Raw genomic sequence first — 72,089 nt, 5'->3', positions numbered from 1 at the left:
TAGATAATTCGCAGCTATTAACCCCCTGTATATTGACTCCCTCTGACCCTCTCAATTATGTCCTTTGTGATATCCAGTCAGACAATATAATAGGCCTTCTCACTCCATCTTTGATGTGTGTCAAACTCGATTACACATTTTTTTATTACTTTGATTCTCTGTGCTACATTCTGGGTATTATTCAGATTTATCTTCTAGTCCACTTGTGCTCTTTCAATCTGTGTTTTCTCTGCTATTCACCTCATTTATTGAGGTTTTTATTTCAATTACTATATTTTTTCACTCCTAGAAATATATATGGCTACTTCGTTTCCAGTATATATGTTTAGTTTCAGTTTATTTCTATTAAAATAAATGTAATCTTATAGTAATTTATTTTGTAGCAGCTTTATTGAGGTATAATTGACATGCATACAATTGCATATATGCAATAAACTACATATATTGAAGTTTGCCACTTAACACATTTTGATAGGTGTATTCAACCATGAAACTGTTTTCACAATCAAGATAATGAACACAACCTCAGTTTTTTATACATTCACATGTTGATGGACATTTGAATGGTTTCCAATTTGGGGCTATTACAATTTAACTTGCTATGAACATTTACATGATGTCTTTTTGGACATGAAAATTAATTTCTCCTAGGTGAATATTTTGCAAATATTCTTCCCAGCCTGTGGCTTCCCTTTTCATTCCCCTAACAGTGAATTTTGAAAAGCAGAAGTTTTTAATTTTGACAAAATCCAACAACAATTTTTTCTTTTACGAATCATGGTTTTGGTGCCATAGCTAAGAATTCTTGTCCTAACCCAGTGCTGCAAAAGATTTCTCTTTTTTTTCCTAGAGCTTTATAGTTTTCTGTGTTATATTAATATCAGTGATGCATTCTGAGTTATTTTTTAAATGGCATACAGTGTGAATTGAAGTTCATTTATATTTTGTTTATGAATATCCAATTGTTTCAACATCATCTGTTGAAAATACTATTCTTTCTCCATTTGTTTGCCTTTGCACCTTTGTCAAACATCAGTTGTGCAAGTATGTGTGGGGCTACTTCTGCACTGCTTTTTTTTTTTTTTTTTCTATTCCATTGACGTGTTTGTCTGTCTTTATGCAATACCAGACTGCCTGGTTCATTGCAACTTTATAGCAAGTGTTAAAATCTGGTAGTATTACACCATCAACTTTATTCTTTTTCAAAGCTACTGAGACTATTCTAGGTTATTTTCATTTCCATATGGATTTTAGAATCAGTTTTTAAATTTCTACCTAAAAAGACTGTTGAAGTTTTTACTGGGATTACATAGAATCTGTAGATTAAATTGGGAAGAATTGATATCTTAACAGTATTGAGTCTTCCATCCCATGAAAACAATAAGGTCTTCCTTATTATATAATTTTTATGTATGTATCTTGCACATATTTGTCAAATTTATCCCTGTGGATGTCATATATTTTATACTACTGTTAATGTTATTCTTTCAATTTTTGACTATCCATTGATAGTATATAGACATTTGATTGATTTTTGTATATTGATATATCCTGCAACTTTGCTAGACTCATTCATTGGCTTTTTTTAGAGGCCATCAGATTTATACACATCATCTGTGAATATAGGCAATGTTATTGAATCCTTTCTAATCTGAATGCCTTTCCTTTCTTTTTCTTGTCTTAGTGCATCAATCTAAGCTTCGGTACAGTGTGGTGGGTGTGGTGGATTGAATTGTGTGCCCCAACTGGGACATGTGCTCAGTCTTGCTCTGCATTAACTGTCACTTCAGTTAAGGTGTGGCCCCACTGAATCAGTTTGGGCTTTAATTTGGGTTACTGGAGTCCTTTATAGGCAGAGTGAAAATCAGATGGAGAGAGAAGCAGAGAGGCCGCCATGCCCAAGAAAATCATGGACAAAGGATTGCCAGCAGCCAGCCACGGAATGCCCCAGTTTTCAGGAAGAAAGCATCGCCTTGCTGATGCCTCAATTTTGGACTCCTTCTAGCCTCAAAAACATGAGCCAATACAGCCTTATGGTGTAAACAACCCACTGTGTGGTATTTGTTTTAGCAGCTAGGAAACTAGAACAGTGGGAGCAGACATCCTGGGATTGTCAGTGTCGTTTTCCCTGATTTAGGAGAAAGCATTCAGCCTTTTAACGTTAACTATGAAGTTAAGTTTAGGTTTTTTTAGATCCACTTTTTCAGATTGAGGAATTTCTCTTCCTTTCCTAGATTGTTGAGTGCTTATTAAATCAGCAATGGGTGCTGAATTTTGTCCAATTGTTTTAATGTGCTATGAAATGATTGTGTGGTTTTTCTTTCTTGTTTGTTAATATGGTGAACTGATTGATTTTTAGTGTTAACCCAATCTTGTAATATTGGCATAAACTTGGTCCTCATGTATTCACCTTTTATATATTGTTAGATCTGATTTGCCAAAATTTGGTTGAGAATTTTTACTTCTGTGATAATAAGGGATATTTTTTCTGTAGTTTTATTTTCTTGTAAGACTTCTATGGTTTGGTACTAAAGCAGTGCAGACCTTACAGAATGAGTTCTGGGGGAAAAAATCTCTCCACTTCTATTTTCTGGAATAGTTTGTGTAAAAATGGTACTTTCTCCTTAAAAGTTTTGTATAATGCACCAGTGAAGTCACCTGGTATTCGTTTGGGATAAGTATTAAAACTATGATTCCATTTCTTTATAGATATAAAGCTGTTCAAGTTATCTATTTCTATTTGCATTAGCTTTGGTAGTTTGTGTATACTTGATTTCAGTTGTTGAATTTTTTTACATAAAGTTATTCATAATTTTCCCTTGTCATACAGTCAGTATCTGTATCATGCATAGTGATGTCACCTTTCTCATACTTTATTTTGGTAATTTGTGTCATCTCTTTTCCTGATAAATCTTGTTTGGGTTTTACCAATTTTATTGATCTTGTCAAAGAAACATTTTGATTTGATTTTCTCTATTATTTTTTCTGTTGCTTATTTCATCAAATTCAGCTTGATTTCTAGTTTTTACTTTCTTCTATTTACAATAAGTTTAAATTGTTTCTCTTTTTCTAGTTTCTTAAGATAAAAATTGAGGTGACTGATTTCAGACCTTTCTCCTTTTCTAATATAGACACTTAGGGCTATAAATTTTTCCTTAAGTACTGTCTGGCATCATTCCACAAGTTTTTATGTGTTGTATAATCATTTTCATTCTTTCTAATACTTTCTAAATTTTTTAAATACTTTCTAATCTTCCTTTTCATTTCTTCTGTGACCCAGGTGCTATTTAGAAATGTGTTATATAGTTTCAAATATTTGGGGGATTTTTCAGCAATCTTTCTGTTATTAATTTCTAATTTAATCTCATTGTGGTCAAAGATCATGCACCATATGGTTTTAACCATCTATTGAGGCTTATTTCAACATATTTTATGACCCAAAATGTCTATTTTAATATATATTCAATATGCATTTGAAAAGGACGTGTATTCTGATATTATTGGATGGTGTGTTCTATGAGTTTCAATTAAGTTATGTTGGTTGATAGTGTTACTCAAATTTTCTATAGCCTTACTGATTTTCTTTCTACTTGTTAAATCCACTATTAATAGAGGGGTATGCAAATCTGTGATTATAATTGTGAATGTATCTACTATTTCTCCATGTAGTTCTATCACTTTTTTCTTCATGTATTTTGAAGCTTTGCTTTAGGTTCAAAAATGTTCAGAATTCTAATATCCTTTGGATTAACTGACCCATCTCCCATATCCCTGATATTATCTTTCCTGAAATATGTTGTTTTAGTGTCCTAGGCTGCTTAAGCAAATAAAATGACATGGTTCCACTTAAACAATGGGAATTCATTAGCTTATGGTTTTGAGGCTGGGAAATGTCCAAATCAAGGCATCATCAAGGTGATGCTTTTGTCCCGAAGACCGTGGTGTCCTGGGGCTGGCTGGTGGCCAACCTTGGTCCTTAGCTTGTCACGTGGCAAGACACACAGTGGCATCTTCTGGTCACTTCCTTCTCTTCCAGGTCCCATTTCAGCTTCTTGCTTCCTGTGGCTTCTCCCTCCTTGTCTCAGTTTCATTCTGCTCATCAAGGACTCCAGTACTAGGTTATGACCCATTCTGATTGAGGTGGGGCAACCCTAACTGAAGCAACCTCTTCAGATGTCCTACTCACAATGGGCTCACACCCACTGGAATGGATTAGATTCAGGAACATATTTTCCTGGTGTATGCGCAGCTTCAACCCACCATATATATGCTGATATCAATATAGCCACGACAGCCTTCTTTTTCCCCCTTTGTTAAATAATTTGTAGATTTATAGAACAATCATGCATAAAATACAGCATTTCTTTTGATTATGTTATCAGGGTATTTATTTTTCCATCCTTCCACTTTTAATCTATCTTTGTCTTTAGTTGAAGTGTGTTTCTTGTAGGCAGCATATAGTTGGATCTTGCTTATTAATTTAGTATGACACAAACTCTGCCTTTTTAATAGTCTATTATCTTAAAAAGATTTTAATAATGAGAAAAAATTTTATGCATTCACCCATTTATTTATCATTTATGTTTACTCATATTTTCCAGCTAATATCATTTTCTTTAGGTTTGAAAGACATCCTTTAACATTTCTTACAGTGTGTGTCTGCTGATAGTAAAGTTTTCATGTTTCTTATATCTTAAATGCCTTTATTTCACCATCATTTTTGAAAAATATTTTTGCAGGACATAGAATTCTAGGTTTACAAGGTTTTTTCTTTCAAAACATTAAAAATACTCCACTGTCTTCTCACTCACATTGTTTATGATGAGGAATTTGCTGTCACCCTTACCATTGAAATTCTGTACACAATGCCTTTTTTTCTTTATCATTGGCTTTGAACAATTTGATTATGGTATAACTTTGTGGTATTCTTCATGATTCTTGTGTTTGGGGTATTTTGAACCCCTTGGATCTTTGGTTTAGAGTTTTTATCAAATTTGGTATTATTTTGGCCAAAATGTTCTGAACTTACTTTTTTGCCCCTACTTCCTCTCTTTCAGGGATTTCATTTACACGTACATTAGGCTGCTTGAAATTGTCCCACAGTTCAATGATTCTCTGTTCATATGTCTTAATCCTCTTTTCAATCTATATTTTATTTTGGATTTTTGGATTATTTCTACTGCTAGGTCTAATCTGCCTTAACTCCATGCATTATAGCTTTTATACCACATACTATAATTCTAACTTCTAGATACTCCATTTGGGTCTGTTTTATATTTTTTAAGTTTCCACTTAACTTTCTGAATATACAATAACTATTTCAATGTTTCATACATTAATCCTAACAACGGTGTTGGTTCTGAGTTGCTTTCAGTTGATTCAGTTATTCTATTTCCTACTTCTTTGCATGCTGGTAATTTTTGACTGGATGCCAGACATTGTGAACTTAACTTTGTTGGTGAGGGCTATTTTCATGTTTCTATAAATATTCTTGAGCTTTATGCTAGGACTCAGTTGAGTTTCTTTGAGACCATTTGTTCCTTTTAGCCCTTGCTTTTAAGTATTGATAGGCAGGACCTGAGCACAGTTCAATCGAGGGCTAATTACCCCACTGCCTGGGAAAGACTCTTCTACATCTTCTACCAGTGCCTCACAAATCTTAGAGTTTTCAAGTTTGCCTGTTAGGAACAGGCAGTATCAGCAACCCTCGTGAGTTCAGACACCTTCTCCTCGGGGAAAGCTGGTTCTTTCCTTGGCCTCATGTGGTTTTCTCACACATATGCACTGATCAGTGCTCAGGTGGATGCTCCATGAGGAGCATCTTCAGGTCTCAGGAGTTCTCTCTCTGTGCATCTCTCTTTTCTCCCTGTCCCTCAAGCATTAGTTGCTCTCATCTCCCCAGACTCTTAACTCAGGGAGTGTTCCAGGCTCGGCCTCAGACCTCTCTCCCTGTGTCATGGCTTGGAAACTCCCTCAAGGCAGTAAGATAGGGAAACTGTAGGGCTCAACTCTTTTGGTTCTTGTCTGTCAGAAATCACTGCCCTTCATTATCTGATTCTAGTGTCTTGAAAACCACTATTTCATATATGTTGTCAGTTTTCTGGTTGTTTCAGGCAGGATGGTAAATTTAGTCCCTGTTATTCCATCTTGGCCAGAATTGGTTGTCTCTATTTTGTTATTTTGAAAATCATTTTTATAATTGCTTCTTCATTATTTTTGCAAATCCTCTTTTATTTACTTATTTACATATTCTGTCCAACATCTGAACTGTTTGCCTATCTAATTCTACTGTTTCTCACTCATGATGCCTTAGTTTCTTATGTATTTTTTGACATTTTATTGTGAGCTCATGATGTATAGAACTTCTGTGGAAATTCTTTGAGAACTGCATGAAAGATGCATTCCTTTAGAGAGTTTTGCTTTTGCTTCTAACAGACTCCTGGGGCTGTGATCAACCAGAGACCACTTTCAATTCCTAGCCTGCAATTTCTAGAAAGCATAAGTATACAAATTAAAGTCACAAACCTGCATGAGTACTGGCCTGTGGTAGCAAATTCCCAGGGGTATTTGTTTTCCTAGCACCAAAGTCAAATCAGGAAAAATGTTTTGTGGGGAAACTTTTTCATCTGGTTCACCCTCTTACCAAGGTGGATCCCATTTGCATTCCAGATCCAGGCAGGAGTCGTCTGCCAAAGTCTTCACATTGAATGGCCCCAAAACTCCTGACCCCTCACTTCACACACCCATCGAAATGGAAGTTCAAGGTCCTCGGGACCCACAGATGCCCTAGGGCAGGCACATCAGAGCCACTTACCTCTCCAAAGGACCGAGTCATTCCATATTTGCCTTCTGAAGATTTTCCTTGTTTTGTTGCCAACCCAATAACGTGGTTATTTATTGATTAGTTGGCTGGAAGCAGGAAGGTATTAAATTTGCCTAGTCTTTTTCATTGTTGGAAATAAAATCTCTACTACTACACTTTACTGGCAGCCAAGACATCCTGCCCCTGAGACCATAGATCTATATGTCTTTTGCTCCTTCTTTATAAGAAATGTGCAAGTTCCAACCAGTGACTTCTCTCAGAAAAAAAAGCTACTGTGGTAAATTGGCCTACAATGTTTCTCCAGAATCAGATCAAAATTGATTTTGTTTACTAGGGTACTGCATCATAAAACACAGGTTATGCATTCAAAGAGAGCAGCTCTGTGGGATATTCATTTATGCAGAACCATTCACCTTTCTGGGTGTCGGGGATCCCCTACAATAGACACACTCAACTCCAGCCCCTGGTCCTGTGGGGGTGAGCCCACATGTAAATAGGACCTCTGGAGAAGTCGTCAGTCAGGGGAGGCCACCTGATGGGGGTGGGCCTTGGTGCCACCTGATGGGGGTTGGCCTTGGTGTCACCTGATAGGGGTGGCTCTTGATGCCACCTGATGGGGGTGGGCCTTGGTGCCACCTGATGGGGGTGGCTCTTGATGCCACCTGATGGGGGTGGGCCTTGGTGCCACCTGATGGGGGTGGCTCTTGATGCCACCTGATGGGGGTGGGCCTTGGTGCAATGCAGCTGAAGCTCTTAAGGCAGAGAAGATCCGGATGTGGTCAGTCGGAAGGCAGCAGAGTCCTCCTCCCTCCTCCAACTGCCAGAGACGGGGCCAGCACAGACTTCAGAGAAATCAGGGCCTGGCCGTCCCATGATGTGCAACCAGCCTCCACAACCATGAACCTTACATCCCAGTTGGTTAAGCCCATCATATGCATTTGTCACAGCAGCCCTGGAGAATGAGGGCACAGGGTCTCTGTAACTACATCATCACTGTATTTGCTTCACTGTTCAAATCCTTCCTGAAATGCTACCTAGCAATAAGTAAACAATAGCTAGAGCCACCCTAAGTCAACGAGATGCTGCTTCCCTTAGACCCCACAGGACCCCTTGCAGACTCTGGGTCTGAGATTTAGTGCCTGTTTGCACACTGTCTCCAGGCCTTGCACATTACCTGCATGTCAGTGTCAAGGAATCCTGCTCCCCGCTTCACTGGCAGCGACAGAGGTGGCCGCTGTGGTCATCGTGCCTTTGTTTAGAGAAACCAGGCAGACGAGATGGAGAAAGGATGAGAGATCACAGTCCGGGAAATGAGCTTCTCCACAAAACACCTGGGGGTGTGAGGCTCCACCAAGGCCACCTGTCCCGTCAGTCCCAGGGATTCGTCTCCTGCAACACCGGATGTCCACGCTGCGGCCGATCCATGGGTCCTCATGGGCTTCGCCAGGTACCACGAAGTTTTCCATTGGAGGGCCCCCACGTGAGTCTCCGGGGACAGCGGGTGGCTTCTGCTGTACCCTTGGGGGCAGACAGCTGTGCTCACAGCCACCTCACGGCATTTGGGAGTGTCACACCCTAAGGGTTTTTCCTGAAGTGGCCGTGCCCAGGTCCATGATTTCCTGAGAAGGAGGCACTTTAAGGGGAAGGAAACCCCTTCCTCCTCTCCCCTCGGCTGGTGTGGTCAGTGCTTACTGAGGACGGAGGGTCGGACTCGTCTGGCTGTTGGTAAAGGAACTTCTGAGCACGTCTGCCCCCACTGCCCCACTCTGGCCATCCTAGGGCCCCCTGCCCCCCCACCCGAGACACAGCCGCACCCGGGTGGGCTCAGGGGAGGGGCTGGCTGTGACACCCCCCGACGGATGGCAGCAACTCCACCCGACTCAGCCTCTTGCTTCCACCAGATGAAGCTCAGCCTGTTCAGATAACCCAGCCGAGCGCATTTAAACTCCTCTGAGGAGACTGGGGGCAGCACGGTCAGATTAGAGCAGCAGGAGGGGACGCTAGGAAGGCGGTGGTTTTGTGCTGAGTTTGAATTCCATGCCCGAAGTACTCAGCAGAAAACAAACTCGTCCCTGTTGCATCAGTCACGGACGCCAGCATCAGCATTCGGGATTGTTCAGAACTTGCAAAACTGCAACCAGGCATTGACAAGGCCGTCCTCTCAGTGTGGCTGTGAATTGTGATTGTCACTCACTTACGATCGGCTTGGCTCTTCTCATCCCAGTCCAACTCCAAACACACACAAACATGGCACACACTCGGCACACAACCACAACACACACACAGCACACAAACATGACACACTTTCAGCACACAATCTCAATGCACACTTGTCATACAACCACCATACACACATGGCACACAACAATGACACACACAGCACACAAACATGACAAACACATGGCACACAAACCCAGTGCACACTTGGCACACAACCACAACACACACACATGGCACACAAACATGACACACTTGGCACACAAACCTGACAAACACATGGCACACAAACCCAGTGCACACTTGGCACACAACCACAACACACTTGGCACACAACCATGACACACACTGGCATACAAACTTCAGGCACACTTGGCACACAACCATGACACACAGCACACAACCATGACACAGACTTGTCACACAGACATGATGCACATGGCACACAACCATAACACACACTTGGCACACAACCATGGCACACACAGCACACAAACATGACACACACTTGGCACACAACTACAACACACACAGCACACAACCATGATACACTCTTGGCACAAAACCACAACACACACTTGGCACACAAACATGACACTCATGGCACACAAATATGACACACACTTGGCACACATGACACACACTTGGCACACAAACACAAAACCCGTAGACACACATGGACACAGCACACATGTGCAACATGTGCCCAGCACAGTCACCTCCCACATGCACAGCTCACATGCAGCACAGACACACGTGGACATGTGCACCCCTCAGCCACGCGTGAGCAGAACATGGAAGGATGACAGTAGAATGACCAAACTTTGCACTCAAGAAAGTTACCTACGAGCCTTATCCCTCAAACATATTTGCTTTCTAAAGTCGTTTCCCTGGGCTCTCTTAAGGTACCCCTTTTCTCCTGGTGAAGAGGCGAAAGGACTTTGGAAGGCGCCGGCTGCCTCCGGGCCGAGCTGGCATTGGAATGGAGACGCGAGCTCGGCGCTGTCCCGGGTACTGACCGCCTCGCACCTGCACCCGGAGAGAGCCCCGGTCGGCCCGGCTGCAGGCCTAGAGCGGGAGCTGCTGGTGGAGAAGGGTGGGGGCTGCCGCATGTACATTTCCTCAGAAAATGTGCAGTTGGAAGGGCCTGCATTGGCCCATCTCACCCCAGGAACAGCAGGGAAACGTCCTTTCCGCCAGCCAGAAAGGGGGGACCCTGGAAATGACAAGGCGGCCGTCTCCCTTCGTGACAGCCCCAGCTTTATAACATGATGATGACAATGACGATGATGACGATCGTCGTTCTTGCCCACTCTTGAAGGGTTGGTGCTAGTCTCCCTAGTCACAATTCAAGCTCACTTACTCTGTGCAGGAAGCAGCAAGGTCCAGCTTCTAAAGACTCAGTCCCGCTCGTGTGAGGAGGAAGGCCGTGATCCCAAGAGCTCGCTGTTTCAGAGCTCCTGGGCCTCACGACCCTGCATGGCCACCCTGAGACCCCTGGTCCTGGGTGCAGCAACGATGTCATCAGTGGCCCCGTCATGTGACACTGTGCAGTTGCCCTGAGACCCCTGCTGGGTGCAGCAACGATGTCATCAGTGGCCCTGTCATGTGACACTGTGCAGTTGCCCTGAGACCCCTGCTGGGTGCAGCAACGATGTCATCAGTGGCCCTGTCATGTGGCACTGTGCAGTTGCCCTGAGACCTCTGCTGGGTGCAGCAACGATGTCATCAGTAGCCCTGTCATGTGGCACTGTGCAGTTGCCCTGAGACCCCTGCTGGGTGCAGCAACGATGTCATCAGTAGCCCTGTCATGTGGCACTGTGCAGTTGCCCTGAGACCCCTGCTGGGTGCAGCAACGATGTCATCAGTGGCCCTGTCATGTGGCACTGTGCAGTTGCCCTGAGACCTCTGCTGGGTGCAGCAACGATGCCATCAGTGGCCCTGTCATGTGACACTGTGCAGTTGCCCTGAGACCCCTTCTGGGTGAGGTGATGGCTTGGACAGTGACCCTCCCCCAGACCTCCTAGGGACATGTCACTGCCCTGCCTGCCTGCCCCATGCTGTCTGCTGCCTACCAGTTTGAGGAGGCTGTCTCAGCTGGGGAGTGCCCCCCCAGGTAACCTGGGTCCTTCCAGGTTGCAGGGAGCACATTTGTTCCCCAACTTGTGTATAGCTTAGGTCACCGCCAGGCATGCTACAAAGGGCATCTGGGAAGTCCGGGAAGCATCTCTGAGCCCAGGGCTCCTGGCAGCCAGGGCTGAGCCTGGGGGCCCCCAGGACTGGCTCAGGGCCTCTCTCCCCATGGAGCACTGGCTCGAGCCCACAGTGGGCAGACCCCTACAGGGAGACCAGCACATGCTGGTTTCTTCTACTTAGGATGGCTGAGTGGGCATTGTACCACAGGAACCACAGTTGCCGACAAGACGGAACAGGAGAAGAAAGCTGCAGCCACTCAGTGTTACCTCAAAGCAGAAGGCAGGTCCAGCTCAGCTCCAGGTGCCTTGGGAAGTGAGATGCTAAAATACTAGCATCACTCCTGGAGGTCACTCAGCAGCAAGGGCACGTGGGCAGCATTCACAGACTGGGATCCTTGGCCGCAGTGGCTCATGGGCAGTGCTTACGGACCAGGATCCATTCATGGTCACCTCTACGAGGTGGGTCGAGGTCACTAGATGATGAGTCCCTGGACTCTGGGAGGTCACCTGTCTGCTGAAATTCTTCCTCTGTTATTTACACTAAATGTCACACCCTGGCCCCGAGTCCCCATTCCTCATGGTGGAGGGTTCTCTCATGCTTGTGAGAGTTGCTCAGGAGAGTGGGCCGTTGCCTGCACTGGTGCATGCAATGAAAGAGGCTGTGATGCAGTGGTCAGCGGCTTTGCAGCGGGAGCTTGGTGCCACACCAGGAAATGGGGCTACCTGCTCTTTGCAGGCAGCTACCGGGGAGACAGGCGTGTTTGCAGTTCACGTAACTGTGCAGTAGCAGTTCACATCATCATGGGATGCATACATTTTCACTAAGATTGCAAAGTCAGCGCCCAATGCATGCACAGTCGATAGGCATTAAATGATTGCTAATTCAGATCCTTAGAGGAAGGCTTTCTAGGAAAAGCCCACATTTCACTGTGGGAGGGTCCAGAAAGAGATCCCTGAAGTGCACAAGATGGAACTGGCAAGACCCAGATGGAAGACTACTCAGGCCAGGGACATCTGCCAGCTTCCAAAGAACAGAGTGCCCCACTGGGCTCACAGGCCAGCGTGGGAACAGGAGCGTTCAAGGGGATCAGCATAGGAGGGACGGGGGAGCCTGCTTCCTCTGCAAAGAGGTGAGCCTGTGCTTTGCCACAGTGGCCAACATCGCCAAAAACAATTCAGCAGGTCTTCTCTGCAAAGGGCTAGAGCCAGACCCCAAATGCCACGTGGGTGTCAGACTCCAGACACAGCAGCCGCTCGCTGCCCTCTGATTTTCTCTGACCTCTGTGGCATCGGTTTGGAACTGGGAGACTCCCAGATGTTATGTGGGCTGCAGAGATCCTTCATATTCCCTCATCCTTAAACATTCCACTCACCAAGGGTCCTTCCTGGGAGACCACTGGGGATCAAAGAAATACGAAATCAACTGACCCTGTTGTTCCAAGTCTGACAGTCCGTGTAATTTCAAATGATGCAACACCATGCTGGGGAGCTCGGAGTGCAATGCCAGCTTACCTGGCCCAGGACACACCTCAGCATGGCAGCTTGGGCCTGGGGAAGTGCATCCTTTCATTCTTTAGGGATTGGAGCCTGCCAAGCTGCAGGAGTCTCTGAATGGTGTGGACTAGTTTTAGCTGCTCCCGGAGGCACACAGCTTACTGTACAGCCCAATCATGGGGCCCCATGGCAGATACTAATAGCAGCAGACTCGTTCCATTTCTCAAGTCCATTTTAAATTAATAAGAATGTTTCCCTTCTGTTTTTCATCCACAAAGAGACTCCCTTTGCATATTCATTTAATGTTAAATTGATGGATTAAATTATACCAGGCTCAAAATCAATCCTGCACATATTCATTAGAATAGACTAAATCCCCCAGTGGGGATAGAGCACAGAAAATGCATTTAGAGACACTGATAAGTCCAGGCCCATTATATGTCATTTTGAACAAAGAGCAAAAAGAGCTCTTTGGAGATGCCCTATCAGCCATTAAACAGAGACGCCGCCGCACAGGGAGATTGATGGTTAGCATTTCTGTCCTCTACCGGTTCTCCCCGGGCTGACGCCAACAAGGAAATGCTTCTCCATGCTTCTGTCACAGTTCACAGGCAAACACATGCCCCGATGCTGAGCTTTTCCCTTTGTCTTTCTCAATGTACCATCACTTAGCAAGTGCCAAGCACAGACTCCCCACTCTGCTCCAGCATAGCAAACAGACCAGTGCAGTGGTTGCAAACACTTGTCTTTCCATCTTCTGGAGGATCATGAGGTGAATTTACATGCAGCTCATTGGTTGATGTCCGTTTGAGTTTCCAGGCTGCTAAAACAAACACCATACAATGGGCTGCCCTAACCACAGGAACTGACTGGCTCACGGATTCAGAGGCTGGAAGGTTGGCTTCCACCCAGGGTCACAATCTGCTGACTGGCTGGCAATCTTTGGGGTCGCTCGGATTTTCTGTCACATGGGAATGCCCATGGCGGTGTCTTCTCCTTTCTCTTCGGGGCTGAGTTGACTTCCAGCTTCCTGCTTCTGGCTGCCACCCATGGCTTCTATCTGTGGGCCTCTCTATAAGGTCTTCAGTAATAGGATTAGGGTCCATCCCAATTCATTTGGGCCACCCCTTAACTGAAGTGATCTCATCAAAATATCCCAGGGGTTCACACCCACAAGAATGGATTAGGATTAAGAGTATGTTTTTCTGGGATACATAGCTCCAAACCCCCACCTCCGTTTCAGGAGGAGCCTGTGGAACTCAAGAGGGGCATGGCAGGGCTGCATGGGAAAACACTGCTGCACTGTGGTGTTCTCGTGGCCTGAGACAGACAGAGAGGCAGTGAGGATATGTGAATTCTCTTTGGAAACTTTAATTCTGAGTCTCTAGTTCTGATGTTGAAAATACTCCAGAGTGGATCTTCCATCTTTCTTTCTCTTCTCTCCTATGAATTTTCCTATCTTTCCCCCTTTAGAATTTCCCTCCTTATTTTTTCCAGGAGTTCTCCCCACCTACAGCTGAACATAATGAAATAGAGCCAGAAAACCAGTCAGGATTGAGGACACACCAAAATGGTTTGGGGGAAGTCAGGGTAGAGGCCCACCAACTCATTTTCTATTTCTCCCATCTCATCCCTTTCCTATGCAGTCTCCATCACATGGTGCTTCTCTATAAACAGAAGTGTTTTATTTATTAAATTATCCCACCAGTTGACTTCAAGCAACTTTCTTCATTGAGGGAAGCCCAACATATAATAAATTGTATTCAAAAAAATAATAATTGGGATTATTGCTTCCAAATAAGCTGTAAGAGTATCAGTGCAAAATCTAGGAAAAATTTGGAATAAATTACCAAAATAACAGTTTTAAAAGCTTTATAAAACTGTGAAAGCAATTAAGCCCAGATGTACTAAAATTTCAGTACTGGAACAGGAAGACAAAGTGAAATTTCCCATAAATCTCACAAAATTTAATGGAAAAGTCCTGATAAAGTGAGGTCATGAAAGAAATACATATCAGGTCTCCTTGTCAAGATGTTTCCAGGTTTTGAAACTCCATAGATAAAGAAACTTAAATAGCTAAGCTAACTCTCTGCATGGAGAATTGAATCCCTGCCATGTTTAAGGTTTGGTGTCCTCTGTCATAATCCCAGGAGAGCCACATCCAAGGAAAGAACAACTCAGGGTGGACTGAGTCTAACTATAATGGCAGCACCAGCCCAATCCAGTTTAATTCCTAATTGCATCAAATAGAGATCAGCCCCTCAGCCATCTGCTTAACAAAAGAGAGGGTGAACCCCCTCCAGGGTGAATTAACACCACTTTTTGACTCCCTGTTTCTCTTAATTACATTGCCCAGCATACAATCAAAATTTGTGAGAAACATAAAGAGGCAGAAAACTTTGACCAATAATTAATAGAAAGAAAACCTAAAATAGAACCAGATTCAGGTAATACATATTTTGGAGAGAACAAATAAGAACTTTAAAATAAACTCATAAATTAAATGGAGAAAATAGCCAAAAATATTTTAAAATGAACTAAAAGATTGAAAATTTCAATAGAGAATATGAATGCATACAGACTCTAACTGGAATTTACAAATGGAAATGTAATATTTGAATTCAAGAATTCATCCAATGGGTTCAACAGTAGACTGGACATAGCTAATAGGAGGACTAATGAACCAAATACTAGGTCAATAACCGCAGCCCAGAGAGAGCAAAGAATAAAAAGAACAGAACAGAATATAAGATATATGTGGAACATGTTCAAAAGGGTAATACCGAATAATCCTATCCCACAAGGAGACTGAGGAGACACTAGAACTATATTTGAAGACATAGTGGCTGAGGATTTTTTAAAACCTGAAATACACCAATCCACAGATTCAAGAAACTCAATGTACACAAATAGAATCTACACAAAGAAAACAGAACCCAGGCACATCATAGTAAAACTGTTGAAAACCACATACAAAGAGAAAAATCTTAAAAGTAGCCAGAGGAAAATGGCATGTTACTTTAAATAAACAAAAGTAAGAAAACAGAAGACTTTTCAACAGAAACTATGGAAGTAAGGAAACAATGGAATGTCATCTTGCAGTGTGAAAGAAAGGAAAAAAGACTACCAAGCTAGAATTCCATAGCCAATATACTATTCTTCAATCATGGAGACAGAATAAATATGTCTTCATAAGGAAAAATGTTGAGAAAATTAATTTCCAAGAGACTTGCACTACAAGCCATAATAAAGCAAAATATTTAGGCTAAAGAATGATCCCAGAAGGAAACATGAAGCTACATGAAAGAACGAAAAGCTCCAGAAAGGATAAAGTGCAGAGTAATTCTGACTACTGATTATTTAAAGAAATTACAATAAAGCTTTCTTGTGGGGTTTCTAACAAAGGTAGAAGTAAAATATATGAAAATAATGACAAATGGTAAAAGGGCTACTTGAATAAAATTGAGGAAGTGTTGAAGATATTAATTTAGGGTAGATTTTTGAAAATAAAGTATACGTATTCTAAACTATAGGGAAACCAAAATATATAGCCTACAGAAAAACCAAAAATATATAACTACAAAGGCAATAGAGGAGAAAAAGGAAATAATAAAAAATACTTAATTCATACAAAAGGAGAAGAGGAATAAAAGAATAAAGGACAGATAGAACAAATGCACAACAAATCATAAGATATTAGACTGACCATCCAGCTATGAATGTCATTAAATGTAAATGTCCATCAATGTAAATGGACTAAACACTTCAATTATGACAAAGACTGTCAGTTTAAAAAGAAAACAGAAAGTGACTCCCTGATGATGAGTGCAGTGGGTTGAATATGGACCCCAGTTTGGACGTGGTCTTGGTCTTGGTCAATGTTCTTGTGGTTGTGGACCCATGGTAAATAAAATCTCTTGAAGATGTTACTTCAGTTAAGGTGTGGCCCAACTGAATCAGATTTCACTTTAATCTGAATTACTGGAGTCATTTATAAGCAGAATGAAATTCACACATGGAGAGAGAGAGCTACAGAAAGAAGCTGGAAATCAATGGATCCCAGAGGAGAAATGAGAAGACATCACCGTGTATATTGCAATGAGACAGAAAAGCCAAAGACCAAGGAGCAGCAGCAGCCAGCCCCAGATTCCACAGTCTTCAGGGAGAAAACATTGCCTTGCTGATGCCTCAACTTTGGACTTCTCTCAGCCTCAAAAACATGAACGAATAAATTCCTGTTTAAGCCAACCCATCATATGGCATTTGTTTAAGCAACTGGGAAACTAAAACAATGAGCTTCTCATAGGAGACACACTTCAAACACAATGAAACAGGTTGAAATAAAATATGGGGGAAACATGAAAACACTAACCAAAAGAAAGGAAATTTTCCCATATTAAAGTAAGTCAAAGAATAATTGGAGGCAAGATTTATTATTAGAGACAGTCAATATTAAATAAGCTATATAATAGGAAAATATAAAAACAAATTTGTATGCATGGTTTCAAAATATCTGAAGAAACAATTGATAGAAATAAGGAAGCAGAATAATCCATAATCATAGGTGGAGATTTTAACACAACTTTCTCAGTAACTGATAGAGCAAATAGACCAAAAATTAGTGTAAATACAGATTATACTACACAACCAGCCAACGACAGAACTGATGCATGTTGAACATTCTACCCAACTACTACATAATACACAAGTTTTAAAAGTGACAATGGTGATGCATGCAACAATGTGGACATACTTTAAGGACATTATGTTAAATGAAATTAGCCAGAAACAAAGGGACAAATATTGTCTAGTCTCACAAATATGAACTGACTTTAATGAGAAAACTCTGAGAGTTAAAGTTGAGAACACAGTTTGTCAGGAGATAAAAAGAGGGTAGAGATTGGGCATTTGATGCTGAAGGAGTACAGAATGTTCAACAGGATTGACTGTAAAGATCCAGAAATGTATAGTACAATACTGTGTGATGGTAGCACAATATTCTAAATATAATGAACAAAGCTGTGTGAGTATGGTTGAAAGAGGAAGGTTAGGGGCATGTATGACACCAGAAGGAAAGATAGAGGATAAAAACTGGGACTGTATAACTTAGCAAAACCTAGAGTGGACAATGATGGTGATTAAATGTACAAAGATAAGAAAAGTTTTTACATGAGGAAGAAAAAAATGAATGTCACCATTGCAAGGTGTTAAAAATGGTACAGTATATGGAAAAAAATAAAATCAATGCAAACTAGGGTCTACCGTTAATATTAACATTGTAACATTTTCCATTATTGTAACAAAGGCAATATACCAATGCTAAATGCCAATAAGAGGGGGATATAAGGGAGGGGTATGAAATTCATGTTGTTGTTGTTTCTCCTTTTTATTTTTTTATTCTTTTTTTATTTTTTTCTCTTCTTTGTGGAAGAAATGGAAATGTTCTCATAGATTGTGGTGGTGAATACATAACTATGTAATTATACTGGGAACCATTGACTGTTCACTTAGGAGGATGGTATGTTGTGTGAATAAAATTATTTAAAAATAAACAGAAAGATACAAGTGCTGGAGAAGATGTGGGGAGAAAGATATACCTATTCACTGTTGGTGGGGAAGTAGAATGGTGCAGCCCCTCTGGAGGGCAGCATGGAGTTTCCACAAGATGCCAAGTATAGGGTTGCTGTATGTTCCAGTTTGCTAATGCTGCCATTATGCAAAATTCCAGAAATGGATTGGTTTAATTGGTTTCAAATGTACAGTCCTAAGGCCTTAAAAGTTTCCAAGATAAGAGGCATTGACAAGAGGATACCTTCCCTGAAGAATGGCCAATGGCATCCAGAACACCTCCGTCAGCTGGGAAGGCACATGGCTGGCATCTGCTGGTCCTTTGCTCCTGGGTTGTGTTTCAAAATGGCTTTCTCCAAAATATCTCTGGGCTTTTGTCTTAGCTCCTCTCTCACAGCTCCTGCGCATGCTTGCTTCTCTCTTCCAAGGCATTTCTCTCTAAGAATCTGGGGGTCCTCTCTTAGCTTCTTCAGGGCAAACTCTGGGCTTCATCTCTTAGCATCAGCCTCCACAGGTGTCTCCAAAAAGTCTCTCTCAGCTCTCTTAAATACTTGAACCAATCAAGACCTACCCTGAATGCACGGGGTCAAATCACCATGGAAACATTCAATCAAGAGGTCACATCCTAATCAAGACTAATAGGTCTGTCCCCACAAAATTGCATTAAATAACATGGCTTTTGGGGAGTCCATAACAGTTTCAAACAGGCACACCATATGCTCCTGCATTCCCGTTATTAGATATATACTTGGAAAAACTGAAAGCAGGGGCACAAATAGACATTTACACACTGGTGTTTATGGTGGCATTATTCATGATTTGCAATGGATGGAGGTGGCCTACAGGTACATCAACTGATGAATGGAATGGTGAACTGTGGTGTATATACACAATGGAATATTAAGTGGCTGCAAGAAGGAATGAAGTTGTGAGTCATGCAACTAGATGAATGAACCTTGAGAACATTATGTTGGGTCAAATAAGCCAGAAACAAAGGGACAAATACTGTATGGTCTCACTAATATAACCTAATGGTAATGAGCAAATGAAGAGAATTGAACTCGAAAGCATAGATTACCAGGGAGTAGAATGTGGGCAGAGATTGAGCATTCAATGTTTAAGAGCACAGAATGTTCAACAAAGCTCATTGTAAAGGTTCCTAGATTGTAAGCTCTTAGAGCAGTCACATCTACTCCTGAGTTTTAACTACTTCTAAATTCTGAGATGCTGAGCTCTTTGTGTGTAATCCGGTATTTCTCTGGAACTTTGGGTATGTGTGTGACACCTGAGTCTCAGAGTTAGAGCTCTGCAACTCTGGAAGTCAGCAACTGTTAAAGAAGCTGAAAAAGAGATCAGACTTCAGTTAGACATGTGAATGAAACGGTCTTAGTTAGGACTAAGGTAAATCAGAATACAGGATGAAGGATGATATTGACTGATTTTTAAAACTTCAGTTTCTGGGTGAGACCTCAGGAAGAGATGTTTAGTTGGTACAAAATTTAAATTTTCTGTAGCACACTTTCTAATTTAACCTGTTTGGTCAGTTTACTTAAAAAAACATAATTACGTTGAATATAGAATAGGGAATGAGATCCTGTTATACAGTGTGCCAGTTTGAGTGTATTGTGTCCCCCAAATGCCATTATCTTTGTAGTCTTGTGTGGGGCAGAAGTTTTGGTGTTGGTTAGATTTGCTTGGAGTGTGCCCCACCCAGCTGTGGGAGATAATTTTGATGAGATGTTCCCATGGAGGCGTGGCCCCACCCATTCGGGGTGGGCCTTGATCGGTGGAGCTATATAAATGAGCTGACTTGGGGGGAAGAAAGAGAGTGCAGCTGGGAGTGATGTTTTGAAGAGAAGCAAGCTTGCTAGAAAGGAACGTCCTGGAAGAAAGCCATTTTGAGGCCGGAGCTTTGGAGCAGACGCCAGCTGCCTTCCTAGCTAGCAGAGGTTTTCCGGACACCACTGGCCGTCCTCCGGTGAAGGTACCCGATTGCTGAGGTGTCACCTTGGATGCTTTGTGGCCTTAAGACTGTAATTGTTTAGTAAAATAAACCCCCGTTTTATAAAAGCCTATCCATCTCTGGTGTTTTGCATTCTCCAGCATTAGCAAACTAAGACATACAGTATAGGTTAATGTAATACCCCAATACATACCAGAGTATTTGGGGCAGAAAATAAAAATGTATTTGCAAAGCCTCCCTGTGGGACTGGGGGAAAACATGGAAATATTAAACTTCCCCACCTGGGGAATTACTGATTTCTCTCAAGCATTAGGGAATCCCAATTTAATAAGTCAAGCCCACAGTCTTGGGGCTTGTCCTTATGAGACTTATTCCTGTAAGGGAAAATATAAGCCTATTTATAACTATGCCTAAGAGTCACCCCCAGTGAACCTCTTTTTGTGGCTCAGATGTGACCTCTTTCTCTTAGCCAACTCTGCAAATAAACTCACTACCCTACCCCCATGTAGTACACGACTCCCAGGGATAAGTCTGGCCCTGGCATGTGGGACTGAGAATGTCTTCTTGACCAAAGGGGGAGAAAGAAATTAAACAAAATAAAGTTTCAGTGGCTAAGAGATTTCAAATAGAGTTAAGAGGTCATTCTGGCAGTTATTCTTATGCATTATATAGATATTTCTTTTTAGTTTCTAGTGTATTAAAAAAGCTAGAAGTAAATACCTGAAACTGTTGAACTTTAATCCAGTAGCCTTGATCCTTGATGATGATTGTATAACTATATAGCTTTTATCATGTGACTGTGATTGTGAAAATCTTGTGAGTGTCACTCCACTTATCCAGTGTATTGGCACATGAGTAATAAAATAAAGACAAAAAACAATAATGGGAGGGTAAGAGGTATTGGAGGTTTGGATGTTTTTTTATTTTTATTTTCATTTTTATTTTGGAGTAATGAAAATGTTCTAAAATTGGATTGAGGTGATGAATGCACAACTATATGATGATATTGTGAGCAATGGATTGTATACTTTGGATGGATTATACGGTGTGGGAATATATCTCAATAAAATTGCATTTAAAAATGACAAAGGGACAATTAACAAAAGAAACCATGTTCTAATCATAAAACAAGTCTCAACATATTGGCAAGAATTGAATTCATACAGAGTCTGTGCTCTGCCATGGTGTAATTAAGCCTGGAATTAGTAACATGGGTCAAAGAACAAATCAAAATGAAAGAAAATATTTTCAATTGAAAAATAATTGAAATCTGACATATTGAGAAGTGTGAGATGCAGTTAAAGCAGTACATAAAAGAATATTTGTAGTTTTAAATGTATTTATTAGAAAATAAGGAAGAATAAAAAGCAAGTATCTAAACTTTTACCTAATGAAGCTAGGAAAGAATGTGCAAACTAAATCCTAAAAAATAGTAAACGGAAGAAAATTATAAAATTAATAGCACAAATCAATGATATAGAAAACATAAATGCAATAGAAAAACAGACAAAGCTAAAATTGGTCCTATGAAACGATTAGTAAAATTGTCAAAATTTATCAATAATAAGCAAGGAAAAAAGGAAAATTTAGCAATCTTGAAAAACAAAAAGAAGGTATATCACTATAGATTCTATAGACATTTAAAAGTGGGTAAAAAAGATATTATGAAGAAGTTTGTGCTACTAAATGCATAACTTAGATGAAATAGAGAGAAGGGGGTGCTGAACTGAACTGCTGTAAGACAGGAGGTTCCCAGCACTGAAAAGTGTAAAGAAAATTGGGCACTGAGTGCAGGAAAGAATTTAAACAAATGAGAAACCTGGGAGAAAAATCTGCACAGAAAACAAACAAAACAGGTCAAGATTCCAGGAAAAGGAAGTTTTCTCTTGGTGGTGAAACATTTACACAAAAAGTGCAATCTTAAAAATTGTATCCCGTACCCAGATCAAGAATCAGATGAGGAAGAGCTCAGAAAATATGATCAGTTAAACTTGGGCTATTCTAAAGGTCCAGAATAAGTTGGATCAAGAATCAAAGAAGAGCCTTAACACAAAGCCAATCAAACAATAAAATCCTAGACATGAGGGAGAAACTGATCTTCAGAGTTAATTCATCAAGATAATTAGATGCCTAGACATCATCAAAAATTGCAAGCCATCCTAAGAAACAAAAAGATATGGCTCAGTCAAGGGAAAAAATTAAAACTCCAGAGGAGACACAGAATTTGAAGCATCTAGTCAAAGAAGTTCAAACAAATCTCCTAAATCAATTCAAGGAGATGAAGGAAAATATGCATAAATTGATAAGGGATATTAATAAGACACTATGTGAGCATAAAAAAGAATTTGAAAGCATGGAAAGAAACATAATAGAAATTATGGGAATGAAAGGCAAATTAATAGAGATTTAAAATACAGTAGAGACATAAACAGCAGATTTGAACAGGCAGAAGAAAGAATCAGTGAATCAGAAGACAGGACAATAGAAATCATATGGTCAGTAGAACACTTAGAGAAAAGAATGAAAAAAGAAGCAGTTTCTCAGGGATTTCAGTGACAGCACAAAGTGCACAAACATATGTACCCTGAGTGTTCCAGAAGAAGAAGAAAAGGAAAAGGGTCAGAAAGAATATTTGAGGAAATAATGACTGAAAATTTCCCAACTCCTATGAAGGACATAAATAAACACGTTCAAGAAACACAATATACTCCAAACAGAATAAATCCTAGTAGACCTACTCTGAGACAGATACTAATCAGAATACCAAATGCCAAAGATAAAGAGAGAATCCTGAAAGCAGCCAAAGTGATTAATCACATACAAGGGATCCTCAAAAAACTACGCACCAATTTCTCATCAGAAACCATGGAGATGAGAAGGCAGTGGCAAAATATATTTAAAGTGCTGAAAGGGAAAAACTGCCAGCCTCAAACTCTTTATCTGGCAAAATTGTCCTTCAAAAATGAGGAAGAATTTGCACAGTGGGGTTTATGGTGTCAGTATTCATGATTTGCAGCAGATGGAGGTGGCCTAAGGGTACAACTGATGAATGGAATGGCAAACTGGTGTATACATACAACGGAGTGTTGAGCTGCTATAAGAGGGAATGAAGGTGTGAGGTAAATGGACATTGAGGACAGTATGTTGGGTGAAATAAACCAGAAATGAAGAGAAAAACATTATAATGCCTCACTAATATGGACTAACTATAATGTGCAAACTCTGAGATCTGAGCCTGAAAGCACAGGTTATCAGGGAAGGGTTATTGTAAAAGTTCCTAGATTGTAAGCTCTTACAGCAGTTACATTTATTCCTGAGTTGTAATGGTTATTTCTAAATCCTGAGATGCTGAGCTCTTTGTGTATAAGCTGGTGGGTCCCTGGAACTTTGGGTAACTATTTGACACCTGAGACTCAGAGCCAAAGCCGGCAGCTATGAATGTCGGCATTACCACATACAGCAAATGTTAAGGAGTCTGAGAAAAAGAATCAAACGTCAATTAGAGACTTGGTTAGGACTAAGTTAAATCAGACTAAAAGGGTAGACGATGATATTGAGGGTGTTTTTAAAACTTCAACTTCTATGTGAGACCAAAGTAAGAGATATTTATTAGGTGCAAAATCTATATTGTTTGTAACACACCATATGATTTAACTTGTATGGTCAGTTTATTCAAACAACATAATTACATGGAACACTGAATAGGGAGTGAAATCTGTTTGAATTGTACAGGCTAGTGTGAAGCCCCCATATATCCCAGAGTAATTTGGGCAGAGAATAAAAATGTATTTGCAAAGCCCCCATGAGGGACTGGAGAAAATGTGGAAATATTAAATTTCCCCACCTAGGGAAATGATTATGTTCTCACAAGCATTGGGGACTACCAATTTGGAAGGCTGAGCCCTCAATCTTGGGGCTTGCCCTTATGAAGTTTGTTGCTGCAAAGGAGAGGCTAAGCCTGTGTAAAATGGTGCCTAAGAGTCATCCCCAGAGAACCCCTTTTGTTGCTCATATGTGGCCTCTCTCTAAGTCAACTCTGCAGGTAAACTCACTGCCCTCCCCCCTACATGGGACATGACTCCCAGGGGTGTAGGTCTCCCTGGCAATGTGGGATATGACTCATGGGGATGAGCTTGGCCCTGGCATTGTGGGATTGAAAAAGCCTTCTTGGACCAAAAGGGGGAAGACAAATAAAACAAAATAAAGTTTCAGTGGCTGAGAGATCTCAAATAGAGCCAAGAGGTCATTCTGGAGGTTATTCTTATGCATTATATAGATATTCCTTTTTAGTTTTTAGTGTATTGGAACAGCTAGGGAAATACCTGAAACTGTTGAACTGTAACCCAGTAACTTTATTTTTGAAGATGATTGTATAAGTATATAGCTTACACTGTGTGACTGTGTGATTGTCAAAACTTTGTGGCTCCCACTCCCTTTATACAGTGTATGGACAGATGAATAGAAAAATGAGGACAAAAGTAAATGAATAGGAGACTCGGGCAAGATGGCAGCATAGAGAGGAGTGGAAGCTAAGTAGTCCCCCTGGAACAACTACAAAAAACCAGAAACAACTAGGAAATAATCCAGAATAACTGCAGGGGGACAAACGAGACCATCCACTCATCATACACCAACTTGAATTGGGAGGAATGTCCGAGAACACAGCATAAAATCTGTAAGTAAAACCTGCGGAACCAAGTCATGATACCCCCTCCCGCATAGCCCAAGCTGCAAAGCCGCGTGGTGCCAGAGAGAAGCTCTCTCCCAGCAAGCAAATACAGCTCAGCTGAGCTCCAACTGGGGTTTTAAGCAGCGAGTGTGAACTGCTCACTACAGGTACGCATCCCCCAAAAACAGACAGAGGCTTTGGGTGATGACTGACCTGGGAGAGCAGGAGGGTCCCCTTGGACTGGGTCTGAAGGGGACTATCTGTTTCTTTTTTGGCTCAGTGGAGAAAGCCCCAGTCGTTTTCAGTTTCCAGGGCTGTGACTCGGGGAAGGTGGAGACAGCACAAGCAGAGAGTGAGACCATTGAAATGCTAATGACCTCCACCTGGGGGGTCTGTCTTCTCTAGGAGGAAAGGGGTGGGGCCCTTTGCATTCAGAACCAGACCCCAGAGCCTGGGGTAACACGGCCACACCTCCTCACACCAGTCAAGAATTATGGGCTAACAGGCATCACCTGCTGGGCAGAAAAGCACAGTGACCCGAGGCATCAAAGGCTGGAGCAATTTTCTAAGACACACCCACAGGGAAACCAGATACTGAATATTTCTTCCCTCTGGGACCTGAGCCTGTTCTGGTCTGGGAAAACCTGATTTGGATAACCAAGGAAACCATGCCTAGACAACAGAAAATTACAACCTACACTAAGAAAAACAAAGTTATGGCCCAGTCAAAGGAACAAACATACACTTCAACTGAGATACAGGAATTTAAACAATAATGCTAAATCAATTCAAAAAGTTTAGAGAAGATATTGCAAAAGAGATAGAGGCTGTAAAGGAAGCACTGGTCATGTATACGGCAGAAATCAAAAGTTCAAAAAAACAACTAGTAGAATCTATGGAAATGAAAGGCACAACACAAGAGATGAAAGACACAATGGAAACATACAACAGCAGATCTCAAGAGGCAGAAGAAAACACTCAGGAACTGGAGAACAAAACACCTGAAAGCCTACATGCAAAGGAGCAGATGGAGAAAAGAATGAAAAAATATGAGCAACGCCTCTGGGAACTCAAGGATGAACAAAGCACAATAATGTACGTATCATTGGTGTCCCAGAAGGAGAAGAGAAGGGAAAGGGGACAGAAGCAATAATAGAGGGAATAATTAATGAAAATTTCCCATCTCTTATGAAAGACATAAAATTACAGATCCAAGAAGCGCAGCGTACTCCAAACAGAAGAGATATGAATAGGCCTACGCCAAGACACTTAATAATCAGATTATCAAATGTCAAAGACAAAGAGAGAATCCTGAAAGCAGCAAGAGAAAAGCAATTCATTACATACAAAGGAAGCTTAATAAGACTATGTGCGGATCTCTCAGCAGAAACCATGGAGGCAAGAAGGAAGTGGTGTGATATATTTAAGATACTGAAAGAGAAAAACCGCCAACCAAGAATCCTGTATCCAGCAAAGCTGTCCTTCAAATATGAGGGAGAGCTCAAAATATTTTCTGACAAACAGACAATGAGAGACTTTGTGAACAAGACACCTGCCCTACAGGAAATACTAAAGGGAGCACTACAGGGTGATAGAAGACAGGAGTGCGTGGTTTGGAACACAGTTTTGGTAGATGGTAGCACAACAATATAAGTACACTGAACAAAGGTAACTATGAATACGGTTGAGAGAGGAAGGTGGGGAGCATGTGAGACACCACAAGAAAGGAGGAAAGATAATGACTGGGACTGTGTAACTTGGTGAAATCTAGAGTATTCAACAATTGCGATAAAATGTACAAATATGTTCTTTGACGAGGGAGAACAAGCAAATGTCAACCTTGCAAGGTGTTAAAAATGGGGAGGCATTGGGGGAGGGATGCAATCAGCATAGACTAGAGACTGTAACTAATAGAATCATTGTATTATGCTTCCTTTAATGTAACAAAGGTGATATACCAAGGTGAATGCAGATAAGAGGGGGGATGGGGGAGGCATGTTAGACACTTGACATTGGTGGTATTGTCCGATTCTTTATTCTACTTTGATTTAAGGTTATTTTTCCTTTTGCTGCTTCCTAGCTGTCATTTTTTTTTCCTCTTTCTTTTGCCTCTCTACGTTCTTTGACTCTCCCTCCTGCCTTGTGGAAGAAATGTAGATGCTCTTATATAGATAGTGGTGAAGGTGGTGAATACATAAATGTATGACCATGCAGAAAACCATCAATTATTTACTTGGGATAGAATGTATGGTGAGTGAACAAAACCATATTAAAAAAAATGGGTTGATGACAAAACCTCGAGGGCAATATACTGAGTGAAATAAGCCAGACACATTAGGACAATTATTGCAAGTTCTCACTGATAGGAACTAATTATAATATGTAAACTCATAGACATGAAATATAAGGTACCAAGATATAGGACAAGGCTTAAGAATGGGGAGTGGTTGCTTATTATGAGCAGAATGTTCAATTAGGATGAACTTAAATGTTTGGGAATGAACAGGGTTGTTGGTAGCAAGATGTGAGAATAACTAACAGTGCCGAATGGTGTGTGAATGAGGTGGAAAGGGGAAGCTCAGAGTCATATATGTCACCAGAAGGAAAGTTGGAGGTCAAAAGATGGGAATGTATAAAACTGAATCCTGTGGTGGGCAATGTCCATGATCAACTGTACAAATACTAGAAATCGCTTCCATGAACCAGAACAAATGTATGACAATACAATTAGAAGTTAATAATAGAGGGGCATATAGGGAAGAACTATATACCTATTACAAACTATATACTACAGTTAGTAGTATTTCAACATTTTTTCATAAACAGTAACAAATGTACTATATCAATACTAGGAGTCAACAATTGAGGGGGGTTGGTTAGGGATAGGGGAGGATTAGAGTTTCCTTTTCTTTTTTTCTTTTTTCATCTTTCACTTTATTTCTTGTCTGGAGTAATGAAAAGTTTCTAAAAATTGAACAAAAATTAAGTGTGATGGATGCACAGCTGTATGAGGGTACCCAGGGGCAAGTGATTGCACACTTTGGATCTTTGGATAATTGTATGGTATCTGAACAATCTCAATAAAAATGAAAAAAAAAGTAAATGAATAATAGGGATGGGTGGGAGGTATGCGATGTTTGGGGTGTTCTTTTTTACTTTAACTTTAATTCTTATTTTGTATGTGTGTGGTAATGAAAATGTTCAAAAATTGATTGTGGTGATGAATGCACAACTATATAATGGTACTGTGAACAATTGATTGTACACCATGGATAATTGTATGGCATGTGAATATATCTCAATAAAATTGAATTTTAAAAATAAGGAAGAGTTTAAAATATTTGCAGATAAACAGAACTGAGAAGTTCATCAACAAAAGATCTGCTGTACAAGAATTACTAAAGGAAGTTCTTCAGGTTGAAAGTAAAACAAACAGGTGAGAGTAGCTTGGTGTAGTGTGAAAAAGTGAAGATCTTCAGTAAAGGTAACTAAAAGGGTAAATGCAAAACCTGATAGTACTGTATCTCCATTATACAACTCTACTCTCTAATTCCTTTAAGAGTCAGAATACAATTAAACAAGAAAATGGCATATTTCTTGATAATGAACATGCAAATATAATGCAGTAATGTGGGGAAAAAACAACAAAAAGAAGAGAAACAGAGGGATATGGGAACAAAGAATGTATTTGCTATTGATACTAAGTTAATATCTTTTCAAATTAGTAGGTTATAGACGTATGTTGTGTAACATAAACTCCAGGATAATCTCAAAGAAAGTATTTTTTTAATGTACAGAAACAGAAATGAGAAAAGGATAATTCAGATAAATCACATAAGATCAACTGTACAGAAGAGGAGGTTGCAATAAAGGAAATGAGAGCAAAAAAAAAAAGATATGATATATTAAAAAAAAGGACAAAATGGCTGAAATAAGGACTATCTTTACAGTAACAACACTGAATGCTAATGGATTAAAAACCCCAATCAAAAGACACAGATTGGCAGAATGGATTTAAAAAACAAACAAACAAACAAAAAAACACAAAAAACATGGTCCAACTATACATCATTTACAAGGGTCTCACCTTAGACCCAAGTACACAAATAGGTTGAAAGTGAGAGGCTGAAAAAAATTTTCCATGAAAATAGTTACCAAAAAAAACTGGGGGAGCTATACTAATATCAGAAAAAAAATAGACTTTAAGTCAAAAGCTGTTATAAGAGACTAAGAAGAACACTAAGAAAAGGACAATAAACCAAGAAGAAAAAACAATAAGTATTTATGCACCTAACAACAGTGCCCCAAAATACCTGAGGCAAATGCTTGCAAAATTGAAGAAAAAGATATAATTAGTAGGTTATAGATGTATGTTGTGTAACATGAACTCCAGGATAATCTCAAAAAAAGTATTTTTTTAATATACAGAAAAAGAAATGATAAAAGGATATGACAATAGTTGGAGACTTCAAGACAACACTCTCATCAAAAGATAAAGCATGAGACAGAAGATCAATAAGGAAACAGAGAACTTGAATGATATGATAAATGAAATAGACCTCAATAGGCATACATAGAACATTCATACCAAAATAGCAGGCTATACATTCTTCTCAAGTGCACATAGATCATTCTTTACCAAAGACCACATCTTCGGTCACAAATCAAGTCTCAGTAAATTTGAAAAGATTGGAACTTACAAAGCATCTCTTTGACCATAACAGAATGAAGTTGGAAAGCAGTAACATGCAGAGAACCAGAAAATCCACAAATATATGTAAGTTAAATAACACATTCCTAAGCAATCAGAGGGTCAAAGAAGAAATTGTAAGGGAAATCAGTAAGTATCTTGAGATGAATGAAAATGAGAACATAGCATATCAAAACTTAGGGGATGCAGCAAACAGAGTGCTGAGAGGGAAATGTATAGCCCTAAGTACTTACATTAAAAAAGAATTGATCACTAAAATCAAAGACCTAACTGCTCGCCTGGAGCAAATAGAAAAAGAACAGAGAACTAATCCCAAAGCAAGCAGAAGGAAAGAAATAACAAAGATTACAGCAGAAATACATGAAATTGAAAATTAAAAAACAATAGACTTAACAAAACCAAAAGTTGGTTCTTTGAAATACCAATAAAATTGACAAAACTTTGACTAGAATAACAAAGTTGCAAATAAATAAAATCAGAAATAAGAGGGGGGATGTTACTACTGATGCCACAGAAATAAAAAGGATCATAAGAGGATAAATATGAACAACTGTATGCCAACAAACCAAACAACACAGATTAAATTGGCAAATTCCTAGAAACACACACACAACCTACACTGACTCTAGGAGAAATAGAAGATGCCAACAGGCCAATTACAAGTAAAGAGATTGAATAAGTCATCAAAAACCTTCCAACAAAGAAAAGCCCCAGACTAGGTTGCTTCACAGAGAAATTCTATCAATCATTCCAAGAATTAACACCAATCCTATTCAAACTCTTCCAAAAAATTGAAGAGGCAGGAACACCACATAATTCATTCTATGAGACAAACATCACCCTAATACCAAAACCAGATAAAGATACCACAAGAAAAGAAAATTACAGACCAATTTCTCTTATGAATAAAGATGCAAAAATCCTCAGTAAAATACTTGCAAATCAAATCCAACAGCACCATGATCAAGTGGGTTTCATCCCATGTGTGCAAGGGTGGTTCAACATAAGAAAGGCGATTAATGTAATACACCACATTAGCAAAATGAAGGGAAAAAACACATGAACATCTCAGTTGATACAGAAAAGGTATTTGACAAAATCCAGCATCCTTTCTTGAAAAAAACACTTAGAAAAATAGGAATAGAAAGAAACTTCCTCAACTTGACAGAGGGCATTTAGGAAAAACCTACAGCTAACTTCATATTCAATGGTGAAAGATCAAACTTTCCCTTTAAGATTGGGAACAAGAAAGGATTCCCTCTGTCACCACTGTTATTCAGCATTGTACTGGAAGTTATAGCCAGTGCAGTTAGGCAAGAAAAATAAGAAGTAAAACTTTCACTAATTGCAGATGATATGACCCAAATGTAGAAAGTCCTGAAAATCTACAACAAAGCTTCTGGAGCTAATAAAACAATTCAGCAAGGTGGCAGTGTTCAAGATCAACATGAAAAATTGGTAGTGATTCTATATACTAATAATGAGCAATCTGAGGAGGATATCAAGAAAAAAATTCCATTCACAATCGAATATCTGGGAATAAATTTAACCAAGAATGTAAAGGTCTTGTACACATACAGCTACAACATATCAGTAAAAGATATCAAAGAAGACCTAAATAAATGGAAGGATAGCTTGTGTTCATGGGTTGGAAGCCTAAATAATCATTAAGATGTCAATTCTATCCAAAATGTTTTACAGATTCAATGCAATCCCAATAAAATTTCCAACAGCCTACTTTCTAGAAACGGAAAAGCCAATTATGAAATTTCTTTGAAAGGGTAAGTGGCCCTGAATAGCCAAAACATCTTGAAAAAGAAGAACAAAGTTGGAGACTCACACTTCATGGCTTTAAAGCATATTACAAAGCTACAGTGGTCAAAACAGCATGGCATTGGTACAAGGATAGATATACTGACCAATGGAATCAAGTTGAGAGTTCAGAAATAGAGTCTCACATCTATGGTCAATTGATTTTTGACAAGGTTTCCAAGTCCACTCGTCTGGGAAAGAATAGTCTCTTCAACAAATGGTGCTCGGAGAATTGGATATCCTTATGCAAATGAATGAAAGAGGACCTCTATCTCACACCATACACAAAAATTGACTCAAAATGGATCAAAGACCTAAAAGAGCAAGGACTACAAAACTCCTAGAAGAAAATGTAGGGAAGCATCTCCAGGATCTTATGTTAGGCAATTGTTTCTTAGACTTTACACACAAAGCACAAGCAACAAAAGAAAAAAACTAGATAAATGGAACCGCCTCAAAATTAAAAACTTTTGCTCATCAAAAGACTTTGTCATGAAACTGAAAATACAGCCTCCTTGATGGGAGGACATATTTGGAAACCACATATCTGATAAAGATTTAGTATCCAGAATATATAAAGAAATCCTACAACTCAACAATAAAAAGAAAACAACCCAATTTAAAAATGGGCAAAAGACTTGAATAAACATTTCTCCAAAGAGGACACACAAATGGCTAAAAAGCACATGAAAAAATGCACAACATCATTAACTCTTAGGGAAATGCAAATCAAAACCACAATGAGATATGTCACACCCACTAGAATAACTGCTATTAAAAAAACAGAAAGCTGCAAATGTTGGAGAGGATGTGGAGAAATAGGAATACTCATTCATTGCTTGTGGGAATGTAAAATGGTGCAGCCGCTGGGGAATACAGTTTGGCAGTTTCTCAGGAAGCTAAGAATAGAATTACCATAGGACCTGGGGATCCTGCTGCTAGGTATATACCCAGAAGAGTTAGAAGCAATATATCAAATATATCAAATATATCAAATATTTTGAACAGATATTTGCAAAATGATGTTCACAGTAGCATTATTCACAATTGCCAAAAGATGGAAGCAACTCCAGTGTCCATCAACCAATAAGTGGATAAACAATATGTGGTATAGACATACAATGTAATATTATTCAGCCATAGAAAGGAATAAAATTCTGATGCATGCAGCAACAGGGATGAACCTTGAGGACACTATGCTGAGTGAAATAAACCAGACACAAAAAGACAAATACTTTGTGATTTCGTTGATATGAACTAATTATAATAAGCAAACTCATAGAGTTAGAATCTAGAATATAGGTACTAGGGGATAGATTGAGGTTAGAGAATGGGCAGTGGATGCTTAATTTGTACAGAATTTCTATTTAGGTTATTGCAAACATTTGGAAATGGACGGTGGTGATGGTTTCACATTATTGTTAGTGTAATTAACAGCACTGACACGTAGGTGAATGTAGTTAAAAGGGGAAACCATAGGTCATAGATGTTATTAGAATAAAAATTTAAATATAAGACTCTGGACTGTATAACACAGTGGACCTTATTGTAGATGATGTACTCTAGTTAATAGTACAAGTATAAATATGTTCTTTCATGAATTATAACAAATGTGTGACACTAATACAAGGTATTAATAATAGGGTGGTATCTGGGAAAATACACCTAATGTAAACTATGGATGATAGTTAATAGTACTATTTCAATAATCTTTCATCAGTTTTAACAAAGTTTACTACTGCTAAAAAATAGTACAATTATATAAAGTTGCTATCATTAATTGTAACAGATGTTCCACACCTGTGCAAGGTGTCGGTAGTGAGGTGGTGTATGGGAATACTGTATTTTATGCGTGATTGTTCTGTAAACCCACAACCTCTCTAATTAATTTTTTTTAAAAGCAGAATATCATTATTCAAATATAACATGTTTGTGTACATAGAAAATCCAAAATACTCTAAAAATATTAGAATTAATAAATGAATTCTCAAGGTTACTGGATACAAAGTCGATATACAAAATTTGATTAATATTTTACCAACAAAACAATTGGAAAATGCAATTGAAACAATAACAATAACATCAAAATACATGGAATGTGTGCAAAACCTAAGCAATTAAATTAACAGAACATTGCTAAGAAAAATTAAAGGCCTAAATAAATGAAGCAATATATCATGTTCATGGATTGGAAAACTAAAAATGTTAAGTTGTTTTTTTTTCCCTAAATTGCTCTTAGATTTAATGGAATTTGAAATTCCAACAAGTTCTTTCATAGAAATTGACAGACTGATTCTATAATTTGTATGGAAAGCACTTGGAATAGCAAGATAACCTTGAAGAATACGAAATTGGAGGTCTTAAAGCGCTTAAACTATTACTACTTCTCCTACTGCTGCTACAGTAAATAATAAAGAATGGTATTGGCATGGCGATAGATAAATTAGTACAACAGAACAGTATAGAAAGTTTAGAAATACAGTTATTCTTAATATCCCTTATTATCCTGTTAATATCTGTAGAACCAGCAGTGATGTCACTGCTCTCATCCCTGATATTGGTAATTTGTGTCTTCACCCCCTTTTGCCTGATCCATCATGGTTGTTGCTCTTTTTACCACATTATCTCAGTGAGTTTAAAGGCTGTTGACCTATAAGTCAAATACTGAATTGATAAAAGTTAGTGATATCTTTTCTAGGAAACTAATGATTCCAAAAGAGAAACAGAATCCCATCTTGACCGGTAAATGCTCTTCTAAATTAGAATGCTACTTTCTAAATCCTACAACTCAACAATAAAAAGACAAAAGAACCCAATTTTAAAATGGTTATCTGAGATGTTAAATAAGCAGTTAGACGCATGTGCCAAGGCTTCATTGTAAAGAAAGGGCTAGAGATTTAAACTTGGGAGTCACCTATGAGGTCAGGGAGAGATAATGGTCACTCTTGTGTATCTCAAGGGGGCTGTCACTGGTTTCTCCTGAGGGAGATGGTCACTCTGAGTATCTCAAATGGGATGGTCACTCTGGGAATCTTGAGGGGTGGTCACTCTGGTGTATCTTGAAGGAAATGGTCACTCTAAGTAACTCAAGGGAACAGTCATTCTGAGTATCTCAAAGGGGATGGTCACTCTGGTGTATCTCAAGGGGATGGTCATTCTGGTGTATCTAAAGAGGGTGGTCACTCTGGTGTATCTAAAGGGGGCGGTCACTCATGTATCTCAAGGTGATGGTCACTCTGGTGTATCTCAAGGGGACAGTCATCCTGGTGTATTCTGCATTGCCCTTTGGTCTTTGTCAGACCTTAAGAGACTGAGAAATGGACCATGAAGCATCTTGGACTCTGCTGAAATTTCCCTCACTATTCATATACTCTCAGAGGCTCTCTGGGGGAAGTCAGACTCTTAGGAATGTACACTGGCTTTGTTTTCTTGGGCACTGTTGAAAGTGAACTTTTAAGATTTCCAACATCTAACACTGTAAAGAGGGAGTGATGTTTCTGTACTATGAATGTGAATCTCAATCTGACACTGTTAGAATAAACTTTCACCAGGTACTAGTACAGAGCTAATAAACTTGAACATAAATGTAAGTCAAGATTCAGATAAATCAGAAAATCAGAACCAAGACAGCTTGCGTCTGATTTTAAGTATATGCAAAAAGAGTCATAGTCAAGATAAATATTCCCATAGCGAGAAGAGGAGAGGACTCTTGTTTGTTGTAGCAATAACCCTCCCCTACCCCCTACCCCACCCAGGAAAATGCCCACATACATGTGTTTCTTCTCTTTTCTTTTTAAAGTCTACAAGGCTAATCAGATTTTCTTTTTCTTTGTGTACATTTTGGTAATTTGTGCTTTGCAAGGAATTTTTCCATTTCATCTGTTATCAAATACATTGTCACAATTTTTAATAATGTTCCCTTATTATCAATTAAGTACCTGTAAGGTCTATAAGGGATGGCCCTTTTCTCATTCCTGATAATTGGGCTTTCTCTTTTATTTTCTTGATCAGTTTTGCTAGAAGCCTATCATTTTATTGACCTTTTCAAATAATCAATATTTATTTCTATTGGTTTTCTCTATTATTTGTTTTCTGTTATCAATTTCCAATTTACCTTTAATATTTCCTTCCTTTACTTACTTGCAGTTCAATTTACTCTTCTTTCACTTGATTCTTCAGGTGGATGTTTAGATTATTGATTTTAAACTTTCCTTTTTTCTAATATATGCATTTAATATTATAAATTTCTCTCTACTGCTTTGTTTCAACTCATGAACTTTCAAGGGCTTTAAAAAATTTATTCATGTACACTCCGTATCTATGAAACATACACTCCCACTTCCCCTCTCCCCCCATCCTCTGGTAATCTCCAATCTACTGTCCATCTCTGCAGATTCACTATTTCTTCTTTTTCCCTCTTTTTTTTCTGGACCCCACCCCTTCTAGGTTGACACAGAGGCTGCCTGGCTCACCCCACCTGGCTCAGTCCTGCCACAGGTCTAAGCTAAAGAAACCACAAACAGCTCCAAGACTTCAGCTGTTCTATGGATCCCAACCACAATCTGGGGGTGAACAGTGAAGGTAATTGTGGTGAGAGAAGGTGGCAGTTTTTCTGACCTTTTGCTCTCATCCTCCAAGAATCTGGGGGCAAAAAACTCAACCTCCAAGCATCCCTTTAACTGATTCTACTTCCTCCCTCTTCTCCACCCTCACTAGTTCAATATCATACAATATTTGCCCCAGGTGTCTCGTTTATTTCACTGAGCATAATGCTTTCAAGATCCTTCCAAGTTGTGGCTTGTCTAAAAGCTGCATTTCCTCTTATGGCCAAATAATATTCCACAATGTGTATGTACCATGTTGTTTATCCATTCATCTGTTAATGGACACTTGGGTTGTTTTCACCTTTTGGCTATTGTGAATAATGTGGCTATAAGCATTGGTGTACGCATATTTGATTGAGATCCTGTTTTCACTTTCTTTTGGCATACACCTAGAAGTAGAATTTCCGGGCCATATGGTAACTTATTTTTAACTTTTTGAGGAACTACCATATTGCTTTCCATGGTGGCTGCACCATTTCATGTTCCCACCAATAATGCACCAGAGTTCCAATTTCTCTGCATCCTTTCCAATACTTACTATTTACATTTTTTAAATAAGAATCATCCTCGTGGTGTAAAGGGTATCTCATGGTGGTTTTGATTTGCATTTCCCTAATGGATAGTGATGTTATCATATGCTTATTGTCCATCTGTGTATCTTCTTGGAAAAATGTCGATTCAAATCCTTTGCCCATTTTTTAATTGGATTGTTTGTATTTTTGTTGCTGCATTGTAAAATTCTTTATATATTCTGGAGATTAAGCTTTTATCAGGCAAATGGTTTGCAACTATTTTCTCCCATTCTGGAGATTGGCTTTTCACTTTCTTAATATCCTTTGATGTAAAAGATTTTAGTTTTGATGAAATCAAATTTATCTGTTGTTTCTTTTGTTGTTCATGCTTCTGATGTCAAATTCTATTACTGAATCTCAGGTCATGAAGATATGTCCCTATGTAATCTTCCAAAATTTTTATAATTTTAGCTCTTATATTTAGTCCTTGATTTATTTTAAATTAATTTTGTGTATGGTGTGAGGTAGGGATTTAAATTCATTCTTTTACTGTAGATATCAGTTTTCCCAACACCATTTGTTAAAAAGACCATTTTTCCCCATTGCATGTTCTTAGCACCCTTGTCAAAAATCAATTGACAATAAATGTGTGGGTCTATTTCTGGACTTGCAATTCTGTTCCGTTGTTCTATATTTCTGTCTTTAATTCCAGGATCACACTGTTTTGATTACTGTAGCTTTGTAGTACAATTTGAAATCATCAACCCACGAATTTTGATATATCTTCTCATTATCACTCAGTTCAAACATTTTCTAATTCCCCTTCTGATTTCTTCTTTGAAACAATGGTTACCTAGAAATGTTTTTAAACTTTCAAATATTTGGTGATTCCTCAGCATCTACTTATTATTGAACTCTACTATTGTATGGTGTAATGTTCTATAAATACAAAGCAGATCAGGTTGGTTGATAGTGTTCTGCAAGTCTTCTATATATTTACTAATTTTCAGTCTACTTGATCTAGCAGTTACTGAGAGAGCAGTGTTGAAAATCCAACTATAATATTTTTCTATTTTTCCTTTTCTTTCCACTAGTTCACATTTCATGTATTTTGAAACTCCTTGTTGGGTATTTACATACTTATGACTGTCATGTCTTTTTTGTTGAGATGCCTAGATATTAATATCACCACCACTGTTTGATTATAATTACTTTATTACTTTTTAATTTGCTTTTATGTTTAAATGCATTTCTTATAGACAGTATTACTTTATCCAGTCTGACGGCATTTACATTTAAATGAGTATGTTTATTTACATGTAATGAATTACTCATATGTTTGGATTTAAGCCCATTTTCTATGTGATTTCTGCTTGTTCCATCTTTTGTTTCTTCTTTTCCTGCCCTCTATGGATTGAATATTTTTTAGCATCCCATTTTATGTCTTCTGTCAATTTATCCATGATTACTTGTCATTTTATTTTTATAGTATTTGCTCTATGATTTCATATATCTTTATCAGTTTACCTTTACAAATATCATGCTGTTTCATATGTAATGTAAAAATATAATATCCTTCCATTTTTATCTTTCTGTCCTTTGTGATAACATTGGCATACATTTTACTTAAGCATATGCTAAACATAACACAATACATTGTTATTATTTTTGCTTTAAACTGCCAGTTATTTTAATCAATTGAAAAATGAAAAAAGTGATATTTAAATTTACTGAAATTTTTACTATTCTTGAATTTTAGGAATGACTTGCATCATTCCTTCATGTAGATATGGGTTTCTTTCTTTACAAAGAAGGAATGCCTTTAATGATTTTTGTAATGTAGTGCTACTGATAATAAAATCTCACCTCAGCTTTTGTTAGTTTGAAGATCATTTTTTGCCTTAATTTCTACAAGAATATTTTAACAGGATATAGAATTCTAGGTTGACTTAAACATTTTTTAGCAATTTAAGGTTCATTTTCTGTTGTCTTCTGGCTTGCATTGTTTCTGATGAGAAGTCAGCCATTATTCTCATCTTTGTCACTCTGTATGTAACATGTACTATCCCCCTTCCCAGACTACTCTTAAGATTTTTCTTTTTATAATTGGATGTCAGTAATTTGAATATAATGTTTCTTAGTTTTATTTTCTTTGGTCCTCAACTTTTCTTATCTTTGAGTTTATATTCTTCACTACATTTAGAGAAATTTCAGTCATTATATCTTCAAATGTTTTTCCAATTACACATATGTTAGAGCTCTTGATATTACTCCATAAACCAAAGAGGCTCTGTTTTCTTTTGTTCAGCCATTTTTTTTTTTCTTTCGGTGCTTGAGTTTGGTGAGTTTCTATGGCTCTGTCTTTGAGTTCACTTTCTTCTGCAGTTCTTATCTACTCTTAAGCTCATCCAGTGAATTTTTCATTTTAGATAATATGTTTTTCAGTTCTTGAATATTTGGTTATTTTGAGAATTTCTATTTATCTATTCATTATATTCAGTTTTCTTTAACTCCTTTAACATATTCATAAGAGCTGTTTTAAAGTGATTTTCTGCATTTCTGGATCTTTTTCTATTATGAATTTTTCTCCTTATAATGGGCCACATTGCGCTGCTTCTTGCATGTATAGTAATTTTTGATTGGATGCTGGTCATTATCACTTATTCCTGAATATCTGGAACTTGTCTTCCTTTAGTGAGTATTGAGGATTTTTTTTTCCAGCAGGCAGTCTCTTTACTAGTGGATCAGCTTGATCCTTTGAAGCATGATTTTAGGTTTTGTAGAGCTGGCTGTTATTATCCTTTATCTGTAATTTAGTCCTTCTACTATGGTCTGACTTTTCTGGGATCTTTATTGAACATTCCAGGCATTCAACAAGGTATTTCTACTCTGCTGATCAGAAGTTGAACTTATATGAGGCGTGTGTTAACACTGGTGGTTGTTCTTTGCCCAGCCTTTGCAACAGACTCAGAAATGACAAAGATGATGGAATTATCAGACAAGCACTTTAAAACAGTTCCCATGAATAAGTTTAAGAAGTTAAATGCGGGACACTGATTACGTGCTTCGACTTGGCGGGCCTGGGCTGGGGGACCTGATCAGCCCCTGGGGAGGGTGGTGGGCACGGGCGACAGCGCCCTCCACAGCCCCCCAGGCCTGAGAAAGTGAGGCCGGAGGCAGGCCCCATTTCCTCACCCCAAAGTACAATCGTTGGGGAGGGCTTGCCGGAGAAAAACCCCACCCCCGTGCCTTACCCGTACCCTCCACCCTCTTCGTTACCGGAGCAACGCCCGCACCTTTTCAATCAACCTTCACGCCCTCTCAGAACCAATCCAAGCCTTTAACCCCTACAGCCACCCCGCCCTCTAAACCGCCCGATATAAGCTTGTACTCTCCCCTAATAAACTCTCTTGGCTTCTTCATCCTAAAAGAAAGGTGTCCCGCCTGTTCCTTTCTCGCCGCCCTCCATACTTTGCACGCCTCCGCCGGGGACCGGGCCCAGTCCCCCGCCTCGCCCTCGCCTCCGGGAAAGAGCCCCTGCCGCCGGTACCCTCCGAGCAATCCTGAGAGCCTAGGATTTAGCAACCGGCCGCCACTCCCCCCCACTAGACAAGTCAACTGCGACCGCAGTTAAAGGAAGCTTAAAATAATAATTCTGTTTCTTTATGCTGGAGCCTATTAAGATTTTTCTCAGTCTTTGTTTCTTTATAATGTGCTTAAGCATGGATTTCCTCTTTTTTAATGTTTTGGAGATTAAGAGGCATTCTTAAATTTCTGGATTGGTATCTTTTATTATTTCTGGAAAGTTTACATTTATTATTGCTTCACATCATATTTCCTTTTCTCCATTTTCTCTTAGTCATTCTTATGAGATATTGATTAAACTAATCCATGGTTTTTAAACCCTCCTGTTACACATATATTCATATATAGTTTCATTTTTAATCTTTCAGTTTGGGGAATGTTTTTGGCCTTTTTTATAGTTTATTGATTCTCTTCAGCTGTGTTTAATTTCCTGTTAAACCCATCAGTTGATCTTTTTTCAGTTTAATATTTTATTTCTAGAAGTTCTGTTTGATTCTTTTACAAATGAGTTATATAATTATTTTTTATTTTTCTGTGTCCTGAAAATATTTTCAAGCTTGTTTTTATTTCTAAATTTTATAATCCATGCCTGAGGGTTCCAATTTATGAATTCTTCATGAGCCTTTTTCTATCAAAGCTTAGTTGCACAGAGATGTGTGTTTCCAGATTAGTCAGAGAACAATGACAGTAGGATTGAGAAAGGACTTTTTACCTTTAGTTAGTTCAGAAAGATTTCATATGAAGTAGGATTCCTGCCTCTACTTTTATGGTTTAAAATGATAGTATAAGTAGCAATTAATATTCACATTGCACTTTTCAATTTTATATCCATTTTTATTTTCATGTCCTTGACAAAAAAAAAACACCCTGTGAATTACAGACTCTACTGTTTACGTTTCATGGATGAAAAAAATTATTTGGATAAGCTGATATCTTGCTAAATTCATACATCAGAAAGTGACAGAGCCAGAACTCATTCCAGCTATTCTGACTACAAATACTATTTGGATTATGTTTTGGAAGAGTGGACTCAGAGATACGGAACAATTTCCTTAGAGTAACTGAGATAATGGGCAAGCCTGTGGAAAAAGAAATGAATACAGTTTCATGGACATCCCTGAGCCTGAGAATAAGAAACACCCAAATGGTGCCTGTGATGGTTAGGGTCATGTGTCAACTTGGCCAGGTGATGGTGCCCAGGTGTTTGGTCAAGCAAGCCCTGGCCTAACCATTACTGCAAGGACATTTGTGGCTGGTTAATAAACCAGAAAGCTGGTTTATTAAATCATCAGTCAATTGATTGCATCTGCGGCTGATTACATTTAAAATCAATTGAGGGAGGGTCTTCCACAATGAGAGAATCCAATCCGTTGAAGACTCTTAGGGAGACAAGTGAACTTTCACTTCTGTTTCAGCCAGCCAGCCTCTCCCGGGGAGTTCATCGAAGACCTTCATCAGAGTTGGCAGCTTGTGGCCTGCCCTGTGGAATCTGGACACATGCATCCCCACAGTTTGTGAGACACTTTTGTAAAATCTCATATTTACAAATATCTCCTGTTGGTTCTGTTTCCCTGGAGAACCCTGACTCACACCCTTCCCTGCACAGGGGGAGGTGACAAGAGGAGCACGTGTTGGTGGCAGGTGGAGAGACGAACCCGGCTGTGTCACTGAAGAAAGGTGAGGTGGCATCCAGAACAAACTGGTCTTCTGGTTCCTTTACTAGCTTTAAGGGTTTGGGCTGGTGGTTGCCTGTGGTTCACTTCACATCACAGTACTGTCCAGTACTTCAAGGGATGGAGAATACATGTTAGAAAATGAAATACAATTTCCTTATGTTAATATTTTTAATGTTTAGGATTTGAGGAATTCATACCTAAACTTCTTGTTCTTCCTTACCTAAGTGTTAAATAAATAAAAAGAAATAGGGTTTGGGGTGACATTTATAAACTATATCCCAATCCCAAATGTTTTCTCTGAAAAACGAAACTTGAACTCCTTATCATGCCACAGTCCTCCGTAATGATATGGCAAGTGTTGCCCATTCCTCGGATTCATTTCACACACCACCTGGGTGGAATGTCCCCTCGTTCCCTGGGCAGTCACTTCCCCTCTGAACATCCGTGAGTGCTGAGCCTGCCTGACTGACTTGTTCAACAACTGCACAGCAGTTCTCACCCAAGATGCTCCCCCATCCATCTCTTTCCTCTGCTGGACTGCTATCAACTAGACGGTGAACTTACCTTCCTTGTAGGTACTCTGAATGATTTCTACACAAAGTCCCGTGTGAAGAAAGCAGATTATGGAAACAAACTAGCATTTACTGAGTGCAGAGTGCTACTGAGCCCTGGGCTAGTGCGGTCGTTGTTGACTCTTCTGGGGGGGGGGGTGGCGGCCGGTTGCTAAATCCTAGGCTCTCGGGATTGCTCGGAGGGTACCGGCAGCGGGGGCTCTTTCCCGGAGGCGAGGGCGAGGCGGGGGACTGGGCCCGGTCCCCGGCGGAGGCGTGCAAGGTGTGGAGGGCGGCGAGAAGGAACAGGCGGGACACGGTTCTTTTAGGGTGAGGAAGCCAAGAGAGCTTTATTAGGGGAGAGTACAAGCTTATATCGGGCGGTTTAGAGGGCGGGGTAGCTGTAGGGGTTGAAGGCTTGGATTGGTTCTGAGAGGGCGCAGAGGTTGTTTGAAAAGGGGCGGGAGTTGCTCCAGTAACGAAGAGGGTGGAGGATGCGGGTAAGGCACGGGGGGCGGGGGGGGGGGGGGTTTCTCCGGCAAGCCCTCCCCAACGGTTGTACTTTGGGGTGAGGAAATGGGGCCTGCATTCGGCTCCACTTTCTCAGGCCCGGGGGGCCGTGGAGGGCGCTACCACCCGTGCCCCACTACCTTTCCTAGGGGCTGATCAGTTCCCCTGGCCCAGGCCCGCCAAGTCGGAACTCGATAACAGTGTCCCGCAGGCTAGGAGCTTTGTGTATAGAACCTTACTTAATCTCCACAACGCCATGTGATGTAGACATCTGAGGCTTGGGGTTTCAAGTAACATTCTCAAGGTCAAGCAACTATTAGGTAGTATAGTTGCAATTCTGATCCCCAGGAGTTGACTCCAAACACCAGAGTCTTAGAATCCATCATGGTATTTCAGTGATGGTGGATGAACTAAACAAATACTGTTTGGCACATGATAACAGCGGCTCTTCACCCACCACTGTGGGGCATACAGTTTAGTTTCCTTCCACCCTCAAGGTAATGTTGATCTGTGCTGGTTCCACCATATCCTCCTTTGGAAGACAAAACCCAGTATGTGACCATGAGGAGGGAGAATGAGCACGGCCTTCAAGGGCTGCAGCTATGGGCAAGCCTTCCACTTAGCCTCTAATCTAAGCACTTCTAATGGAAAACCTTCCTGCTGGAGCTGCTCACATGTCTGCAAGAGCTGATGCACGCTTCTCCTCTCCACAGCCCGCTCAGCAATGTGACACCGGTACCTTGAAATCCACTGTGGTGGAAGGATTTAAACCACGGAAACCAGCAAACACTACAAGCCAGCGCCTTTCTCCTAGAAATCCACTCGTTAAATATTTACCAGCACACTATTGGAGTAGATTAAGAAAAGTATGGTGACAGTTCAGGTGAACTTCTTATTCATTATTCATAGGACAAAACTTATGATTAATAAAATAAAAACTAGAGGGATAATATTTAACAAAGATTGATAGATGAAAGAATAACAAGACTAAACTTACTATAAATAAGATTTAGTTATAACTTTTATTTTAATGACAATAAAAGACCCTCATTCCTAAAGCACTTGAGCATTCACACGGGGCTGACACTACTCTAACAGCAGACCCCAAACCACTAACCTGGGACACTTGTCCTACCCAACAAAGCACCATCAGTTTCTCAGCTATCACTTTAAGAGAAGCTCAATAAATGAGATCCGTTCGCCACCCTAAAATACTCTAGCAGATTGCTGACTCCTGAAAAGATAAATTTACTCCAACTCCAACCGTGAGGGATTGAAGGCTGTCTGGGCAGTGACTGGTGCCTTAGGTGCTGGTGCCAACCAACACGGCCACACAGCCAGCACCTCAAGCATGAAATCAAGAAGACCCTTTTAGCTCGGGTCCATGCCGTTATTGGTCAGCGTTACAGAGGAATTCAAAGCTTCTCTATCTTTTCTGACCACACAGTCCACGCTTGGACAAGTCATTGAATAATGGCAACAAAATTCTTCTGCCTCTATCTCTGCAGGCCACATACAGAGCTCTCTTCTGGCCCCATTACAAGGCTAATGTGTAAGCCAAATAGGACCCAAGGGGGAGCCCCAAAGGGCTGCAGGAGTGCCAATTATCCACCCCTGGTCTGTGCCCCACCCTCAGCAATCACAGGGGTCTATTTATCCCAGTAAACTCTTATTGCTACTTTCTGGGCATTCCACTAGCCTCGGGAAGGGGGAGACGTTCAGGCAGGGTTGATGCCTATTCCTGCTTCCAAATTTGGAAAAGAAAGTGATTTGTCCCCCAGTATTTGGTAAAAAGAGTTAATATGCAAAAGAGAGCCCCTCAACAGAGGATATCAAGACTCTTCAAAGAGAATATTCCCTTTTCTCATAAACAACTTTTGCAAACTATCTCTTCTTCCAGAGTTAGCAATCTCACAAACAGTTTTGCAACTGACAGCAAGAATTTGGAAATATGGTGAAATATGTCATGAATATTTCGATTGCTGTGCAGTCAAGCCTATGTCATGTCTAAGCAGATTAACTACTATCACCAGGGTTTCCTTCTCCTGCAAACAAGGCTTCAATGGTGGATGAGACTTATGGGACACTGGACGTGTGGGCAGATGAGAGAAGTACGTGGGCATGGGTCCTGCACGCTTACGTCACTAACTGCATGAGGCATTACCTATTGGTGGTGGTATCTGCATTTTTTAGTGAGGGTATTAAAAATTCTCTGTAATATATCATCATTCCAATTCTCTTGCTCCATTTTGGAAACGTTACTTTTCTTTTATGTTCTGAGTCTGCTATGAATATTCCTTCTTGCTTTTAGATACCACTTGAGAATAGAATTCAAACAAGCAACTAAGTTCTTACCTTTTGAGCTTCCCATGTGAGTCACAGGCCATCTTTACTTTGAGATGATGGAAACTAGTCAAAGATTTCCACACATTGCCTTCTTTGCCCTCCAAAGTAGTTCCCGTCTACATTTGGGAAGTCCACAGCGCTCTTGGCCATTGGCCTGAAGGAGGAAATCTTCGAACACCTGAGTTTTCCTGTGACTCGGATGGTTTTACGTGCTCAAGTCTGGAGCAGACAACTGAGGGTTGGTGGTGGGGGTGCGAATGGATGGTGAGTCCTTTCTCCTCGCCTTTGTCAGGCTGAGAGTGGCTCCGGGGGACTCTATCCTAAGCACAGCCCAAAAGAAGGCCACCTGATGGCTTAAAGCAAAGGGGTACAGCTTCTCCGAAAGGGATTAGAGGGCCATGCACTGCCCAGGAAGCACTCACAGCAAAGAGATTTCAGTGAGGGTGGGTGCTTATGTGATTCATTCTCCCAGTGCAAACCTGGAGCAGCTCGCAGAGGAGTAAGTGCCCTTTGGTACACTGTGCATAGGAATAGTGGTTATTTGATGAATATCTACTCTTCTCCTGAGAAGGCAGAGCACCAAGACATGGCAGGAGACTTGGGTCTCAAAGGGGGGCTAGCAGGGGAGGGGGAGGGAGGAGGACACACAAGGCTGATGTTCCCAGAGAGCCATGCCACAGATGCACAGCAAGCACGAGGTTAGTGCAGTATTGCAGACTAGCTTATTCCTGTATGAAATCTTTGCCAACTTGACAGCATGCTTTCAGAGAATACTGTGCCAAAAATAAATAAAGTCCTAAACACAATGTAGTATTCTGGATTGGATCATGGAGCAGAAAAGTAGAAAAACTGGTGAAATCCAAATAAGATCTGGAATTCATTGGTTCCTTAACTGTGACAAATATACCATGGGCATGGGTATATGGTGACTGTACTATCTTTGTAACATTTCTATAAATCTAAAATTATTCCAAAATGAAAATTTTATTTTAAAAAGGCAACCTGAAGGATAAGTGGAATTACATCACGGCTTCTTTCAATAAATGATCATCATGTTAATACCAATATGTCCCTACAATGTCTACTATATTTACTATGCTTTGCAAGAATTTCCTTAATAAGAATCCTTAATAAGATTCATTATAATATAAAACATTTTAAAAATAAATTCATGAATAAAACCAACTTCTTGGTAAATTGGTGACTTGAACACAAGAACCTAAAACACCATATAGAAAACATGTTTCCAAGCAGTCCTGAACACATCTCCATCTGAAAGTTCAAGAAAATTAATTTTCCATAAAATACTATCAACAGAAGAGGATTGGGGTCAAATCATAAGTCAATATAAGAAACAAATAAACACAAAAGGAGCAGAATAGCAACCCTACAGTAATGAAAATATAACATAAAGACGTGCCCACAAAAGCATATAAAAACTGTCACCTACTGATTCCAAAACAAATTGATTGCAACTGATGAAAGATATGAGATATGAAAGAGTAACAAAATTCAAAATTAGAAAAGCTCAGGAATAAGGTCATAAAAATCTAGAGTATAATTAGAACTGAGAAGGAAAATTCATTTCAGAAATGAAGAATAAACTAGCAGGAATACAAGAATAAATGAACACAATACATTATGATGATGTAAAAGAATTAGAATTTGAAAAGGAAGAAAAGTTTTATAATTTAAAAAATATGAAAAAGATATAATAAATTTGAAAGAACAGACAAATACTGAAGGTAGACAAAGAAAATCCAACATACGGATAATAAGACTCCTTGAAGGAAAATGGGAAAAATCATGAAAACAGCATCAATGCTAAAATTTATAATTCAATAAAGATTTGAAATGTCATAACGAATGCATATACCATGGACCTGAGGATACTCACACAGAATGACCATCATGAGGCATATTCTTATAAAATTAGAGGCCTTTTTTAGAAAATAAGGAAAAAGAAACAATCTATTGAGCACAATAGAAAACCCAGCAAACGATTTATAAGGAAAAACACTTAGATTAGCCTCAGAATATCAATAGCAATGCTACAAATACCAGAAGAAAATGAAGTAACATTTAGATTCTCAAGGAAATAAATTGAGTGAAATATTTTATATTCTGCATATCTGACTTTAATCCAGGGAGGCCAGCAGGCAGGAACTCAAGGAACCTGTACCACAGTCTTTCCACAGTTCTGCTAGGGAACAAGCTTCTGACAGCTAAAGGAGCCAAGCGTGCTGATACAAGGACTGGTGTGAGCACCAAATACAGGGTTACCTGTAGGACTAAGAACTAAGCAAAGGTCCCCAGAAAGAAAGCCTTGAACAGCATAACGATGGTGCAGTTTCACCAAAATGGTGGTGAGGAGAGCGGGAGGAGCAAATAAAAATAAAAATTAACTTTTTCGCATGACCAATTAGGTGAGGAATAAAGCAAGTGAATAATTGCAGATATGATGATTCTGTCTTCTTCTGGGTCCCTGAGAGCCAGGACTCTCCATGTGGGAGAAGTAAGATGTGGATGAAAAGTAGAAGAGGAAACGAAATCCCGTGTGGCTGCCTGAGTTGTAGCCCAACATGAACTCATGAGGGGCTTTGCCTTTTCAGGCTTCTCCTGGCTCTGCCATGGAAAGGCCCCTGGAGCCTGGGCTGTGGCCTTGAAACTCCATTCTCCACTAGGAGAAACAAGGGATTGTTTGGTGAAATGGTTGATTCCAGTTCTGGAGCAGGAAATGCACAAGATAAGCTGGGAACTGTTATCAGAGGGAGCGAGGCGGCTCTCCAAGGCTGCTGGGTTGCAACAGAGGCCTCAGGAGCCAACTAGAAGAGGTGACCATGGCCAAAGGGCATTTTGAGCTTCAATAAATAATAGGTATCATATTAATTGAAATCCATCAAATATGTTTAAATCAATGAGTCCTGAATGATAAAAATATGAATTGTTTACTTTTAGAAGATGATAAGGAACTAGTTTATTATCTTGAAAATGGTAAATAAAGAGAAAATGGTAAATAAAGGCAATCATTAACCCTGGCTTTTCTATATGGACCAAACTGTAGAGGAGAGGAGGTTTCTTAAGAAAGTATCCCAGCTAATAAATGAAAAAGAAATGAGAAAAACAGAACATCACTGTTTTGAGATCCATTTGAATGAATGTCATTAAGCATCAATGGCTGCTAATATCAGACAAAGAGGGGTGACCAGAGATTTTATATGCCAATACTTGATCAGGCCTCTGGATGCAGGTGCCACTTTCCAGGAAACAGAGGCCTGAGGACTGGGCTAGGCTGCACCAGGAGTGTGCAAGCAGCAGATCCAGAGTGGGAAATTCTGCAGCTCCAACAGCCCAACGCTGCAGCAGAGAAACTGAAAGGGAAAGAAAGGTACTGGTGGGGAGGGCACCTGAAGATTAAAAGAGTATTGAGAGACATAATAAAAAATTAAAAATAAATGGCAAAACTAAATGATAATGTCTAAGGGTATATACTTGGGTGATAAAACTCTAAAGAAACACAGGAAAGGATAACTACAAAGTCAGGGTGGTGGTTGCTTTGGGGGTTGGGTTGGGCACATGGGGGGGCACTTTGGAGTTGGCCCACAAAGTGCTATTTCTTCACCTGGATGTGTTATAAGATCATTTTGTGTGGATTGCAAAATCTCTGTTTTGTTTTAAAATTAAAAGGGCTGAAGTAAAATAAAATTTAAAAGATTCAAGTAAAGAACAATTATTTCAGAAAACAGCTTGCAAATCCTTTTCAATAAGTTATTTGCAAATAATGTTGCTAATGAAGAACACACCCGGTTTTCACTTCAGTTGTCTGTGTTTGCCTAACGGCAAGGCACCCACATTCTTTAGCAACACCTGTCAATCTAATAGGCCCACCACAAGTGGGAGGGGTCATGGTGCTTACCCACCCCCGGCGAGGTCCACAGTGAGGGCTCTGCCTTCTGCAGATGCGCCCAGGTTTCCAGACAGGAAAGCCTCCTCCAGGCTGCCAGCTGCTTTTCAGGCTCCGGTCATGGGGGTTGGCAGTGGGGTTCAGCATATGTTGATCTGGGCTGGGAGGCGGCACCTCCAACCCCTGGGCCGGAGCTCCTGAGTGAGCACAGACCCGGCTGCGGGCTCCCACCTGCGGGCTCCCACCTGCAGGCTCCTCCTGTGGGCCGGCCCGGCAGGGCTTTCGCTCAGGCTCCAAGCAGGAGCTTCCTCCTGGCACTGCTCTCGCCACCCTTCCCCTTCCCCTTCCAACCGGGATCTCTGGAGGAGGCAGGAACGGGCGAGGCTGAGCTCCTGTGCAGTGAGCTGCACTGTTGGCATCAGCTTCTGCCAACATCCGTCCTTGGAGCTGGGTGACCCCCGAGACCCCCTTCTTCCTGTCCTCCTCTGCCGCAGGGACTTCCTTCCAACAGTGGTCTCCTCCTCCAAGTGGTGTCACACCTGGCCCAGAGGCCAGTAAGTCCTGATGCCAGCAGGTCCCCAAGCTGGGTCCTTGTTGGGTGTCTGAGACCCATGCCAGCTGGCCAGCTGAGGACTCCAGCCCTGCCCCTTGAGCAGCCCTGCCTGTGCCCCACACCCCCAGGCCCTGGCACCCCCAGGCTGCCCACTGAGGGGATGTGGCTAGTGGGGCCACCTGGCCAGGTCCTCGTCTCCTTCGCCACAGGTGCCTGCGTGTAAGCAGGCCCAGCCCACCTACAAAGGGCACAGCCTCAAGCAGGGGACACTGCTGGGACACATTTGGGGCCAGGCAGGGCTGAGCTGCTTCCTTCAGCAATCACCTCTTCTCCAGGACCCCAAATCCCAGCATGGGTCCAACATGTTCACCACCTGCCATTGCCAGGGTGACCCGGACTTTCCACTTGGCCTCACCCCTCCAGCCGCTGCTCTGTAAGGTGGGATTCCTGGGGCTACTCCCGCCCCTTTGTTTGAACCACCCAGCAGGCGTCTCCCACCTCCCCCAGGACTGCCAGCCCTGCGCTGAGCTCCCGCAGGCAGCCACCCCCTGAGGCCGCCCTGTGCCCCCGACACCCACAGACTCTAGCTCCCCTGCCTCGCACACCTGCTCCTGGGCCCGGGCCCTTGCAGCGTCTCCAGGTGGAAGGGGACGAACCCTGAAACGTGGGTGATCCTGTACCGCCCCCTGCGCCAGTTCTCCTGGAGAAAGCGGCAGGTCCCTCAGGCAAGGGTGCTGTACCCTCCGTAGGACATCGCCCCACCCTACTCCCGGAAGCCCATTTCCAGCCCCCAGGCCAGGCCTTGCCCCCAGCGCTGACCTGCACCCCCAGGTAGAATCGGGCTTCCCGCCCTCTCCCGCCGCTGTCCCGAAGCGGAGACGTGGAAGGAGCGATGGACAGCGGAGCGCTGGAGGGACACAGGCCAGCCAAGCCCGCAGCGCCGCACTGGGGTTTAAAGGAGGCGCCTTGTGCGCAACGCGGCGCGCGTCCGGGATGCAGGGTGTCCAGACCGGCCGCGGCTAATTGAAATCTCGCTCGGTATGCTCCCTGGGATTATCATAATTTTTATAATCGCTTTCCACATCCTCTGCAAAGGCTCTCCTGAAATGCGCTGGCCGCCCCTCAGGTCTGTTTAAGCCGCTAACGGCGCTCAGCTGGGGCGGCGCACCTGGCTCCCTTGGGAACGTGACCGAGCGGGCTGCACGCGAGGGGCCTAGAAACCAGGCGGCGGGTCTGCGGGTGCGGGAGGAAAGGAGGGAGACCCCCAGCCTTGACTCGCCTGCAGAACAGCCCACCACCCCGAGGCCCTCTGGCGCGCGTCTTTCCTGCCGCCCCAGTCTCCGCGCCCTGGACCCGCGGCCTTTCTGGGCGCGGTCGGGAGGGGTCCGCGAGGCCGGGCTCTCCCCGGGGCGCGCTCCTCAGACCCAAATACCCCCTGTTCCCGGTGAGGCTGGCTTCCCTGCGGCCTTGGGGTTTCTTCTGGGCTGGAAACTGGAGACCCCCAAGGCCTGCGGCTGCAGGGTCGCCCGTTCCAAGGGCAACAGCGCCACCGCTCGACGGTCGCCGAGAACGGACCTCCGGGGGGAGGAAGGGGGCGAGGAGCGGGGCGTGGGCAGCAGGACCGGCCAGGGGGAGTGGGAGGGCGCGGAGCGGAGGACAGGTCTGGGGTGCGTGAGGAGGGGTTCGGGCTCGGGCACGGGCACGGGGCGGGGAGTGCAGGGCGGCGAGGCAAGGCTGCTCCCTTGCCCCCAGGACCTCTAGGAGTCCTAATATCTTAGAGAAGGTGACAGGTGCGCCCGGGGAAGGGCCTTCTCCCACGCTGTCCTCCCGGGGTCTGTGTAGAAGTGCGGGTGCGCCCAGATGGTACTGGAAGGCGCCGGCCCCACTTCCTGCTGCCTCCTTTTAGGGGTGAAAGAGCTGAGGGGGGTACCCTTGGGCAGCCCCTGGCCCTGGATGTGGGGCCCCTCACCTCTAGGTTCAGAGATCCCCTTGGAAACTTCCCTGAGGGGAAGGAAGAGAGGGATCCTGGTTCCCAAACCAGAGACCCCAACCCCTGCCTCCTGTTTGCTCTGAGGATCTGACCCCTGGCTGGGGGGGGAGGGGAGGGGGTAGGCTTGAGCCCACATGTGAATCCATGTGGCTCCAGGGAACGAGGGTCATGAGAACCAGACTCCTAATCAGCCATGGGGAGCCCCGTGCCCTGGCTGGAGTCCACATTGGCTTTGCTGAGCTTTGGCCAGCAGGCAGTCTGTGGCTGGTCCTTCTAACCAGCGGCCCTGAGGCTCCCTGCCCACGATTCCCACCTACCCTCCAGAGGCACCTGAGACGCAGCTACCAGGACCACCCTCGGAGGAAGCCGAGGTGCAAAGAGCCTCCCCACTTGCCCCTGTGCCTCACAGGTAGCACTGGATACATCCACACTAGGAACCGTGCTCCCCCACCTGTCCAGAGGCACCTGACCCCCGGGGTGCATTTCTGGCAAGTACAGCCCAGGAGCCCCAGCCTGACTGGGGCCTCCCTCCTCCTCAGGCTCCTTGCACTGAGACCCTCAGGCGGGGCCCCTGGTCTGTAAAATCCACATGTGAGACAAAGTCATCTTCCAGGCCCTTCTGCCTGCAGGCCAGCCAAAGCCCACCCACAGGCCCAACTCACCCTGTCCTCAGACCCCCTGGATGGCTCCCAGCCCCATGCCAGCCTCTCACCCCCTCCACAGCCCCCTCAGGAAGGCCACCCTTCCCCCACCAGCTGCCCACTTGCCCAGCCCCCAGCCCTCGGTGCAGGTGGTTGCCTGGGCTGGCCCGGAGCTGCCCCGAGGGTGGTGAGTGTCGCACGGCTGCAGGGCCCAGGCAAGAGATGGCGGGAGGTCGTGGTCCCACATCCCCTAGAAGTTGCTGGGGTGCTCCAGAAACGTCAGCCAGAGGCACGCTATTTGTCAGGAAAGGGGAGGAAGCTCCATCCATCAACAGCAAGCCGAGACCATCTGAATGCCAAGCAGCCGGGTCACCAGGGTTGCCGTGTCCTTGGGGGACGTCTGTCTGCTCCGCCGGGAGGCAGCCTCCCCTGCGGGTGCCCTGTCCAGCACAGTCACCACTTGAACTAATGCAACACCAGGAGGCCACTGTTTGCACCCAATTTTGGTGGGGCCCATGCATCAGCTCACCTGACCTTCACCCACTCACTCACTCATTCTTCCATTCATTCATTCCCAAATGTTACGCAGCCTGCACTAGGTAACCTCTGTGGGAGGTTCAAGCTCGGATAAGGCAGGAAGAAGAAGCCCCTGGCTTTAAGGATCTTGTACTCTGGGATGGCCTTCCCTATCGCCATGGGGCCATGGAAAGGTGGCCTGGGGGAATGGCTCTTGGGCCACGCTCTGCCATCAGGCAGCAACTCAGGGACCCCCCTCTGTCACCACTCGCTCCTCAAGCTGCCGAGGCCAAGCAACAACAGCCGGTCTGCTCCAGAGGCCAGGGATTAAATGAGCCGCACTGGAAGGGTTCAGCAAATACTGGTTTTCATTATGGGTTGAGAAAGGATTGAAAATGGCACGACCCTATAACATGACAATACTTCAGGAATAACTGCTATAAGACGTGCCAGGCCAGGCTCATCCTACCAGCACGGCAGAGTCTGTCGACAGCCTTTCCGCTATTTTACCAAAGCACTAGTGCAGAGGGGCTTATGAACACGTTGATAAAAATCCTATTTTATCTCTGCTGTGACAGGGGAGATAAAATGTGGACAAGGGCCCAGCAAATGCAGACACTGTCTCAGCCAGTGTGTGGCTTTATAGCCACTTCCCGTGTGGAAATAAAACTCAGGAATTGCAGTTCAGAATGAAATGGCATTTCAAGATCTGAGTCATAGAAGTAGGAAATTCATCAAATCTTAGAATCTTAATTTGAAGGATCTTAGAAGTCATCTCAGCCCATCTTGTATCTGGTCCCAGCAATAGAGTAATACAGTGTAACACAATGTAATAGGATGCCACACAATGTCATAGACTGTAACACAATGTAATGGAACACAACACAACATCAAAGGATGTAACACAATGTAATAGAATGCAACACAATGTCATAGAATGTAACACAATGTAATAGAACACAACATGATGTCATAGAATGTAATATAATGTAATAGGATGCAACCCAGTATAATAGAGTACAGTGCAATACAATGGAATACAGTGTGTAATACAATGTAACCCAAAATAATACAATGTAGCACCATGTGATAGAAGGTAACCCATCTCAAAATAATGTAATAGAATAAGAAGACAGGCCATGCCAAAGGCCCAAGCCCTGGCATGCCCCTGCAGGGCCCGACTGACACCCACTGCCCAGGGCACTGGTGTCCCAAGCCTTAAACCTGGGAGCAGCCCCTGCCACGCCCCCACCACCCATCCTGAGTGCCCACCTGAACCCTGCCTACTGCCCAAGGCCTGTGGCCTGTGACGAAAGACCCAGGTGTTCTCTGTCCACAGAGGGAGCCAGGAGGCCTGCAGCCCCGGAGCAGCACATCAGACTGTAGTTCGGGGTCACTGAAGAGTTCCCTGTGAGTGAAGGCAGCCCACCGCCACCTCCCGGGAGTCTTTCCCCAGGACTCTAGGAAGGAATGGGCGACAGTGGCAATCTGACATCTGCTTGTTTCAGGCCAGGTGTCGGCTGGGCTTTGAGCATTGGCTGGGTTGGGAGATGCCATAGAGAGTTAGGGTCCAGATTCCCCTGCTTCAAAAGTGGCCTCTGTCACTCTCCCCATTTTCATTTCTCCCCAGACTGCAGCCAGCTCCAGGTCAGAATTCTGGATTCACTGAAGCCCCATCCGTCTCTGCCACCATGGATGCCAGCTCCCCACAGAGACCCTGGGACACATGGGTTAGTTCCTCAATAAAAGAATGATTGGAAAAACTTAGGGATGTGCCAAGCAGTGAGACCCAAGGGGATCCCACCAAGCAGATGCCTTCCCAGTGGTTCCTCAAAGGTGGAGAAGCCCAGGGAGTAATGAAGAGGGATCTCAGGGCCTCTGGGAGGAGACTCAGGGTGGCATGGGTGGGGAGCTGCTTGTCACCTTGGCGAGAGCAGGGGCTTGCCCGCCTAGTGCTGAGTTCTTACCCCTTGAGATTGGGTGGCACAGACACGCAGTCCCCTTTGCAGTCCCAGTGGCATGTCAGAACAAAGCTGGATGGAGATGTGCCCCTTATCCAAAGAGGGGAGGTAAGAGGGGGGGAGAATTCTAGCTAGTGGGATTGGAAACTGCCTGTGGGAGGGGGAATTTCGCCTGCCCACTCTCCCAGCTCAAGAAGGCAGGTGGTGGGAGCACAGCCAGGCATCAGGGGCTCTGTGTGCTCATCTCCAAGGTGAAGGGTCTCTAAGTTCTCCACATCCAAGTTGACCTCCCCCCGACTCAACTGCTATGCAAAGTCGTGCAAAGTGCACAGGTGTGTATGCACCAGAGGGAGGCAGTGTGTGCAGGTGTGTGTCTGCACGCCCCTTGGGTCCCAGTGAACCACTCCAGAAGATACTGGCTGGCAGCCTGGGTCCATGACAATGACAGTGGGTGGCACATGAGCACAGAGCCCTGAGCCATGAGCTGTGTGAGAGCCGGGGGCTGGCCAGGAGCAGACCTGGTGTCCCACTACCCAGCAGAGGGACAGGGGAGAAACGGGAAGTGGAAGCCCCTGACCGCCTCCCGGGGTCACTTTCTGTAGTGAGTTCAGGGCCCACGAGAGGTCACCATCTGCTTGCACCCCCCTCCCTGCTCTGGAGGGTCAGTGGCTCCCATCCCCCTCCACACCCCTGCCCTCTCTTCCTAGCACTTGTACAAATGCAGTCCCTAAAATGCTAAAAATGTGCCTGTGAAAATGTGTAAGGAGGGAAAATTATTTTGGTTGAATCTTGCTGACATCTCAACTTAGAGGTATGAGGTAAGGACACCCCTTAAGTTTTGAAAAGACGCTGAAACGTCAGCCAAGTGTATCCACGTGGCACAGTCCCCAATTACCCACACACTCATCGAGCTGTTGCTGGAGGTGTTTCGTGGGTTGGTTAACATCTGCCATCAATTCTCCTCAATAACTGAGGTGGGCCTCATCCAGTCTGTTGAAGCCTTAACAGCAAAACCAAGATTTCCTGGAGAAAAAGGAATCCTGCCTGTGGACTGCGAGGCTGGCTCCTGCCTGGCTTCCAGCCTGCCCCCTGCGGGCCTGCCCTGGGGATGCTGGACTGGACTCGCTGGACCTCACAGTCACATGAGCCAATCCCATCTGCTTCTCCAGTGACCCCTGACAATAAAGGCCCAGAACAAACACCCTCTGAGGCCAGAGCAGATTCTCATCCCTGTGGGCTGTTGGCACTCTGCTCGGGTGCTAGCCCTGAGGATAGTCCATGAGTGATGCAGCCAGGGCCTCCCCAGGGGTCCACTGGGCTCCAGAGAGACCCGATGATGCTGTAATGTGGAGGGTGCAAGGAAGCAACACCTGTCCCTGCAGGGCAGCAGCAGAACCCAAGAGAGGCCTGAGCCCTGAGTGATGGTGGCTGAGGTTTCTCTCTCCTGTATTGGGAGAGAAAGAAATTTGGTTTAGCTCAAGCCCCAAAGAACAAAGCTGAGCATTCACTGAGCTTATAGGCTAAACATGCCATGGTCTCAATTTTGTAGATTATATTGGTTATCTATGGCTGTGTAACAAGTAACCCTAACATGGAGGAAGCCCTTGTCTCATGGTTTGTTGGGTCAGCCATTTCCTGGCTCGGGGTGTCCCACAAGGCTGGAATCAGTGTGGGTGGGCCAAGGTCTCATCTAAGGGCCTAATCAAGGAAACATCAGCTTCCAGACCACTCACAGGGCCTGGGTGGGCTCGAGTCCTCGTGGGCTGTTGGGCGGAGCTCAGCTCCTCTCTCACTGTCAGCCACACACCCAGAGCCAGCATCCTCTGTGATGGCCCACCCCTGAGCCAGAGCTGCAGACTGGAGCAGCAGGCCCAGGAGAAGCTGGGGCTCAAAGGGTCCTGTTCACCTCCTCCTGCATATGGGGTGTGGGATGGGATGTGGGAGAGGAAGGAGGTAGGAGAGACACCTGCTCACAGTCACTGGCATCTGAAACAAAGAGAGCACCTGCTCGCTTCTGCCTTGCTCTGCCTGCCCAAGCTCATTCCTGGGTGAAGGAGGCAAAAGATCATGGAGCCCACACACTCTGCCACCGTGAGCTCGCTTCATTTACCAGCTGTGCCACTTTGGATGTATTATGTCCCCCAAAACACCATGTTCTTTGATGCAGTCTTGTGAGGGCAGACATATTAGTGTGGATTAAGTTGGAACCTATTGATTGAGCATCTCCATGGAAACGTGACTCAATCAACTGTAGGCAAGACCTTTGATTGGATAATTTCTATGGAGGTGTTACCCCACCCATTCAGGATGGGTCTTAATTAAATCACTGGAGCCATATAAAAGAGCTGACAAACAGAAGGAATTCAGTGCAGCTTAGAGATACATTTTGAAGATTGTCAGTCATTGAAAGCTGACAGTGACATTTTGGAGAACGCCATTTTGAAATGCAACCTGAGAGCAGGCAGACACCAGCCACGTGCCTTCCCAGCTAACAGAGGTTTTCCAGATACCATTGGCCTTCCTTCAGTGAAGGTATACTTGTGTTGATGCCTTAATTTGGACATTTTCCTGGCCTTCAGACTGTAAATTTGTAACCAAATAAACCCCATTTATAAAAGCCAGTCTGTTTCTGGTATTTTGCATAACAGCAGCATTAGCAAACTTGTGCTATTTTCCCTGTGGTTACAAGCAATGAAGACCAGTGGCCAGGTGAGTGGGGTGAGGTGCAATTACCTGGGCATCAGCAAAGGCACTGAGGTTGGCCTGGCACTGTCTCAGCTGAGCAAGCTCATGCACTGCTGGAGGCTTTGCATGTCCATGGCTGTCAGCTTTGCCACCTCCTCACTCAAGAAGCTACATGAGATATCTCCTAGGTGGTCCATATTTTGCTACAATTTACACAAAGCACATCTCCCAGAGACTTGTTTTGTGTCCAAAACTTTGTTACAAAAAATAAAGCAAATAAGTATAAAGAGCATTTCAGGGCATGAGAACAGGAGGAGCTGCCTCTCACCCTCGCCACTTCCAGCTTCAGGGGTGCCCTGGACACAGCCCAGGCCCCAACACTGACCAGCATCCTGGTTGTTTCTGGCTTTGCTATCAGGGCAGATCATGATCCTGCATCCAATCAGTGACATCCAGCCATCACCCAATGCTGGGGTTCAGTTCCCAGCCACGCACCTACAGCACTGGGAGTGTTCCAGGTAAGATGGCAGAGAAGGAGCTTCGAGACTCAGTGCATCCTCCGGGGCAGCTAGGAAACAGCCGTTCTGTGGCTCCAGAGACCAGAAGAAGGCTGTGCCCCATCCAGGGAAGAGCAGACGGAAGAGGCTGATTAACTGCAGTGGGGAGCTGTGAGTAAAACTCTCCATGTGACGGAGGCAGGTGCCCACCCCCGCTCTCCAGGCAGGTGGCCCTGGGATCCAATCCCCATAAAAGTCCTATTCCCCAAGAACGGGGTGGAACACGGCCGAACACTGATCATGGCCTTCAGTCAGTGAATTTGGTACCCTGGGATCCAGTTCTGTGCTCAGGTTTCACCCTGTCCTGGGCAGAAGCAGCTGGCAGCTCTGGTCCCGCCCCGTTCAGATGGGGGTGGAAGTGGGGGTGATTTACAGACACAGTTACCTTCTTAGGGCTGTGAAGAACAGTTGACTGAAGAACACCATCTGCGTGGCAATAGAAAAGCACAAATTTGGGGCGGCTTCAAAGAGAAATTTGTCATCCTTCCAGATATCCTCCCCAAAGCACTTCGGAACCAATCTACACCCCTCCTTCATGGGTCCCTGGCCCTGTTTCAACTGCAAAATATTGTCTTGGGAAAGTCCTCTCCAGGTGACCCTCCTCCAATAATTTACCCTACAGGCAAAAGCAGCTAGAGACAATGAAAGGAGTGTTAAAAACTATAGAGGCAAATTAAAAACAAATAGAAGAGATCAACATTTCTGGAGAAGAAATGGGAAAGGACATTTCTCCTGGGGGTGGAACAATTGCACAAATAGTGCAACCTTAAAAATTGTACCACATACCCAGGGCAAGAATAGTATGAACAAGGGCTGAAAACAATCTGATCAGCTAAATGATAGGCCATTCTAAAGGCCTATTGTAAGTGTCAAAGAACTGCATTAGCACAAAGCCAATCAGTGAGAAAATCCTAGGCAAGAAAGAGAAACTGACCTCCAGAATAACTCATCAAGACAGTCAGATGCCTGGACACCAGCAAAAAAGTACAAGCCATACAAAGAAATAGAAAGATATGGCCCAGTCAAAAGAACAAATTAAAAATCAGAGGACACAGAGAATTTGCCTAATCAAATATGTTCAAACCAATCACCTAAATCAATTCAAGGAGATAAAGGAAAATGTGGCTGAAGAGATAAAGGATATTAAGAAGACACTGGTGTGTATAAAGAAAAATTTGAAAGTATGAAAAGAAACATAACAAGAAATTATAGGAATGAAAGGCACAATAGAAAAGATTAAAAATACACGAGAGTCATACAACAGTAGATTTGAACAGGCAAAAGAAAGAATCATGAGCTAGAAGAGAGGACAGTTGAAATCTTACAGACAGAATAACAGATAAACAAATGGGGAAAATTAAGTGGGGTCTCAGAGATTTGAGTGACAGCTCAAAGTGCACAAACATATGCACCATGAGTGTCCCAGAAGGAGACAGAGCATAAGAAAATTTGAGGAAACATTGCTGAAAATTTCCCAGTTTTTATGAAGGACACAAATACACATGTTCTGAAGCACAACATACTCCAAACAGAATAAATCCTAATAGATCTACTCCAAGACATATACTAGTCAGAATGTGAAACACCAAAGATAAAGAGAGAATCCTGAAAACAGTAAGAGAAAAGTGATTTGTCACATACAAAGGAAACACAATAAGGCTAAGTGCCAATTTCTCATCAGAAACCATGGAGGCAAGAAGGCAGTGGTATGAAATATTTAAGGTACTGAAAGAGAAAAATTACTGGCCAATAATTCTTTATCCTGCAAAACTGTCCTTCAAAAATGAGTGGGAATTTAAAATATGCACAGATGAACAGGAACTGAGAGAGTTGTCAACAAGAGATCTCCCCTAAAAGAAAACTAAATGGAGTCCTGCAGGTTGAAAGGAAAAGACAGGAGAGAGAGGTTTGGATGAGTGTAGAAATGAATATTATCAGTAAGGGTAGCTAAAAGGGTAAAAAGAGAGACAAAAATAAGATATGAGATGTAAAACCAAAAGATAAAATAATTGAGGTAAGTATTGTCTATACAGCAATGACATTAAATGTTAATGGATTGAACTCCCCAATAAAAAGACACAGATTGTCAGAATGCATAAAAAAGTTTGATCCTTCTATATGCTGTCCACAGGAGACTCATCTTAGAACCAAAGGCAAAATAGGTTGGAAGGGAAAGGTTGGAAAAATATATTCCATGCAAACAGTAACCAAAAAAGAGCTAGGGTGGTGTGCCAGTTTGGATATATTATGTCCCCCAAAATGCCATGTCCTTTAATGCAATCTTGTGGGGGCAGACATATTAGTGTTGATTACATTGGAATCTTTGGATTAGGCTATTTCCATGGAGATGTGACCCACCTAACTGTGGGTAATACCTTTGATGAGATTGTTTCCATGGAGATGTGACCCACCCAACTGTGGTTAATACCTTTGATTAGATTATTTCCACAGGGGTGTGGCCCTGCCCATTTAGCATGGGTCTTAATTAAATCACTGGAGCCCTATAAGAGCTCAGACAGAAGGAACGCAGTGCAGCTGCAGTTTAGAGAGGTATTTGGAAGATAGCGGTTGAAAGCTGATGCTGACATTTTGGAGAACACCATTTTGAAACACAACCTGGAGGAAGCAGACACCAGCCACGTGCCTTCCCAGCTAACAGAGGCTCTCCAGAGGCCATCAGTGTTCTCCAGTGAAGGTACCTACTGTTGATGACTGTGTTTGGACATTTGCATAGCCATAAGACTGTAACTTGGTAAACAAATAAACCCCGTTTATAAAAGCCAATCCATCTCTGGGATTTTGCATAATAGCAGCATATAGCAAACTGGAACAGCTAGCTATAACAATATTGGACAAAATAGACTTTAAATGCAAAACTGTCTGTTAAGTTTCTTCTTATACATTCAGATTCTTTATGCTCACACAGCATCATCTTAATATTCTTTACCTCTTTAGTCATATTTTCCTTCATCTCCTGAATTTATTTAAGAGATTGGTTTGAACATCTTTGATTGTTGTTCCAAACAACCTCTGATGTTTTAATTTTTTTCTTTGACTGGGTCATATCTTCCTGTTTCTTAGTGTGGCTTATCAGTCTATTTTAGACTTTAAGTCAAAAGCTGTTATAAGAGACAAAGAAGGACACCATATATTAATAAAAGGGGCAATCCACCAGGAAGAAATAACAATTATAAATATTTATGCACTTAACCAGTGTGCCCCATAATACATGAGGCACACACTGGCAACACTGAAGAGAGCAGATGTCTCTACAATAATAGTTGGAGACTTCAATATACCACTCTCATCAATGGATAGAACATCTAGACAGAAGTTCAATAAGGAAACAGAGAACTCGAATAATATGATAAATGAATTAGACCTAAGAGACATATACAGAACATTGTACCCCAAAACAGCAGGGTATACATTCTTCTCAAGTGCTCATGTATCATTCTCCAGGCAGACCACATGTTGGGTCATAAAACAAGTCTCAATTTAAAAAATTGAAATTATGCAAAGCACTCTCTCTGACCAAAATGTATTCTGTTCTCTTTTCTGTTCCACCAAACTTGATTGTGGTAGCTTTAAAATAAGCCTTGAAGTCAGGTAGTGGAAGTTCTGTGACTTGTTCTTGTATTCCAAAATTGTTTGGGCTGTTGCAGGCTCTTTGCATTTCCATATGAATGTTGACTCAGCTTGCCTGCTGATTTCTGCGAAAGGCCTGCTGGGCTCTGATTGGCAGCGCATTGGTTCTGTCTTAACAAACACCGCCTTGGGTCCTGCCCGTGAGCAGGGCACAGCTCTCCGTTTACTCAGGTCTTCAATTTCTCTCGGCTGGATTTTTAGTTTTATGTGTACAGGTCTTGCCCATATTTTGTTAAAAGTATTCCTAAGTATTTTGTGTCTTTATACTATTTCAAGTAGTATTTGTTTAATTTTCAGATTGTTTGTTAGTATTATGTGTAAATACAGTTGGTTTTGTTCATTGACCTCGTAGCCTATGAACTTGCTAAGCTGGCACTCATTCTAGCACCTCTTCATAAATTCTTTGGAGTTTTCTACATAGACCATAATATCGTCTGAGAAAAGAGATGGTTTTATTTCTTGCTTTCCAATCTGTATGCCATTTGTTTCATTTTCTTTCCTTATTGCACAGTCTAGTACCTCCAACATAACGTTGAACAGAAGTGTTGAAAGCAGACATTCTTGCCACTTCTCCTGATCTTATGGGAGAAGACATTCCATTGCTCACCATCAAGTAGGATGTTAGCTGTGGGTTTGTTGTAGATGCTCTTTTTACAGTTGAATAAGTTCCCTTCTATTCCTAGCTTTCTGGGAGGTTTCTTCAGGATTATATATTGGATATTTTCTTCAAATGCCTTTTCATTTGCATATCATGACATGCTATTCTTTTAAAATATTGTTGGACTTAATTTTCTAAAATCTTGTCAGCAATTTTTTCATGTATTTACATGAATAATATTGTGCTTTAGTATTTTTTTCTTGTAAAGCCTTTGTGTGGTTTCAGTATCTGGATAATGCTGGATAATCTGGATAATGCATGAAATGAGTTGGTAAGTGTTCTTGCTTTTTGAATTTCTGGAGCAGTTTGTGTAAACTGGTGTTATTTCTTCCTGAAAAGTTTGGTAGAATTCACCAGTGAAGCCATCTGGACCTGTGCTTTTCTTCATGGGGAGAGTTTTAGCTATGAACTGAACATCTTAATTACATACAGAACAATTTAGATTATCTGTTTTCTTCTGAGTGAGCTTTAGTAGTCTGTGTCTTTCAGGAACTTGTCTATTTCATCTATGCTGTTGGATTTATTTTTGTGAAATTGTTCAAAATACCACTCATTTATATCTGGTGGTTGTAGGATCTGGGTTTTGTGGGCATTTCTGTCACACTGAATACATGTAACGAAATGCCTCTACTAGCACCAGCTTTTGGGGTGTTGCTTTTCCTTTAATAGAAAACTTAAGCTGCAAGGTTTCCAGAGCCTCCGCAGGCCGGGGGGTGTCCCCTCCACGTGCACGTCTGGTCACTCCGGCCGCCTGTCTCCCCTGTCCCCAGGGGCCCTCTCTCCGAAGACGGGGAAGGCAGCGGGGCCATGGACAGATGGGGGCTCATGAGCCTCTCCCCCCGCAGTAGGCTCCTCGCCTTCCTCTCCCACCTGCCCTGTGCCTGGCACCCTCACTGCTCTTCAGTCTCCCTGTCCCCCATCAAGAGACCTCAGCCCCAAAGCCCCCCAGCTTCTGGGTGTGGGTAGCCCCAAACCCCTCCTGGCCATTCGTGGGGCCTTCTGCCCACTTGTTTCCTTATTTCTGACCATTCCTGCCAGCCCATCAGTGTGTTTTCCTCCTTTAAAAATGTTGCCAGGTCTCTACACTGAGCCTGCATCGACAGTTCCTAACCTTCCAGAAGCGACCTTCAGCAGGACCCGGGAGCTCTCCCCAGGCAGACGAAGTGCTGGGTGGGCTGAATAGCTTGTAAGATTTCAGCCACCGTGCTCTAACTACAATAATTAGTATTTTAAAAATTCCACAGAGCCTCCCAATACCAATAGGTGCTATTTATTTAGACACTACTATGTGCTGGATATTTTATATATATTGTACCCAATCCACCCAGCACTCTGTGAAATACGTTCCCCCTTTACAAGTGTGGAAACAGAATCTCATAAACACTCAGGGATCTTTTTCAGCTGATGAAGGTGATCTTTTTTGCAGCTGATGAACTGAGGAGTGAAGGTTTGAACCCACTGGCCTGGGACCGCGGATCCTGCAGAACTTCACGATGCACAGGACAGGCTCCCATCGCTGCACCGTAAGGTGACTCAGCCCCTCGAGCCCTTTGAGCAGAACCGACAGGCTGGGCGGTCAGCAGCACGGAATGCTCGTGCTCCGCCAGCCCTGCAGTGCTGAGTGTTTATTAAGTGGAAGAGTCCAGCTCCCTTTTTAGGTAAATGCTGTCTTTGGTTGACACACCTGACTTCAGGTGCACCAGCTACAGGTGTCCATGAAGCCAACAGAAAATTAAACCAATTTACAATGTGGTCAAGCCACCCTGAAATGAACTGCTGGCATCAAAGATTCCCAAGGACCCCATGACTTGGGATATTCCATTCAAATTTTCCTTCTTTACACATAAGCAAATGAAACCAGACCTTAAAATGAGAATAAATTTGCCAACAGAGAAGGGAGTTGAATGATCTATAAATTAGGATGTGATTTAACTTCACTGACACAAACTATAAATCAGCCAAATAACTTTTAAATTGATACTGAAACTTGCAAAATGGCCCAACTTCCACATCAGTCTCAAATTTCATAAATCAAAAGGGTAAGATATGAATCAGGATGTGACCACACTTATCAACCGTTCAAATCATAAATTAGGTTTTCACACCAGCTCCTTAGGTCAGAAGTTCCTGTGGGAGATGAAGTGGAGCCTTCCCGGTTTGTAAAACCACCTCTCAGGCAGAATTCTCATGGGTTCCGGGAACGGCCTCCAAGCACAGCTACCTGGGCCAAAATGAAAAACAAGGGACAGAGGGGACCTGGGGAATCTCAAACCCATCTAGAAACAAAAGGCATTCCCCTGCCTCTCCTGGGTTTCTTTAAGCTAATCCCAGTTAGAGAGTTAACTTACAGAAGAGAAAAGGACACATTTTTTGCATCCATCAGTTCAGTCTTGAATTGAAATGTTTAAATTAGGTTTTATAAAAACATATGTCCCTAAGTAACCTCGACCCTAAATGACAGGTAGGGTCCCCTCCTTTACTCTGAGATAACAAAGGGGTGCTCGAAGGACTCGTCTGGAGGCACAGGATGGATCAAGGAAAGCAGACACCGGCCCAGGAGCAGCCTCCTCCCCGCGAGCTGTGGAGAGGGGGGCTTCCCACCAGCTCTTCCCCTCCTCTTCCTTCCCGAGGTGTGAGGGGCTCTCCCTCCTCCCCACACAGCCCCCGGCTGGCACTGCTGCCATCCTCGGAAATGCCCCGATCTTTAACCGGAACCCTGTGCCCAGAAGCCGACGCGTGGCCCCACTGTCCTCACCGTCCGTGGTGGGATGGACACGGCATGACCCGCTGAACTGTGACTTCAGTGGAAACTCACAGCGGGGATGGGAGATAGCGGGGCCCGAGGGCTGAGCATGCAGGTGTGTCCTCTAGGGTCTCCCTCTCTGCCCTCCAGGTGCCCACGCCCAGAAGAGGGGAGCGCCCTGCACACCCCTACCAGCTCGGCAGATCACCTTCTTGACGGGACACATCTCACAGTGGGAGCAACTGGAGAGGCCTTCAGTGCCCGGGCCACACAACGCTCCAGCGGGATCGCCGGCGCCATCACTGTGAGCCATCCGTGCTCGTGACACACCCTCGAGGAGAGCTGAGGGCCAAAGCTCTGCTGTGTGAGGCGCTTCGGCTCAGAGGCCAGCCCTTACCAGAACTGTCAGGGAAGGTGATGCGGGGACCCTGAGACTCCCAAGTCCAGAAAACAAAACTGTTTGCAGTTCACACACATCGTCTTAGTTTCCCGGCTGCTAAAACAAATGCCAGGCCAAGGGTTGGCTTAAACCATGGGAATTTGTTGGCTCATGGTTTTGAGGCCAGGAGAAGTCCTAATTTGAAGTGTCTGCAGGGCGACACCTTCTCCCAAAAGACTGTGGCGTTCAGGAGCCGGCTGCCAGTGATCCTGGGTCCTGGGCTCCTCCATCACTGGCGAGGCACATGGGGGCCCTTCCAGGCATCCCCTCTTCTGGGTCCCGCTGCTCCCGGGCTTCTGTCTCTCTGACTTTCATCCTGCCTGTAAAGGACCCCAGGCATCGGGATTGAAGCCCGACCTGACCCAGGTGGGGCCACACCTTGACTGAAGTGACATCTTCAAGAGGTCCTGGTTGCGGTGGGTCCACACCCAAGGCCAGGGACACTCCAGACCGAGGCACACGGTTCAATCCACCACACACATGAAGGTCAGAATCAATTCAGCAGCATCGTTTTCAAGAGAACAACACGGTCTCTATTGTCTACACCTGGCACAGAAGGACGTGATGCAAACGGGAATTCAAGCCTTCGGACGCCTGTGGGCTCAGCTCCGACGTGACAGCTCCGGCTCCGCGGGTTCTCACATGGGAAGATCCCTCTAGACCAACAGGGGCCAACTTGTCCCAATTTGCCTGGGACTTGCCTGTTTCTAGCCCTGAAAGTCCCATATCCCAGGAATCACCAGGATGGACCTAAACCCCATATACAAAGGCTGTAATAAAATCTTTTACTTTAAAAAACTATCCCCAGGGCAAATGGTGAAACCTTAGCATGACAAAAGGCCAACAGTCAAGAGAAATTCGCTGTCCCTCTCCTCCAAAAAGGGCTTCCTATGTGCCTTCAGATATAATTAAGCACACAGTTAGCCCTGTTTTATCTTATTTTCTTTTTACTGTTTTTTTATAAAACAGAATGCTAATTTGTTAATTAACAATAAGAACTGCAACCATCAAATGCAACCTTGTTTTCTTTTTAACAAATGGGAGCATACTATTCCTCTTTGCATCTTTCTTTTAAAAATTTTTGTAATTAAATATTTCAAATATACATGAGAGAGATTAGTATAATCCCTTAATATTCTCATGTACCCACTACTCAGGTTTTAAAACTTTTATTGAAGTGTGATAAACACAGCAAAGCGTACAGATCTTAAGTGTGCAACTCTTTGTACATTTTGTCACAATCGTTGAGCACCCTAGGTTTCACTGAGTTATACAGCCCCAGTCTTTATCTTTCATTTTCCTTCTGGTGTCCCACATTCTCCTAACCTTCCTCTTTCAACCATACTCACAGTCATCTTTGTCCAGTGCATTTACATTGTTATGCTACCATCACCCAAACTGTGTTCCAAACCTCTCACTCCTGTCTTTTCCCGTCTGTCTGTAGTGCTCCCTTTAGTATTTCCTGTAGAGCAGGCATCTTGTTCGCAAACTCTCTCATTGTCTGTTTGTCAGAGAACATTTTAAATTCTCATATTTGAAGGACATTTTTGCCTGATATAGGATTCTTGGTTGGTGGTTTTTCTCTTTCAGTATCTTAAATATATCACACCACTTCCTTCTTGCCTCCATGGTTTCTACTGAGAAATCCACACATAGTCTTATCAAGCTTTCTTTGCATGTGATGGATCGCTTTTCTCTTGCTGCTTTCAGTATTCTCTCTTTGTCTTTGATGTTTGATAATCAGATTATTAAGTGTCATGGCGTAGGTCTATTCAGATTTATTCTGTTTGGGATATGCTGCACTTTCTTGGATCTGCAATTTTATATCTTTCATAAGAGATGGGAAATTTTCATTGATTATTTTCTCTATTATTGCTTCTGCCCCTTTTCCCTTCTCTTCTCCTTCTGGGACACCCATGACATGTACATTCATGCACTTCATGTTGCATTCAATTCTCTGAGACGTTGCTCATATTTTTCCATTCTTTTCCCTATCTGTCCTTTTGTGTGCAGGATTTCAGGTGTCTTGTTCTCCAGTTCCTGAGTGTTTTCTTCTGACTCTTGAACTCTGCTGTCATATGTCTCCACTGTGTTTTTCCTCTCTTGTGTTGTGCCTTTCATTTCCATAGATTCTGCCAGTAGTTTTTTCAAACTTTCAATTTCTACCTTATGTTTGCCCAGTATTTTCTTTATATCCTCCATCTCTTTTATTATATCTTCCCTGAACTTGTTGATTTGGTTTTTTATGTGATTTAGCATATTTCTTTGAAAATCTTTAATTGATTGTTTCATTAAAGTGAAACAATATCTCAACTCTATCTTAATTGAGGTGTAAGTTTTTTCCTTTCACTGGGCCATATCTTCATTTTTCCTTATGTAATTTGTAGTTTTCTGTTGTCTAGGCATCTGATTTCCTTGGTTACCCCAGTCAGATTTTTCCAGACCAGACCAGGTTCAGGTCTCAGAGTGGAGCTTATTCAGAGTCAAGTTTCCCTGAGGGTGTGTCTTAGAATATTGACAGATTTTCCTGTGAGGTCTCTAGTCGTTGTGCTTTTCCTAACCTGCCCAGCATGTGGCATCTGTCATCCTGTCACTCCCAACTGTTCTAAGGAGGTGTGGCCCCTTTCATTCTTAGCTTAGGTTGTTTGTTTTGACTGTTTCCCCCAGGCCCTGGGGTCTGAGTTCTGAGGGGAAGGCAGGCCCTTGAGCTGGGCCCCACCTCCCTCCTCTTAGGGAAGATACACCCCCTAGGGAGTTATCTTCTGCATTTCAATAGTTCCTTTGTCTCTCTGATTCTGTCAATTCCATCCCTGTCTGGGTCCACAAGCCGTGAACTGAAAAGGGCTGAAGCTTTCTCCATGGAGCCACTCAGGTTGAGAAAGAGAAAAAGGGAAAGAAAGTCCCCCCCTTCACAGCCTGTCCACAGCCCCCAGTTTTGCCCATTGGTCAGATAGAGCATCTGGTCTTCTGGGCTCCCCCTCCTGGAGCACAGGTGTTTTCTGGCTCTCTAAAGTCAGTCTCTAAAAGTCTCTATATTTTTTTTCTTTTTTTTAATTAATTTTTTTCCTCTCCGTCAGCCACACCTCCTCTCCGCTGGGAGCAACCTCAGGGTACTTTGCTGCTTGTCTGTGTTTGTAGCTTGTATTCAGCAGTCCACATTTGTTAATTAAAATCCCAGTTGAGGCTGGACTGAGCTATATTCACTTGCTCCAGGAATGCTGCTTTCTCCCCCAGGGACGTCCTGCAGCTCAGCCTGCCATGGGGTAGGGGGCTCCCAGCATGGCTCCAGTTTTTACTTACAGATTTTATGCTGCAGTATCAGCCTTTCCACCCAATCCAGGTTGGTGTACGATGTGTGGACAGTCATGGTTGTCCCCCAGCAGTTGTTCCAGATTATTTACTAGTTGTTCCTGTTTGTTTATTTGTTGCTCCAGGGGACTAACTTAATTCCACTCCTCTCTATGCCACCATCTTAGCTCCAGAAAGTATTTTTAAATGTTAGTTATTTTTATCAATCCAATAGTGAAAGTGGGTTCTCTTTGTTTAAATCGCACCCTCCCACTTTACTCAGATTTGTTTGGCTTTGCTTTTACACTTTGTTCTTCCAGGGACTCCCCGTACACCTCCAAATAACTCTCAGGTTTCTTTTACTTGGCCCTTCAGTTGTCAACACTGCCCATCAGTGCCGCTTGGCCACGTGGCAGACACTCTTGATTGCCAAACATGACACCCATTCGCAGCCCCTTCTCCTCATCCACTCCCTCAGAAAACATGGGAAAGCTGACGATGCTCCCAGCACCCCTTGCTGAGCTGGCCATTGACACCCCTCTGACCACTGGCATGGAAGCAGAAGTCTGAGGGGTGAATTCTTAGAAAACTTCTTGATTTTCTGATTTCAAAAAAAGAACAGAAGTCACTTGGGCCTGGCTTAACTGTGTCATTCTGTCTTGAACAGGATGTGATGCCTTCAGGTGCTGCAAATCTGCATGCATTTTGAAAATGCAAGGAAAGCCCATGAGAACCCCAGGGGGGCTGACTGTGACCTCATGAGCATCTTAACCTATGCCAACAGCTGCCAACACCACACTTCTTCTGAGTGACTGATGGGGACTGACTCATGCCCCCATGGAAGGCACGTCAGCTCCCGGCCCCCGGTCCTGTGGGTGTGGACCCGTCTGGAAACAGGAGCCTAGAAGGTGTTACGAATTCAGGTGCCCAAACTGAAGGAAGGTGGTCCTTAACCCAACATGGCCAACATTCTTGTAAGCAAAGGAAATTGGGCCCAGAAGAAGAAGCCTCCAGAGCAGCCAGAAGCTAGAAGTCAACGGAACCCAGGAGAGAAAGGAGGAGACGCCACCCTGTGCATTGCCGTGTGACCGTGGATCTGCAGCAGCCAGCCCCGGAACACCACAGTCTTCGGGGAGAAAGCATTGCCTTGCTGACACCTCAGTTTTGGACTTCTCCTAGCCCCTAAACCATGAGCCAACAAATTCCCATTGATTAAGCTGACCACTGAGTGTTATTTGTCATTGGAGCCGGGAAACTAAGGTAGCACAGAAGATGCAGGCACGCCAAGTAACTGCCAGCACCATGACGGGCAGGGGAGGTCACTGGCCTCGTCTGACGGAGCAGTGGGAGCTAGTGCAGTTATGAAGTTGGGGTGCAGGGAGAGGGTGCTGGAGACTGAGGAGACCAAGGCTGAGAGGTCCAGATCAGCAAGGAGCACTTCAGGGCACCGAGGATGTCATGTGGACAGAGCGCAGGGCCTAGGGGACAGTGCTGGAGGACAAGGCCAGAGAGGCCAGCCAGGGTTGGGGCTGGGGCCCTGTAAGCCCAGGGAGGCCTTGGTCCCAAGGGCAGCCACTGGAGAGCCTCAGACAGGGTCATTTGTGGCCTGGTCATTTGGGGTCTAGGAAGCCCCCTCTGGCTGTATGTGAAGGATGATGGGATGCAGTGGAGAGTATGTGGGGACTGCAGGGCAGGGGGCTCCACACAGAGGGGCTGTGTCCCCCAGGGCTCCATGGCCACCACTTCCCTGCTTGTCCCTGCAGGTCAGGGCTTCCCACAGTTGGGTCTTCAGGAGGGCAGGGGGAACAGTCGGGGCGAGTGCTGGGATGCTCCTCAGGCCGTGAGGTTACAGAGTTTACAGACGTCTCAGGTGGCCGAGGAGGCAGCGTTAGAACATCACGCAGGCTGGCAGCTCCTAAGGGGAAGTGAGGAAACCCCCCACCCCATCCATCCAGATCTGCCAGCACCCCAAAACACACAGTACACCAGTGACCACCATTACCAGGATCTGAAGGGATGTGCATTCCCCATCTCTAAAGAGCGTGAGATGAAATGAAAAGCACTCATGTCATCAACACCTTTCCCCTAGAAGAGAGTCCTCAACACCATGACCCAGAAGCCCGTGGGGGAAGAGGGGCCACCCTGAGGGTTGTCCTTGGTGCTAACTCAGCCCATGTCCATGATAGGCCCCAGTGTCCCCACCGCTCCTAACACTATCTCCCCGTGACGCCCCATGGTTCGTGGGGATGGGTGGGCTCATCTGTTTTAACTCATTAAGAATCAGACCAGACTACCCAGCTGGTCACCGTGACTCGTGGGCGTGGAAAATGCTCTCGGAGAGGCTGGTGGCAGTCCCCGCCATCCCTCTTCCTTCCCCAGTCTCAGGGCAGCGACCAGCAGTGGGCTCAGGCTAGTGTTTTCTTCCTTTTTGAGCTCCCTGGAGTCTCACCCTCCCAGCAGGGCCAGCTGCACCAGCTGCTGATTCTCAGAATTTCAACTAAACGGAAGGGCCACCTGCCTGACCCCTAAGGGGACACTTCTGATGCTACATCAAGAAGAGTAACCAGAGAGCAAGGTAGAGCGGCAAAGAATCGGGGGAAGATGGAGCACGGCAGTCATGGGGTGTGGTGTGCACGTGTGGCACGTGTGGCTGTAGAATGTAGCAGCTTCATGTGGTTCGCTGTGATGCCAGAGATGGTTTGACTGTATCATACACACAAGTCCGCCAACTCAACACAACTGCAACTTGTTTAGATGCAGGATCTGTCTCTTTTGCCCATTTCTTCTGCGGTGCAGCAGTGTTCATGAGTGTGGTTGAAGGTGACAGGACCTCGTATCCCTTTAGATTGCTTTTGGGGGCAGTGAAAGGGTAACAGATGTCATTTGCTGCCTTCCTTCCTGGACTGCTGCCATGCAAGGTTCTGCTCAGATGATGTTTAAAGGGACAACAGAAGGAAGCCCACCAAGTCAGCATCGCCAGCCCAGCAGATGGGCTCAGCACCCCTCTCAAAGCCCCCACCAAACTCAGCATGCCTGGGGACCCCTCAACTCCACACAGACCAGACTGTGATGCTTTCCACAGCACAGGTGTCACCTGGACAGGTGTGTGGCGCTCAGCCGAGCCCTACACCCCAGCTGAGGGCCTCCACCATGCCCTGGCTGCTCCGGCCGGTGCTTTCAAAGGAAGCCTCTCCGAGGCTATGCCAGGCCTTATCGGGTCTGCCGGTTTGAAAACGTGCCGCTGGGACCCCAGATGGGGAGGCTTTTTCC

At 43.2% G+C, this 72,089-nt stretch overlaps 1 long non-coding RNA gene across 1 annotated transcript; it reads left to right on the top strand.

Moving 5' to 3' along the window:
• Positions 1–50,450: 50,450 nt before the first annotated feature.
• LOC119505885 lies at positions 50,451–63,860 on the top strand. Its single transcript, XR_005210894.1, has 3 exons — positions 50,451–50,731; positions 54,471–54,570; positions 63,776–63,860. It is a non-coding gene; the product is annotated as an uncharacterized LOC119505885 (long non-coding RNA).
• Positions 63,861–72,089: the final 8,229 nt, after the last annotated feature.

Source organism: Choloepus didactylus, chromosome 11 (genome assembly GCF_015220235.1).
Source record: "Choloepus didactylus isolate mChoDid1 chromosome 11, mChoDid1.pri, whole genome shotgun sequence".
Classification (NCBI taxonomy): domain Eukaryota; kingdom Metazoa; phylum Chordata; class Mammalia; order Pilosa; family Megalonychidae; genus Choloepus; species Choloepus didactylus.
The sequence above is the reverse complement of the archived record's forward strand: the minus strand, read 5'-3'. Positions and strand labels throughout refer to the sequence as shown.